General features: G+C 37.8%; 4 protein-coding genes across 10 annotated transcripts; 3 read left to right on the top strand and 1 right to left on the bottom strand.

The window, feature by feature from the left end:
* The first annotated feature begins 333 nt into the window (after window positions 1–333).
* LOC149947788 (glucosidase 2 subunit beta-like) lies at window positions 334–2,502 on the top strand. Its single transcript, XM_090172257.1, has 2 exons — window positions 334–723; window positions 789–2,502. Exons 1-2 carry the CDS (start codon window positions 528–530, stop codon window positions 2,195–2,197), a joined length of 1,605 nt encoding a protein of 534 aa, XP_090028383.1. The 5' UTR covers window positions 334–527; the 3' UTR covers window positions 2,198–2,502.
* Window positions 2,503–16,540: 14,038 nt separating this feature from the next.
* On the top strand, window positions 16,541–31,286 carry Sym (symplekin scaffold protein). Of its 5 annotated transcripts, none has more exons than XM_090171514.1 (30): window positions 16,541–16,644; window positions 17,536–17,640; window positions 17,698–17,820; window positions 19,056–19,129; window positions 19,192–19,318; window positions 19,377–19,483; window positions 19,546–19,603; window positions 19,662–19,813; window positions 19,876–19,973; window positions 20,035–20,189; window positions 20,248–20,346; window positions 20,416–20,568; window positions 21,524–21,688; window positions 21,750–21,878; window positions 21,947–22,061; window positions 22,121–22,149; window positions 22,439–22,496; window positions 22,550–22,751; window positions 22,805–22,886; window positions 23,700–23,882; window positions 23,939–24,017; window positions 24,332–24,419; window positions 25,030–25,099; window positions 26,505–26,613; window positions 26,674–26,774; window positions 27,036–27,123; window positions 27,294–27,398; window positions 27,457–27,644; window positions 30,371–30,616; window positions 31,094–31,286. In XM_090171514.1, the coding sequence occupies exons 2-30, from the start codon at window positions 17,545–17,547 to the stop codon at window positions 31,220–31,222; spliced, it is 3,408 nt and encodes a 1,135-aa protein (XP_090027640.1). In that variant the 5' UTR covers window positions 16,541–16,644; window positions 17,536–17,544; the 3' UTR covers window positions 31,223–31,286. The 5 variants fall into 5 exon arrangements, with proteins under 5 accessions (XP_090027640.1, XP_090027642.1, XP_090027643.1 ...); XM_090171516.1 differs by lacking the exon at window positions 16,541–16,644 and adding an exon at window positions 17,028–17,042; XM_090171515.1 differs by lacking the exon at window positions 16,541–16,644 and adding an exon at window positions 17,420–17,438.
* On the bottom strand, window positions 31,195–36,874 carry mIF2 (mitochondrial translation initiation factor 2). Of its 3 annotated transcripts, none has more exons than XM_090171519.1 (16): window positions 36,621–36,874; window positions 36,471–36,570; window positions 36,341–36,403; window positions 35,214–35,334; window positions 34,982–35,142; window positions 33,966–34,142; window positions 33,840–33,889; window positions 33,683–33,772; window positions 33,071–33,195; window positions 32,938–33,016; window positions 32,753–32,878; window positions 32,461–32,689; window positions 31,936–32,076; window positions 31,718–31,882; window positions 31,501–31,641; window positions 31,195–31,446 (listed from the first exon to the last, which is right to left on the bottom strand). In XM_090171519.1, the coding sequence occupies exons 1-16, from the start codon at window positions 36,831–36,833 to the stop codon at window positions 31,274–31,276; spliced, it is 2,154 nt and encodes a 717-aa protein (XP_090027645.1). In that variant the 5' UTR covers window positions 36,834–36,874; the 3' UTR covers window positions 31,195–31,273. The 3 variants fall into 3 exon arrangements, with proteins under 3 accessions (XP_090027645.1, XP_090027647.1, XP_090027646.1); XM_090171521.1 differs by having other exon boundaries at window positions 36,378–36,403; XM_090171520.1 differs by lacking the exons at window positions 36,341–36,403; window positions 36,471–36,570; window positions 36,621–36,874 and adding an exon at window positions 35,439–35,573.
* Window positions 36,875–41,550: 4,676 nt separating this feature from the next.
* Window positions 41,551–44,550, top strand: LOC149947785 (uncharacterized). Its single transcript, XM_090170965.1, has one exon. The coding sequence runs from the start codon at window positions 41,551–41,553 to the stop codon at window positions 44,548–44,550; it is 3,000 nt and encodes a 999-aa protein (XP_090027091.1).
* Window positions 44,551–60,948: the final 16,398 nt, after the last annotated feature.

Below are 60,948 nucleotides of genomic sequence, written 5' to 3'. Positions count from 1 at the left end.
GATGACTATCGTGAGGTCAAAACCGGAAACGCGACAAAGCGTACAGTAGGAAACCGATGTCAACGATTACTAATCGGTGAGTACGAAGAGTTCTGCTGAACGTACCCATGGTTTCAATCGGTTGAGCAGCGCAACGTCATACCGGAAGTTTAAAAAATCATACAGTTAAAAACCGGTTTCTAAATTTTGAACCGTTGAATTTGTTGCAAGTTACTGAACGTAACCAAGGTTTAACAAACTGTTTTTTATTATCTTTAAATAACTTTTGGGTTTAATTGACTGGTATCTGGCAACCCTGCCAGGTCCAGCTCAGCCAGCTGAACAGGATTTCTGCTGTGCATGGACTGCGCGATTTCGCTTGGTTCTTTCTTAGATTAATAACGTGTTACAATCCAAGGTTCTTTCAAGCCACTTTAAGGGAGAGCGTATTTCTGATCTCATTAAGGAATTCTTGTTATTACCAGAAACTTAAGATTAGGATCTAAAGTTGTCTTTCTATGTAGAAAAATTCTTAAGCCTAATTTTAAATGATGTATTGTATTATCAATAGGGTTAGTTTCTGTTTTTTAATTTTCTCATTAACCACGTTTGTCAGAGACGTGCTGGGAACAGAAGTACTTCGACCTCGGGGTGTACCATTATCAAAGAAAATCTTTTATGATCCCAGTCGTGATTTTAGTTGTTTAGATGGCTCTTCAATTGTTCCATTTAACTTTGTAAATGGTAAGAGATATCGTGGATTTTAAAAGGGCAATAAAACTTAAATATCATTTTCTTTGGATTAACAGATGATTATTGTGATTGCCAAGATGGATCTGATGAACCCGGCACAGCTGCGTGCTCAAATGGGGTATTCTATTGCACAAATGCTGGTTACATTCCACAATATATCCCTTCATCGCGAGTAAATGATGGAATCTGTGATTGCTGCGATGTCAGTGATGAGTTTAATAGCACCGCTGAGTGTATAAGTAACTGTCGAGAGCTAGGCCAAAGTGCTCGAGAAGAAGCTGAACGTCAAGCTGAATTGTATAAGGAAGGATATGAATATCGGCAAGAGTTAATAAGGAAAGGAAAACAGAGAAAAGAAGAATTTAAGACCAAGCTGGCAGACATAAAGGGTCATGAATACTCCGCTCAAGAAGAAAAAGAGCTTAAAGAAGTAGCTAAAAGAGAAGCTGAAGAGAAGGAAAAAGTTGTCTTAGAACGATACAAAGATATAGAAGAACAAAGTTTGAAGGAATTGGAAGTGGAAGAAACAGAAAAACGACATATAGAAGAAAAAGACAATGCCAACGGTGCTTTTAAAGAACTAGACAAAAATGGTGATGGAATTTTGCATTTTTCAGAGCTTCAAAGTGTTTCAGTTTTTGACAGCAACCGTGATGGTAGTGTTTCTGAAGAAGAAGCCAAATTTTTCTTGCACATGAAAGATGAAATGGATTTGGAAGAGTTTATAACTACTGGGTGGATGGTAATGAAACCCATCTACATGTTGAGTAAAATCCATTCGAAAGATGATGATATTGATGAAGTTAGTGAAACAGAAGATGAGTTTCAGCAAGGGGAAACTAGAGATGATGATGAAGATGAAGAACTTGATGAACCGCCTAAATTTCCCGCTTCGGATGATATTCATGAGCCAACAAGTGAGAGCAAAACTCCCAAAGTTAAATATGACCAAGAGTCTCAACATATTATTGATGAAGCGAAGAAAGCTCGAGAAGAATTTCAAGACGCAGATAATAATTTACGAAAAATAAAAGATGATATTAAGGATTTGGAAGATAGCATGGAAATGGATTTTGGACCTGAGGAGGAATTCGCTACATTGAAAGATCAATGCTTTGAACTATCTGAAAGAGAATATACTTATAAATTCTGTCCATTTGAAAGAGCAGCGCAAATACCAAAAAGTGGTGGAGGAGAAGTTAGTTTGGGTAGAGGTGGAAAATGGGTAGGGCCTGAAGGAAATAAATATTCCGAAATGCTCTTAGATGGTGGCATGGTTTGTTGGAATGGTCCTGCCAGAACCGTTCGAGTTCTTATGCAGTGTGCTCTGGAAAATAAATTGATTTCATCCTCGGAGCCAAATAGATGTGAATATCAGTTTATCTTTACAACCCCAGCCTTGTGCACAACACCACCTGCCGAACTTGATGAAGCAATGCATAATCAAATGCATGAGGAACTCTAGTCTTTAATCTGGTTCACTGAATAAGTTGATTCCAAAACTTGGCGAGTGGAAATATTATCACCAAAGATTTTAAATTTTCTTTTCTAATAGTTTTGATCTGCACACGCTTCTGTAACCATAAAGTATAGCTGCAGATGAAAGAGTACATTACAATAGGCAATAGTCGGCTCACCAAAATTTTTGACATTAATATTTCCAGCTCATCTTTTGGCATAGACCTATTTCACTATTTTATAAATTAAAATCAAGAAATGCCACCTGTGATTACTATTCTGTTTAATTAAACAATTTCACATAATATTAAACTTGTCACATATTCCTTTGTTAAAAACCTAAATTCCCTGCAGAAAATAAAAATGGCATTCTCTAATAAAAAATTATGACCCCTACTACTTTTTAGTATGGATTATGGCTGTGATTCATAACCAGAAAAAATTGTCCATAACTTTAGTAGCGTCAATTTGACAAGGCATAAAGCAGTTTTCCGTAAACTTTCTGTGGGGCAGTTTCAGGGTCTCTGCAGAATAGGCGATATTATAAAGTCAGATATGCTTGCTCAACTTGTTAATATGGGACTACGAAATAGTACAGTCAAAGCCTATGGATGAATGCATAGGCTCTTTGGTGGGAGAGCTAATCGAAGCATAGTGGAAGGTGGCCTATCCCATCAAAACAAGAAGGCCACTTTACTTTATAATATCGCCTATTCTTTGGGGAAAAAATCATAATGACCATTCTGAGGATTTTCATTGCAATTCGAGAAGGGTAATGCAAGGAAAAATGCGAATGAAACACTGGCATAGAGGGGTAGTCCTAATATTCTCACTGGCTCACTTTTCTCACTCCTATTCTTTCCCCCGAAAGTCATGTCACGGGTATCAAAGATAATATAACTACGTACCCTAGATTCGAAATTACGGCGTTTCTCATGAGGCTTTTACCAAAGATAATATAACTACGTACCCTAGGCTACGTTCAGCAGCGCTCATCGGACTCACCGATTAGTCGGTGACATCGGTTCCCCTAATCACGGCCAACTTAGATCTGTTCTCGCTGCACTCGCACAAGAAGGCCCACCAGCTTGAAACGACTCAATGTTAACGAGCGTATGAGAAATTGACGTTTTACGCGAAAATATTCCGCTTGGGGCTCCAAAATACGGGAGTACATTCCTAATGCTTTCCTATGGGAAAATATTTTGTAAAGTGGATCGCTTTTCCGAACCTTTTTCGTAACTTTACCGATTTACGTCATTGCCGAGTTTCTTATATGATTTCAAGTAAGTTTCATTAATAATTTCAAGCCTAATATCGTAATTTTCCATCATTTGGTTCGCTCACAATCTTATTTTGAAATCGGCGATATTTCAGAATATATAGGGTAATTTTTACTTGTGTAGGTCACGGCCAACTTTGATTTCTCGCGCATCTCTCGCGCTACAGCGGCCATCTCATTCGTTGACGTTTCTGTGTTAACCTATGAGCAAAAGATGTGTATGACGTCAGCGCCCCTAGCGGATTATTATTTTTAGTATAGTTTTTACATTGGGGACAATATAACCACCGAGCGTGGCGCTGAACTCCTACACATTATAGTACAGTTTATAGGGGGGAAATCCTTGCTCGCGGAATTTCGACGAATGTGTTGGCCGTAGTAGCGCGAACAGCGCGTGATCAAAGTTGGCCGTGTGTAGGTACAGCACTTGCTTTCAAATGCTGCCTTCCATTTTCAAAGTAAATTTCATCCGGCATAAAATGTTTACTACACACAAAGTCATATGAAATAATTGAAGATGGATTCCAATTTTCACGATTTACCGCTAAAACCCATTTTCCTAGTAATTCAGAATTTCTCAGAGGAAATCTTAGTGTAAAATAAATCTCTTATTCCGAGATTATTATAAAATATTTACTAAAATATTACATACTTATGAAATGAGAATTTTATTTCTTTCCCAGATCTCTCTTTACAATGTGAAAAAGCGCAGTTTTTAACCATTTTTGCGGATATGCTTTTAGACGTGATGCGCAGTGGATCGCCTTTTTTTACCTCTTCGAAATTTGCGTCGTAGCCATGGCGACAATGTTTAATGCGTTTGTCAGATGGCGCGTACATCACGATTCCACCCTAATGTCAGCCTTCTAGCTCCCCTGTTTCCCTTGGGATTGGCGGAAAGGGCAGTGCTTCTAGTCTAATTTCTATTTCTATGGCTGGAAGAGTCGGTTTTTGCCGATGACTGACGTCATTACTGACGTAAAACTACTATAAGGCTGCGTTCAGTAAGAGTAATCGGACCTGCAGCGGTTCTGAACCGTTGCATATCGTTAGCAGCGTTACGTCAAGAGCTACTGAACGATTTTCTGTACTCACGCAATCGGTTAATCGCCATTACTTTCCTTAACGTTGTGACGTCACGCTGCAAATGAACCGGCTCGCCCAGACGATTGAAATGGTTTCAATCGGTTGAGCAGCGTAACGTCATGACGGAAGTTTAAAAAATCGTACAGTAAACAAGACGTACGACGGTCAGAATACACACAATCCTTCTAATGTGTTAAGTAGGTTTGAGCTATTCACAGCAACCTGCAACGCCGGTATCGCAACCAAAATATATCCACGGTCACACATATATACATATTTACACTTATTTGTTACTTCTAGTCATACTTTGAAATCATCGAAGATTCCTTCGATCAGTGTCACTTTTATTTTTTACTTCTGATCACACTTATTTGTTACTACTAGTCAGCCGTTGAGTGTCACACTTATTTCTTCTAGTAACTTATTAGTTACTTCTGATCACACTTATTGGTTACTTCTGATCACACTTATTGGTTACTTCAGATCACACTTATTTGTTACTTATACGCCGAAGACTAGGCCGATCAGTGTCATACTTAATTGTTATTTCTGCTCATACGTTGAAAGCGGGGCCCACTCTGAACGGCCTTGAAAAACGCCAGAGGGAAACGGGCGCGTAGACCTCTATAAACACGCGGATTTACAATGTTGGAAATTGCGGGGGTCCGTATACGCTGCCCAAAAAACCTTAAATTTAAGGAACGTATTTGCAATTCTAGGTTAAATGTAAACCACAGCTATTCAAAAATATAACTCTCACGAAAATCGGACTTAAATATGTAGATTTTTAGGCGAAAATATAAAACCACGAAAATTGGGGTCCCGTAAATTACCTTGAAAACTATACTTAAATTTAATATTTACTGATATAACCGAAGTTGTAGGTCCGCTGAATCCTAACCTATCCAATAATATTTTTTTTAACGTTATTGGACTTAATTTTAACAAAATATCTACCACATAAAGAAAATCACCGAAAATAGTAAATTGGGCAAATTCCCAACTTCTTGGGCTTCGATTTGAAAACTTTATGAAAGGCTATCAATGGCAATGTCTGTACATCCGAACGAGATATCATTGACACGTCTAGCCCTAACCGTTGAAGAGGTATGCGCGACACGGCGACATCGGCGGCAACGGCCAACGGGGGCGCATTCGGGGAAAAATGTTGCTCCGCTCTTGAAAACGTTTCTTTTTCTCTTTCTCCTCCTGCGCAGTCGCGAGTGACGTCTCTGGAGTTCGTGTTTTCGGAAGACCGAATTAGAGGGGGCATATAGTTTACTTTCATTTGTCTGTCGTTCCTTTTTTCTTTTTAAATATTCTCAAACGATACGTTGAAGGAAAAGTCGCCCAATTTTAAATTAGATAAACCAGCAATTTTCACTTTCAGTTTAATTTAATTTAATTTTATATCCTTTCATTTTTCATTATTTTTTGTAATCTATTACATTATATTGTATTATAATATATTATATTATATATAATATAATTATGGAACGACGAGCCGCGGTTCGAAACGTCTCTATAGGCTTCGTGCGTAGTTTAAATTTTGGTCATAAGTATCGCCGCCTACCGACCGAGGCTGTCTGCTGAAAGCTCAACCGAAAAACCTAGAAATTCAAAGGTTATCTGCTATTTCTTTACATATATTTCCTAAGCTCGAAGCTTATAATACGAAAAAACAAAAGTAAAAAATAATAATATTATATTTCTAATTCCACCATGACCTAAAACTAACATGGATCGATATGATTTTATAATCTATTATATTTTATAATATTATATGTTAAAATCTATTATATTTCATAATATTATATGTTAAAATCTATTATATTTCATATTAATATATGTTAAAATCTATTATATTTCATATTAATATATTTTATAATCTATTATATTTCATATTAATATATTTTATAATCTATTATATTTCATAATACTGTATTTCATAATATTATATTCCATTGTATTATAACTTGGTAAAATTATAATTTAAATATTATGTTACTTATGTTAAAAATAAATAAAACTACGGCGACGTCACTCGCGTTTGCGCAGTGAGATAAATATTTATACTCGATTCTCACGACAAAAGGGAGAGAGACGACTTGTTGCCTGACATCCAGTGACGTGTTTTTAGTGGGGAAACCGGATATCTTTCCCCGTTGCTTTTTAACGGGAGAGTTTGGTTTTTCTTGTATGAAAAGAGGCTGTATGCGCCAACCTATATAAGATATTTTTCTAGGAACCTTGGGCAACGGCTACACTGTACGTGAGACTAATACATACAAATCCTTAGGATTGTGTGTAAAAACCGGTTTCTAAATCTTGAACCGTTGAATTTGTTGCAAGTTACTGAACGTACCCTAAATTCTACGCCATTTTAAAAAAACACCGATGACTGAATAAAAGCGTTCAGCAACTTACGACGTCATTATGACGAAAAAGTTCATCGGTGGAAAATATCAAATCCATCGGGTTTTTTTCCGTTGACTGCTACTGAACGTACCCCCTAGGAGTATGAATGTATTATATTCCTAGGTACCCCTAGATTCGAAATCAATCTCCTTGCACCAAAGATAATTTAAACTCGTAACCTAGATTCGAAATCACTCTCTCGCGCGTTGCCGATAGCGTTTACCCACTTCCCGCTGGAACTCAGAAAAAATTCGCTCCATGGTTTGCGCCAAAATATCTGGTATCTTGAAAACCACAAGTCAAAAACCATGGCGCAATTTTCACTAAAATTTTACGTTTTAACTAGATGTCGGTAGCCCTGCCAGCTCCATGGAGGCAGTTTTTTTCGACTTCCACCGGGAACTCAGTAAGAGCCTGCGTTTACGTGCAAGCAGAATTAGATTAGAGGAAGTTATCATAGAGCAATAGAGCCCATTGTGGGCGCATTTGACTTACCAGAGAGAGAGAGGCGGAAGACTAGGCGGGATGACAATTTTGACCCCCCTATCACGGGAGTAAGACCGAGATTGGTACCTGGTGGAAATTTATAGAAACACGGTAAAATGGCAGCCGATATAACCGCTGAAACGTCTTTGCGATCTATTATGGATTTTAACAAGAATGTATTGAAGTTACTATGAATATTTCAGCATAGCATTAATCCTTGGTACCATCCTCAATTCCTCACAGCTTTTGTGGAGAAAGTTCGTCTGCATTTAATGGGGCTCAAAAGTTCGGTGGCAAAATGTGCGTAAAGTCAGTAAAGTGCGAAATTTACGGTTGACTCTGCCAAGGCCAAAGGTTCGTAAAAGAAAAGCACTATATGTGCCGCTTGTAAGAACCTTGCTATAAGCTAGGAGTATGAATGTTATTATTATATTCCTAGCTATAAGATTGGCTCTTGTAAGAGTGGCTCTTGTAAGAGTGGCGGGAAGGTTGATTTCGGCAGCCGCTGGGAAAGGGGAAAGAGAGCGTTGTTTCCCCTAGTCGCTAGTGAGAAAAATTAAACAAGACGTGGCGTGATGTTATATTTGTTATATCTACGTCGCAGGTGCAGAGGAATAAAAAAACGACTTCCACCTGCAGGTCTTCCACTGATGTCGTGAGTGGATGTATCAGCCAAATTTGATTATAAACAAAAATAACAACAAAATTACATATTTCTGATTTACTTTATAATACCTTTCACATCTGTTTTTTAGAATTGATTGTATTTTTTAAAGCTCATACATTTAATACTATAAGCTTTAAATTAATATTGGAGGTCTGTAGCGTAAAGATGGTACATATTAATCTTATTTTATTGGGCGATATTTATAAGAATATGTGCGGGCTCAGTTAGGCCTAATGGTTACGATTTTCTACAAACCACGTGGCGACGGAGTCATTGTTATGATTTTCAAATTGATAATAAATTTTAAGGTAAAAAAGAATTTAACAATGAATTTAATTTTTTTAATATAATATCTACGTTTTAATTTATATTCGTGTATTGAATTTTATCTCTCAAAAAACAACAAAGCAGCGGCTATGAAAAAAAAAGTATTATAATCGAACAGAGGTGGGCAAACATTGTGAGCGTTCATTTTTGAAAATCCTTCCGAAACGAGTGAGCACTTCAAATACGAAGGTCGGTTGGTCTTGTTAAGCGAGAAAGAGAAATTGAGCCAGCTCAGGGTGATCGCCGATTAGTTCGCTCAGTCAGTGATTTTTCACGGCGCGGTGAGCGAGATCGGCCAATCGACGCGCTAGCCTGCTCAAATTTAAGCGCCGCTTCTCCTAGCGGCGGGATTATTCGTTCACTAGAAAGCGCTGACGGCGGGCTGAGTGAGATCACGCCGAGAGAAGCGCTAGTTTTTTAACATTGGAATTTCTTATCCCACTGAACGACGGGGTTGACTGTTTCCAGGAATTCGATCAAAGCGCTGTGAGAAAAAAGTTTCATTTCTTATAAATTATTTCATAAAAAAGTGCATTGAATAAAAAAAATCGACAATAAAATATTATTTGTATAATTTTTTATCACCGCGCTGTGAGCGAATTCCGGAAAAAAGACTATCCCGTCACTCAGTGGGTTGAGAAATTCCAATGGTAAAAAACTACTGCTTCTCTCGGTGCGATCTCACTCAGCCCGCCGTCAGCGCTTTCTAGTGAACAAACTATCCCGCCGCTGGAGGACGTGGCGCTTCAAATTGAGCAGGCTAGCGTGTCGATCAGCCGATTTCGCTCAACGCACCGTGAACGATCAGTGACTGAGAGAATTTCACGGCGCTCGGCCTGAGCTGGTTCAGTTTAAGAGAGAGAAAATAGCATCGCCAGTATTGAGCACTAGCTTACTTGATCACTCAAATTAAAAAGGTCTGAGCGTTCATTTCAGAATTCGCTCACAATTTTTGCCCACCTCTGTAATCGAAGGAAAATTTATATCTTATTTTATAGGATTTGGTACATTAAATTAAGGTAACAAGTTGGCAAGCCAAAATATACCTCTCCTCGGAAGAATGGTCCCTAGTGGTATTAATTTCTCGACACGACCCCCAAAGATATCTCCGCAATTCAGAGTTACTTACGAAAAACGTATTCTCGGTTCAAACCCTGCCCGGTATAAAATTTTAATTTTAATTAAAATAATTGAGACGAAACAATCGAGTTTAATTTATTCAGAATATTATAAATTAAGTAGTTACAACAGCGAGTTAGACTTACTAAAACAATGCACAATTGAATTTAACCTTTTTTACAGTACATGTTTATCAGTTGAATATAATACTAAGCAAATTTTAATGAAAGAAATATCTACAGATGGTAATTGTATTTTTCTCGCTTACGAAATACTTGCCGCATCTTTAACGCTCATTTTATTTCAACACTCGTAGACTTCCAGTTGACGTTGTGACACATACCGCATGAAAAAGACCAATGCCGTCCAATTTCCAATATCATATAATGACTCGCACACCCAGGAAATCATTGACTGCGTTAGAAATCGTAGATATCCAAATATCCACACCAAATATATTTACAAGAAGCAAAAACCTTACCATCAACAAAGCACAGAGAGCCACTTGACTAACCGCCAGCTCTTAAAGCAATAAACGTTAAATTATCGTCTTTGAATTAACACAACTATATATAGGTCGTTAATAATACCCGTAAATAAATAACAAAAAAACTAACAAAGTGGACCACCCACATAAACACAACAGACTCAACATGCACAACCATCAGAACACAAACACAACAAATTCAACACTCACAACCTACGCATAAACATTACAAAAACGTAATACACCAAACCATCACGACGGTGAGCGAAAAAACACCATCCAAACCAAACCGCAAATGAATCCGTTAACGCTCACCGTCACACGGTGGTTTTGCCAACCCTTCGAGAAACTGCGTACGCAGTGATTACACTTTCCACCGAAAATGCGAACGCGTTCGCAGGCCTGACAGACAGACCCACAGACCCACAGACCCACAGACAGACACGGTGGTTGTATAACCCCTCCTAGGGGACTTTGTCCCCTCGGAGAGGTAAAAACAAGTGGCAAGTCATATATTATTAACATAGGCATGTTGGTTTTATTCTTATAGTCACATGACTGTTGTTTTAAAGATTTTAATATTTATATTTTGTTCCATACCCAAATTGTGGCATTGAAATAAAAGTTTTATTTAAGAAATTATTGCATTAAAAAGGTTGAGTTTCGTATAAGCACTAAAAGAACTATATAACCATATACAAAGGTGCGTATAAGCGCTATAAGTTTTAACAGGCAACTTTTGAAAGACAGACTTAGAAAGAGACAAACGCAGCCACCCCTAAAATTGCTCTCTTCAAAATCTGACCAGTGACGTCACTGGTCAGATCACCCGCTTGCTCTCTCTCCACGTTTCGACTTTCTCTTCAAAAACGAGTTCTAGAGATGCGCCCCCGTTGGCCAAGGCCGAGTGAGGGGTTGGGGGCAGGCTTGGAAATAAGCGGTGGTCACTGGGTCAAAGACCAGTTTATTAATTGCTCGGACCAGTTTTTTTATTCAAAAGCTAGGGGTTCACTGGTCCAGTGTCCAGTTTATTAATTCAAAATTATCTACCGTATTATTAACCAACTGGTCTACGTGACCACTAAAATAATTAAAGAGTTGAGAGTCACTTGCCAAATAGACCAGTTTAGAAATAAACCTAATTATTTCCAAGCCTGGTTGGGGGGATGAAAAGCATGCTCATTTTTCTTTTATTTTTGCCACCGAACTTTGGAGCCCCTTTAAGGGGCATTCAAAGTCATACCCATAGAAATCTCATAGGTAACTAGAATGCTGCTGTGTAACTAGAAAATGGACCAAACGCCGTGGCAGACGATAGCCAAATCTCAGCCAATCAGAGCTCAAAGAGTGGTTCTACCAAGAATTTAATGTCACCAGAGAGAATGACGTCACCTAGCTCCCGCGATAGTAGCGGAACCAAGGAGGATTATTATCCTTGGCAGAACCACTCTACGGCCTCTCATTGTCTGAAGGTTCAAAACGAACTGGCGACCAGCTCGGCCGTAGGCGGCAGCATTCTAGTTACCTATGAGGTTTCTATGGTCATACCTTATAGCAAACTTGAATGGGAAAGCAGACGAATTTAAGCTACAAAGGCTGCGAGGTTGGGAATCAGAATCCTGTAGTCCAATATTCTTAGTAACTTCAATACATTCTTGATATTAACAGCTTAGAAAGTGAGACAGATCCATCTAGGAATATTAATTTCCAACCTCCTAAAATGCATCAGCTCAATAAAGTTATTATTTAATTAGCAAATCTAAAATGAAAAATAAGTCTGTACCATGTAATTTCGATGAAATATTAGCAAATAGTAACCAAAAAACGCCAAATAATACTTAGCCTTCGCCAAGTTTTAAATCGGTTTCTTAAGCCGGAAATTACAGAGAAAAACGATTCAAAAGCTAACAAAGTAACAAATTTACCAATGTTGACATCAAAACGAAGAGTTAATCCACCCTTACGGTATCAGTGGTAGTTGGGATATTAGTTTGTGATATTTCAAAGATGACCAATTTTAATTATCATGTAGAATTAAATTATAAAGTAAGTAAATATGTATTTAGGAATTTTGGCATTAATGATAAATAAAAAAATGTATAGAACATTGAAGCATATGTTTTAAATAACGCAGTTCTTGACTGAACAAATAAACTATTACATCTATTTTAAATATATTTGTTACTTAGGTAAATAGGTGCCATCCCAGTCCCACGCTTTCATGTCTAACAACACTTAATATCTAAAACGTACGATATAGCAGACGATATTTTAATTTCATTAGCTCACGTTAGATGGCGGTATCGTTACCCAGCGTCCCTCGAGAATCTTCTCTCCTTTTGAGGGGGTGGAATTTTCAACGAGAAAGAAACTTACCCGCCACGTTTTTGTAGGGCATTTGCGCTTCCAGAATTTCAGGCTCTGTAGTAACTTATCCTAATCTAATTCTGGTGCAAGGAGATTGATTTCGAATCTAGGGTACGTAGTTATATTAATTCAATTTCCATTTATTTGAGTTTTAAATAGATTTTACAAAAAGGAGAAGGGCTAAGTCAAAAAGATGAAGATGATCTTTGCGGGTATGTACACAAAATGCTGGTTACACGTTAATTAATTTTTTCACCGGGCTTTAAGGGGAAATCAATATTCAGGGGCCAGAGAGTCAACTAATAGCTAATTGGATTTTTCCAACCGGGTATTGACGGGAAACCAACCCGCAGGTTCCAGTGAGTAAAATAATATTTTTCTCAACGGGTATTAACGGGAAACCAACCCGCAGGAGCTAGGTTATTGAATTTTCTCACTGGGTATTGACGGGAAACCAACCCGCAGGAGCAAGGTTATTGAATTTTTCTCACTGGGTATTGACGGGAAACCAACATTCAGGAGCCAGAGAATCAACTAATAGCTAATTGGATTTTCTCACCGGGTATTAACGGGAAACCAACCCGCAGGAGCCAGAGAGTCAACAAAAATACAAAACATTTCCCAATTTACATATTTTTTAAAATTTTTATTTTTTGAAATTTCTTTGTTTTTTTCATAGGGGGGACCCTTGAAATATGTGATTTTCCCATGTTAAATCACGTAGATAATTTTGGTTTTGGTTTTGTCAAAAACCTTTTCGGTTGCCATGGCAAAACGAAAGCCTAGCGTAACTTTTCCCTTTGGGAATTTTGAAGTTACGTTAAGGTCTACTAATTCACCGAGTTTAAGCAAAATCGGTGGGTTACACCTCGGGTCGTCTCCTTGTTAGTTCCTCCTGTCCTCACTAGTAGGCGTTAATTGTTGGTTTTAACTTCCATCCCTCCCCAAAGCATACTTTACCTTCTCCCCTCCCAACTTGTATTTCGCTAGTAACATTCATTACGAAATAGGTCCGATTGACACACTTTTGGTAATTATGTAACTTTTGGTAATAGTTGCTTCAATAAAACATATTCAAGGAAATTTCCAATTATTAATATTTCCGAGAGTCAGTACCTGCAAGTCACTGTTTATATACTGCTTGTTAAAATAATGGAAACTTTTAACCCATACGGTATGCAACAAGTGTTCCCTTTTAACCTGGTTGCTTTTTTGACATAAGGCTTAGCAAAAACACGACGTTCTGTTTATAGGTGAAAAGTTTCCATTCTTTCAACAAGCATTACATAAGCAGTAACTTGCAGATCCTGGCTCTCGGAAACATTACTTGGCGATTTCCTTGAAGAATGTTTTATTTAAGCGCCTAATTGTTTTTGATCTCCCAACGATGGTGGGATCCACTTTTCCTAGGCATAATTAATTTGGTGGAGACAATTGATTGATAGACCGTACGTTTTAGGGTCGAGGACCTAAAGAAGAAGGACCGCCTGGTTAATCCAGAGAAGGAGTAGATTTTTTTCATAACTTTTGTAGTGTGATAGCTATATGTGAGGGAGGAGTCCACTCCAACTCCAAGGTCACGGATTGAAGAGTCACCCTTCGAGAGACTCGCATCACTGGCCGTATAGTTATGACGGTTATTTTCCCGCTTCAAATGGTTGACTTCTGTCTTCCGGACATATAAGGCCATACCGTTATCAGTTACCCAGAGGGCCACCTTGTTTTAATAATATAAGCTTTGCTAAGCTTATAATATTAGCCCAAGGGCCACTGCCTCAAAGTACTGTTGCAGAGCTAGTTGATCCTGCAGAGTAGGGAGAGGGTGTGCATTATGCGAGAGTTGTTAACGACAATTTTCAAGGAGTTAATGAAAACCGAAAAGAGGATTGGTTCAAGGACACTACCCTAAGGGACACCACACCTTGGGGAGAGTGTTTGCGATGTATAGTCTTGACGTATCACAGCCTGGGGTCCATCGTTAATGAAATTAATGAGCCTCTTCAAGACAGAACAATTCACCTCAGTATCCGTCAGTGCAGCAACAATACCCTGGTGAGGGCTAGTGTTAAGCCCCTTACTAAGGTTCGGGTAAATGATATCAACTGGCTTGCCATCGCCCATCCCAGATGTCCATGAGCTGGTGGCGTATTATATGTTCCAAACACACGAGCGTTTGGAACGAAAGCCATGTTGAGAAGGAAACTGGCATTGTCAAAGATAACATAAACCTCGTACACTATATTCAAAATCACTGCCTAGTGCGTAGACGATTCGCAACCGAAACGAGTTTAGGTAGTGTAACGGCGCTAGCTTCTTCGAGGTTGCGCCTATAACCTAGCGTCTGCTACCGACCAATTGAAAAGCCTTAAGAACGTTTCTTGCGAACGATGCAAAAATTATATTAAAATGCAAATATCAGTATTTATAAAGTCAAATTTACTAACATTAGCTCCGTGGGGGCCGATTTTTCAGAGCTTAAGTGCCGGAAGTGGGTAATCGCTTCTTTACAAAAACGTTAATCGGAAAACTCCCTGAATCGAATCTAGGGTACGGAGTTCTATATTAAAGGGGCTCCAAAGTTCGGTGGCAAAAAAAGAAAATTTAGCATGCTTTTCATCCCCCCCCCACCCCTCACTCGGCCTTGGTAGAGGCGGGCAGAGTCAACCGTAAATTTCGCACTTTACTGACTTTACACACATTTTGCCACCGAACTTTGGAAAGTTTGGAGCCCCTTTAATTTTAGTATTGTCCAGGAAAACCCAAAGGCTCCGATGATATAAAGCGCGATAGGGGATGGTCGCTTTTCGGTAATGGTTCTCTGGAAGGGAAGTCCTAATTCTCTCGCTTTGGGACAAAAAGAGTACACCTTTTACCCCAAACTACCATGGAAGTAACTACGCTTAGAACCTACCAACTTCTTCCATACAATAACAGCCAAACTGTATTTTGAAGTTGCTCGCTAATTCCTTAAAGGGGCTCCAAAGTTCGGTGGCAAAAAAAAAAGAAAATTGAGCATGCTTTTCATCCCCCCAACCCCTCACTCGGCCTTGGCAGACGTGGGCAGAGTCAACCGTAAATTTCGCACTTTACTAACTTTACACACATTTTGCCACCGAACTTTGGAGCCCCTTTAAAATTACGCCAAAACTAGCGAATAGTTTTCGCCTGTTGACTCACTTTTTTTCAAGGGAGACAGGCGTTTATCGTTGACTTGATAAGTTGATAAACAAAACATTTCCAACGAAACGTATGCACAAAATACAGGGTGTTACGGATAACTATATAAAATTTCAGGGGCGTGTTCTATGAGTAATAAAATGTTTTATGAAAATGGCTCCTAAAGTGCTTCATTTCAGAAATATGAGCTCCCATAAAAACCCCTACACTGCCTCAAAACGGACGAACTTTATTCTTCCCTGAACCATGAATGAATTTATTTCAACCTTGAATTTCGAACAATAACATTCTGCGTTTTACCAAAGATAATATAACTACGTACCCTAGATTCGAAATCTCAGCGTTTCTCGATAGCCCGTTTTCTCGTGAGGCTTTTACTGATAGCGTTTTCCATTGGGAACCTCCGAGTGTGATCCGGATTTGTTGAATGACGTCACTGCTCTCTGTAGGAGGCGCTCGGAGGAGTCGCCCTGGTAGCTCCCAATGAAATACGAAACGTTTTCGGAGCACTCTTTTGTTTCCTTCCGACTCTTGAGTTGGGGCAGCTGGGAGCACTCCGGGAGGGAGTACCTTGGTCAATGGAAGACGATCCTCCCTCTCGGAGTTGCCCCTTTTTTCCCAATGGAATACGATTTTGATTTTGGAGCACTCCGGGAGTGCTCGGAGGTTCCCAACATGGAAAACGCTATGAGTTCGCGCCGGAAGTCGGAAAAATCGGGCTCCATAGCAGGGTGAAAAATAAGGAATTTCAATAGATAACCCAAGATTATATTACTCACCTTTAGTTTTCTTTCGTTTAGAAACATTTTTAGAGCTACAGCCATCATCCATTATTGTTTTAAAACAATATAACGCAAAAATATCTGGTATCTTGAAAACCGCAAGTCAAAAACCACGGCGCAATTTTCACTAAAACTTTACGTTTTAACTAGATGTCGGTAGCCGTGCCAGCTCCATGGAGGCAGTTTTTTCCGACTTCTGCCGGGAACTCAGTAAGAGCCTGCGTTTACGTGCAAGGAGATTGATTTCGAATCTAGGGTACGTAGTTATATTATCTTTGCCTAGAATAAGTTTTGGTTTTCTTTTACGAACCTTGGGTTCCCTCGATATAAGGCTCGAATAAATACGAAGTAATGGCCGAGATTACAACAAACGACGAAATCGACTAGAATCATTTTATTTACCTTTATTTGAATTACTTATATTTAATAATTACAAAATTTCGAAAGTATCCCTTAGTTTAATTCTTAATTTCGTAACTATAATATTAAGCAATAATGTTAAAATCACCAACAGAATGGCCCTTGACCCTTTAGAATAAATATCGTCCTATCTGGCACACTCAGCGTCTCCAGAATAATAGTAGAATAGCACTTTTTCGGGATTTATACTACTTATTCTAAATTTCTAATCTATTCTTTTTAGGCAGGCCCGAAGTGAGTAGCCCTAATCATAGAAATCTCATAGGTAACTAGAATGCTGCCGTGTAACTGGCAAATGGACCAAACGCCGTGGCAGACGATAGCCAGATTTCAGCCAATCAGAGCTCAAAGAATGGTTCTGCCAAGAATTTAATGTCACCAGAGAGAATGACGTCACCTATCTCCCGCTATAGTAGCGGAACCAAGGAGGATTATTATCCTCCTTGGCGGAACCACTCTACGGCCTCTCATTGGCTGAAGGTTCAAGGCGAACTGGCGTCAAGCTCGGCCGTAGGCGGCAGCATTCTAGTTACCTATGAGATTTCTATGGCCCTAATTTCATCACCATGAAAAAATTCTCATGAGCGCCCACTGCCGCAGACGCTTAGAAATCTCTGGACGCTGGGCCTTGTACATTTTTTTTATTTGTGTGATATTTATTTATTTGAGAAAGGACACTGAATTCAATTAATATTGAAAAAATTTAACTGCGGCGATATTGATATAGAAAGTTGCCATGGCTAGTAAAGATCTTGGAGACTCTCGTCGTAGTACGGCCGCACAATTTTTTATGGATGAAGAAGTAGTTGATTCAAAATCTACATATGAGAAAGTAAGTTATTTTTTGTTTGTCTTCAACAAATTTTTTAATGATACTAAATATATTTAGGTGGTTGACCTCATAAATCAAGCATCAATTGCAACAAAAGATAGCCAAAAAGTAGCAAACTTAAAGCAAGTTCAAGAACTAATTGTGCACAAAGAACCAAATTTGCTAGATAACTTCCTCGATGTAAGTTTTAAAAAGTGCTAAATGCCTAGATTTAATATATGACACTTCCCCTAATTTAAGTAGCCATCACGAGCAAAAGGATCACAAAGCTGTATCACAAAATATTTAAAACTTGTAATCCCTTTATAGAGTGGTTTTTCATTTTCTGCAATGTGATAGCAGTAGTTTTGGCCAAAGTTAATAATAGCTCCTGGTATAATATTGGTTCAATATTTTATGTCCAGGTACTGTAATATGTTTAAAAATAATAGTGGTGGAGTAACACGGCGGAAAAGAATAATAATATTATTATTAAATATTAAATTAATTTTAGTATTGTAGGAAAAAACTGGAGGCGGGTCATGTGGTCACTAGGTAAGATTCCAGATGGCCCAACGATGTAGTATAAGAATGGGACTGGGGGTTGCCTGCTCTCCTGCGGCGCCGTTAGGCCAAAGTACTTATTTTATGATTCTGTTGGTACTCTTGAGGCCCATTTTGAAGTGCTAAGCCTTAATAAGTTTTTATTTTAAAAAAATTTAATGTTCATTTTTGCCAAAAACAAAAAATGGCATAGTGTTCAGCACTTCATTTTACGGTAATAGTTAGTGTAGGGAGCTGTTTTCTCACGTGGCTTGCAGGGCTTGCCACCACCTTCCTACGCATTGTAACCCGGCCATCTAAATTAATGGCTTTAAAAGTTGCTCAATGACTTAGGCCTAAGGTGGTGCCTTGGGTATTAGCCTACCTGATTATTATTATTATACTTTGGCGCAAAAAAAAACCAGGAACTATTGTAAAATTATGCCAGTTTTAATTGTAGTCCCCATTAGCAGATATAATATTTCGTTTTCAATAATTCAATAACATTGGTGATGTTGTACTATCTCTCTCTCCTTCGATGATATTGGCTTCATATGTCCCAATTTGCATGGAAGGTAAGAATTCTGCCCTAAAACTTTTCATGCCTATTTCATTAAATCCAGATCACCCAAAAATATCTGATCAGGTCTAGAAGTGCTTTTTATTTATGTTTGTGCAACATCCAATCAATATATTTCTGCGGTCCTTTATTGGTCGCTACAATGTTTGATAATATCACCAAGCATCATAGAGACTGATAAAGGACCATTTAGTTATCAATGAATATCTAAGATCTACTGAGAGTAGTGGAAAGAAAAAAGCCCCAATAATTGGAAATATTGCTCTTTTGTTTATTCAATTTGCTGTAATTGTGTAAAATATTTTGTACGTAGGAAATGTTAGCTTTTCAACATGACAAGTGTGTTGATGTAAGGAAATGCGTTGTGGGATTCATTGAAGAAGCTTGGTATTAATCTTTTATTTCTACAGTTTTTTAATAAGAATTATCTCAAGCTTATTAATTTCTAGTAAAAAAGATCCGGAAATCTTGCAGAAAGTCATAGCTAATTTAAATATGATGTTAGATGACCAGTCTCCAGCTGTTCAAAAAAGAATTATTCAAGCTGCCACCCATCTTTACAAAGTCACATTGAAGGTATGTTTCAACGCAACTGAGAAATTATCTTTGTAAAACTACAAATTTCCTCCAACAGTGGCTTTGTGCGGCAAAAACCATTGACGACATTATGGAAAGTGTTTGGGCTTACATGGTACAAATCAAAGAAAGAATAGTGTCTCTTCTAGATTGTGATAATGATGGGTGAGTCATAAATTTGAAATATAAAGCGTTGAAAAATCCATGACCCAAATTCTGTTTTACAGGATACGTACTCATACCATCAAATTCATTGAAATGCTTGTCATTCTTCAGACATATCCAGTAAGATTTTTAAATTATCTATAAAATTTAGGAATATTAAAGCTTTTGTTTATTTAAGGATACAGATAGTCCCAAAAAAGGAGACAATGATATAGCTTTAGATGATGTTCCTGCTACTCTTAAAATTGCCAAACCAAGGAAATTAGAGGAAGATTCTAAACGGTTATTTGATTCGTTAGTGATATTTCATGGTACTCCTCATATCTCCAGGTATGTTTAATTTTTATGTATTGTTCTGTTGGTTTGGATTTCAAACACTTTTTTTCTCATAGTGTTAATTTAATGGCCTGTATGCAGTCTTTAACGTTTATAGCCAAAAACCGCTCGGAGTTTTTGTCAAAAGTTATACAAGCACTTGAAGCATTACATGGTAAAAACATAGCTACTGTCATTTAAGTCCAGTTTTTTAAAGGAAAAGTTTCCAACTCTAGCTAATTTGCCTCCAACATTGGCTAAATCACAAGTAACTAGTGTACGAAAGCATCTTAAAGTGCAGCTTTTAACTCTAATTAAGCATCCTTCGTCTGTTGATTATCATTCAAGAATTCAAACGCTTCTAGTTGATTTAGGGGCTACGCCGCAAGAGGTTGTTACCCTTAAGATAGAAATATATTTAGAGGCTTGATTTCATTATCTTTATTTAGATCAACAAATGTCTTCCAAAGCCAGAAGAGATTAAGAAGCGTACTAAACAAGTTGATGAAAATAGGGAACCAACTAATAAGCGCATGAGGATAGAAACTGTAATATTTTAATTCAAACTTTTATTTGTACCAAATAGTTTTTGCTTTGCATTTAAATACCTTATTTAGGCTGATAATGATGATGAAAAAGATGAAGAAGCTTCGAAGAAACCTGAACCAATTCCGACTCTAAATGCAAATACTGCTATTGATATAACTGCAGATGACATCAAAACCAAATTAACTGCGGTTAATGTCACTGATTTGGTTTTAGTTAGTATGGTATGTTGTTTGCATACTCTTTGTGTTATAGTATAACTTTTTATTGGAAGTGCCTGTGGCCGTTTAGGAAATATCAGGGTTTGGGTTTTAGGGTCGCCTAGACTTAGTGTTGGTACGAGGACCCCGACTGTTGCAAACTAAGTCTGGGTTTTCCATTGTTATGTTTTCGTAGTGTAATTTTAAATTTTTGCGCCAATGCACCCCGCTAAAATCCTAAAAATATAAAATATTTAGGTTCCTTCTCTCCCTTTTTTCGTGGGCAACAATAGAATTATCCGAATGACCTTCGGCTGATGCCGCTGACGTAGTTCTTGCTTGACGCTTGACTCCGACTTGAGTTGCTTTTTTAAGTTTTAGTTTCATAATTGCCTTTGTTTTGGGCTCTCTCAGCCTCAGCTAAGGAGTGTGGAGTTACAACGTTAGTAAATAACTTGTGAATTCATGAAACATCTTACTTAAACAATTACAATGCCTCTAATTTAATATCTATCTATATCTTATCTATTGTTACTATTACTAATAGTCCCTAGGCTCAGAGGCTGGCTTACACAAGATACACTATCCATGGACTAATTAGTCCATGCACTATCTAATCTAAACCAGTAAAATTGGGGTATTTTTAAAAATTTTCTATTCATAATAAATACAAAGAATTTTCCATCCCTGACCGCGACCCCGACTTGTTTTTCGCGCAGTTAGACCCACCCTGACCCTGACTTTATTTTGACCCCGTACAAACACTACCTAAAGTCTAATCATACGAACTTCATGGCATCTCCATATGCAGTTTTTAGGTATATCAATCTGGATTTTTGCAGTTAGATTTAGGGAGTAATGTAATATTTCCTTCTAATCTAAATTTTATTACCTAGCCGTATACTTTCCTCATACGAGTAATCTAAATTTTTTGCATTTGTGAAGCAAAATGCCAATATCTCCATACTTTTGTTTTCAGTTATCTTTACCAGAACAAATGCCACCACAGTTCCAATCATCTTATACTCCAATCGCTGTAGCTGGCACGGATACTCAAATAAAACATTTAGCACGTTTAATTGCTACTCAGCTTACTGCTAGTGGTTTGGGAATTGGTGTTGAACAGATGAATAAAGCCATGGAGGTTACTTTTTCAATCTCTTACAGTAGTGACCAGTTTATAGAATATATTTTTTGTACCACAGGAAGCAACGGCTGAAGAGGAAGCTTCTTCGAGGCATACAATCAAAACAGTTGTAGGTGGAAAATTAGGCCACGAGAAGAAAAAAGAGAAAGCCCCTGTTTTACTTTTACCCACAGGAACTCATGTTTCGGTACTTGACCGTAATTTATAATAATGGGAAGTAGTTTGGTTTAAATTAGGCTTTTGTTTAAAATTAAGACTAAAGGAAGACGTTTAAAACAATTAAATTTATCAGAAGTAACAAAACCAATTGCAGAAGAACAAGCGTCAAAAATGGTTCTTTTGACTGTAAAACGTATAATGGATGCCGAGAGTGAGTTCATTAGTTTTCTTATTTTTTTAACTTTTAACATATTTTACAAATTATATTAGGAACTGCTATTTTGGGTGGTGTGTCACAAGTATGTGTTATTTTTGGTTACTATTGGTGTTATTTTTTGGTTACTATTGGTATAATTTTCATCCCATAGGCTGCAGCTTATCAAAATTTTAAATTTAATTCTTTTGTTAATATGGAGGGATCCTTTTCAGACAAAGATCCGTCCGCTTGTATGGGCTCAGTCAAATGCTGTTTTTTTAGAATGGTGATCGTTATGGAGATTAAATTTTTTTTGCTTATTTCCTAACATGTAGCTTATTGGATGGAAATTACGTTTTACTGTCAGTTAATTAAAAATTGTTACTTTTAAGGCTCGAATTAAGATATTGTCATGCTTGGCAACCCAATTTCGGGGTTCAATCTCAGAAAGTAAGACAACTGTATACTTAGTAATATTTTATTTTAAGTATTTTTTTTTACAGTGCTGCAGAATTTCATTTTTGAAGACCTCAGAAATAGAGCAGAGTTGGCATTTGCTTGGCTTTATGAAGAATACGCCACATACCAATGCTTTAATCAGACGTCAGTTTTGTTTGGAAAACCAACTATGGAGCATTATGAAAATTGTCTTCTAAGAATTTTAATTCGTATAGTTCAAAAAGCAGACCACAAAGAAAAAGACCAGTAAGTTATATGTAATTGTAAGTTGACTCAGTCTTCAATTGCCATGATTTTAGGCTTCTTACGAGATTTTTCATGGAAGTACCTTGCATTACTGAAAGTGCTGTCGAAATATTAACTACATATTGCCAAGATGAGGTTAGTTACTTTAATTAAACCAAAATTAATGTAAGACCTGTTGAGGGAGGCTGCTACTAGGGGACGTTGGAAGTGACGAGAAGGGGGGATAGTTGGACTCGAAATGCACAATCAATGGGGCCGCCTGTTTAAGGCATTAAAAGTCGCTAGATGACTTGGGCCTAAGGTGGTGCCTTGGGTATTAGCCTAATTGATTATTATTATTTTTATTATTATTACGTGAAGACTTTCGCATATTAAATGCTAACATTATTATTGTATCTAATATTACTTCCGTAAATTACTGAATTACCTTCAATTTCCCATAATTTTTTTATTATTTGCAACAAACGTTTCATTTTTTCATCAATATATTTTTTATTACTTGCACAGTAATGAGTAGCATTTCAAATTGATTTTTCAACTTTCATATTATTAAAAGAAAGAATAAATAAAACGAAACGTGAATTTTCCAATTTGTTGCTAGTTCAACCATTTTGCTTGGTACTATGTCATTTTTTAATCTCCTCCTACACATGTTATGGAGAATGATTACGTTTATTAAGCATTATTTGCTAGCTAAACGCTCCCTAGCGCCTTCATTCATTCATAGGAGATACCGTGGAATCCCCAAGCCCATTGCAATGAAGCGTGGGCTGATCCATTATATCTAAGCAGATGAAGAAATGACCAGATTTTTTATAGCAAAATAATAAATTAATTATTTAAAATAAGTTCCTAAAAGATGGCTTAATTAGTACTTCTTGCTTCTTTAAACTGGTGAATTTGTAACCTAAATACTTAACTCTATATCACATAAATTTATATTTTCAGAGCACCGTGGCACAAGGTTTATCAATAGTCAAATCTCTAATTGAGAAAAGGCCACCTAAGCAGCTACTCTATCTATGTGTGCTCTTGGATTTGGGTTTGAATGAGAGAGTAGAAATTCGAAATCAAGCTGTTAAAGTAGTTAAGCAGTTACATGAAAGAGGAGATCTGAGACCATTAATTGAAGTACAAATTAAATAATTGCACATTATGAGTGTTGATTAATATAATATTTTCTACAGACTTTTGCTTTGAAAACTTTGAAATATCTTCTTCAATCTTCACCACCCTCTGATTTATTCCCAAATAAGAATGAACCAGGTTTGATATTTGGTCATTAATTGCATTTTATAGTTTTTATCAGGAAATTATATATGTATACAATTGGAATGATGTAGGCTATGGTTGCTGCAATTATTTCCATAGGAATAGGGCTTAGAGCTAAGATTGTCACTTGTGTCATGGTACCCTATATTTGAATTCGCTTATTTTGTGAGAATATTTTTGATTCTTCAAAAACTTCAGTGATAGATCGAATTCAGTAAAAAATCTAAAATGTTGAAATCTCATTTAGTCTTAACATATAATTTCCTGTTTTTTTTCTCATTTAAGTTAATAATTCTGATTGTAAATAGTTTCAGAAGCTTGGCAGGAAGAACACACAAAAATATGTTTGCATCTTTATTTGTCATTATTACCCCTTAACCATAAATTGATCCATGAGTAAGTGTAATATTTATCTTTCCTTGTACATAAAGTCCCCAAGACTTTTCTATTAGGGAACAAAATCCTCGAGTGCCCAGCTCCAAAGGAGTTTTTTCTGCATAATCTTATTTAGTTTTAAAGGGAATATAACCTGAAAATCTGAAATGTTAATCAAACTTAGATCTTTGTTTTTTGAGTTTGAGAAAACAGGTCTTCAATTTTAGAACTGCCATTTTCATTGGTCCATTAGTGACCATTAACAAATTACTTAATGCAATTAGGGGAGGGGGAGGGGGAGGGGTAGTTCTTGCTCAAAAATGTTTTGTAACATATAGTTTTACACTGAAACCTAAATTATCGGTTATTTCAACTTATAACTTAGTTTTCCACATTTATAATAGTGATTAGATTTCTAGAAGTAAAAATTATAAAAATTTTGAAAGAAATGTAAGGTATATGGTGCTAGTATAATTGAGGGCGATTTTAGTATTTGTTATATAATTTGGGGAGGTGTTGGTCTTTACAATTGTAACTCTTCGTTACATGAGGAAGGGTTGTGGGAAAATTTTTTTGCATTCCATAATTTGTGAACAGCCCCTTATATTAAAAAGTATTTTTATATTTATAGCTTAGCAAGTGTTTACGTAGGAACAGTAGCGGATTTCAAAAGAACCATATTACGTGTGCTAGAAGCTCCTGTAATTAATTTAAACAATTATACAGGGTGTCCACTAAAAAATGAACCAGGGCGATTATTTCAAAATCTGTTTTAGGTACGATTTTTAAATTTTCAAGTCGTATACAAGATGTAAGGGGAAACCTACTGAGAAAATGTCGAAGACCTTGAACCATGTCTTCAAGGTCATCCAACAACTAACTCGAGAACCGTAAGGGTTAGAAAGTTGGTTCCAATTAGAAAAGTGTTCCAAGTGACTTTATAAGTACAAATAGCTTTGACCTGATCAGATTTGACCAATAGGAAGCCCAGAAATGCTAGATGAAAAACAATAAGTTCGTTAAGTTGATAACGTGTCAAAAGCGAGGTTCGGGAGCTGATAACTCTAAAGATACTAGTGTTAGAGTACTGACATTTGCTACACATCCTCATCAGGATTGAGGGTCTTTAGTTTAAAAATTTCAATGACCTTGAACCATGTCTTCAAGGTCATCCAAAAATAACGCGAGAACCGTAAGTGTTAGAAAGTTGGTTCCAATTAGAAAAGTGTTCCACGTCACATTGTAGGTCTAATTAGCTTTGATTCGATTGAATTTTACCAATAGGAAGTCGAGGAAATTACAAAGGTCGTTAAAATGAAAATTGAAAGAAAACGCACATAACTCTAAACCGATTCGAAATTTGCTAGACAAACTCATTATGGTGGTCGTCATGACAACAACATTTAAAAATATTTTCAAATGACATTTTATTTAACGCTAAGCCTAATATTCATTCGAAGTTTATTTTTCTACGCACAAAGTTAGTTTTTTCTTTAGAAATAATAAAGATATGTATACTATTCGAGAAAAGGTCAAAATGGTTAGCTTATTTTATGAAAATGGGAGAAATGTGCGCTTAGCAGCGGCAATTTTTCTAACACTCGCGTTAGTTGTTGGATGACCTTGAATACATTGTTCAAGGTCATTGGAATTTTTAAACTAAAGACCCTCAATCCTGATGAGGATGTGTAGCAAATTTCAGTACTCTAACACGAGTATCTTTAGAGTTATCAGCTCCCGAACCTCGCTTTCGACACGTTATCAACTTAACGACCTTATTGTTTTTCATCTAGCATTTCTGGGCTTCCTATTGGTCAAATTCAATCAAGTCAAAGCTATTTGTACTTAAAATGTCACGTGGAACACGTTTCTAATTGGAACCAACTTTCTAACCCTTACGGTTCTCGAGTTAGTTTATTGATGACCTTGAAGACCTGGTTCAAGGTCATCGAAATTTTCACAGTAGGTTTCCCCCTACATCTTTTATACGACTTGAAAATTTCCAAATCGTACCTAAAACAGATTTTGAGATATTCGCCCTGGTTCATTTTTTAGTGGACACCCTGTATATGGGTTTTCAAATTTAATATTATTCATCAATCTTAGGTTAAGGGTATGGGTATGTCTTCTCCGGAGCTTTTGTTACTGGTTGAGAATTGTCCCAAAGGAGCTGAAACACTTGTTACTCGAATTATTCACATTTTGACTGATAAAGGTGAGTAAAAGATTTTTTTATTGCTATTATTTTATTGATTTGGATCAATGCTTATTTAAGCTCCACCTTCAATGGAACTTGTCTCAAGAGTGCGTGACTTGTATCACAAACGGGTTCCTGATGTTAGATTCCTAATACCAGTATTAAATGGGTTAACAAGGGTAAGATTAAAAGTATCACCAGAAGTTAATGAACCGAAGCTATCAGATAATATACATTATTGAGGAGCATTTTAAATATCACAAATGGGTAGTGTCCCATTTTAGTGCTATTGTCATCCCCCTCTTTTTCATGTTTGGGTAAAGAAGAAATATTCAAAATTTAGGGAAAATGCAGCATGCATTATTGCTATTCAATAGCTTCAATTCATTAACTTCTGATATTGCATAATTAATAAAGTAATTAAAAAATGTTGTTAACAGAAAGAAGTCATTGCTGCTTTACCAAAACTAATAAAATTGAATCCTATTGTTGTGAAAGAAGTTTTTAACCGATTGCTTGGAACACATGGTAAATCAATTACTATTTACTTAAAATTTTGTTATTGCTTGAAGGTATGTTTTTTTGTAAAGTAATGGAAGGAACTACCTGAAATTAGGCATGAATTTTGTAAACTATTTTGTGGACCTTTGAATCGTAATATTTAATCATTTTTCCTGTCGATTTAATCCACCTTTTAGTTGAAACTGGAACAAATTTTACCAGTCCTCTTACACCAGCAGAGCTTTTAGTTGCTTTGCACAACATAGACCCATCCAAATGTGATATGAAAACCATAATAAAAGGTATTGTCTAATTGTTTTTTATGACTACTAAAGAATAATTTCACGTGTTTCTTCTTAGCAACTTCAATGTGTTTTTCTGAAAAAAATATATACACGCAAGAGGTTTTAGCGGTTGTAATGCAACAGCTGATGGATCATACACCTCTTCCAACACTATTAATGAGAACTGTCATCCAGTCCTTGTCACTTTATCCACGACTAATTGGCTTTGTCATGAATATACTGCAGAGGCTTATACTAAAACAGGTATGTCCTTTTTTTAGACCTTGAAGACCATGTAAACCTTGTTGACACCTAAAAAAGTATCCCTTGATTATGAAATTCACAAACACGCCACATGCAAGTATGACACTGTGTCACTTCCAGGTATTTTCTTCTCCAGCTAATTTTTCCTTGAGACCAAGCTTTTTTAAAACTGTTCCTTACTAAGTCACAGACCACCTATCTCAAGAGGGACATGTATCGCTGGTAGCAGGAATCCATAACGCTACTTGGAATGAATAACGGCTTAGATTCCCCGCCGTTGTGGCGGAACATAGTAGGCGGAGCTTATAAGTAGGGGTGTGCGAGCACTCGCTTAAATCGAGTTCGAGCTCGAGTACTCGGCTCGAAACTCGATAAGCCTTGTCCAGAAACTCGCTAAACTTTCGAGTTTAAAATTGGTTCAAGGTTAAACTCGATAAAGACTCGTTAAGCAGTTTTCGTATTAACGAGTTTCAGGGCTATGCGAGCACTCGTATAAACCGAGTACTCGATAAAAAATGGAAAAAAATCGCCCAGCTTTCGTTTTTCTTATCGAGTTTCAAAAATATTACGTCATAGCTCTCCACCAATTAGGGCTCACAAAAAACATTCGACGTCATACTTTATCAGCTACTTTTTTTCCATTGGATCATGTGACAGATTTCGAATTTTAAATTGTCATGTGATGTTTAAAACAGCTAGCATTGGCTGTGTTGTTTTATTTACTTAGAACCATTGTGTGATAATAAATATTATGCAATTTTTTTTTTACGAATATTAGATCTTAGTTATCTAATTAACTCTTTTAATATATCAAAACTCCCAAATGTAATGGTTCAATAGAAACTCGTTAAGAATTTTAAGACTCGTTAAGGGCTCGAAGCTTAGAAAAGGTGATATTTTAAAACTCGTAAACTCGCTAGGTTTTTCAAACTCAAACTCGAACTCGATAAGAAAATTTATAAAAACTCGAACTCGACTCGGTAGTCAAAAAAATTGATACTCGCACACCCCTACTTATAAGCCTTTGTTTGTCACTGAATTTGACAGCAGTATAAGCGTTCTAGCCCCTCCCACAATGTTCTGCCACAAAATACCACAGGGGATATGGGGAGATACTCATTCCAAGTAGCGTTATGGATTCCTGCTGGTAGTAATTTCAATTTTTTATCTCTCGAATATGATAAGGATTTTTTAAGATTGCACCATCTCACGGCAAGTACAGGCATTTTTAAAGGTACAAAGACAAGTACGCGCAACAATAAAAAATGTATTGTAGAAGCTGGCTCGTTAAAATCAGAAGCTATTTTCTGTTTGCTGTAAAAAAAGAGTAGCATCGATTTTGAGACACCTTTTTTTGAGGTTGATGCAAGTCCTTGGGGTAGGTGGTCGGTGCTTCAGTGAAATAATGTCATTGTTAATTGACTTTTATAAACACTCAATTGGTTTCTGAAGGTATTTATTTTGGTAAGAGGTAAACTACTAACTTGTCCTCAGTAGCTGAAGTATAATGTTTTTTCTATGTATACGAAATTTAATAACTAGTTTCTTTATTTCAAAATCAGATTCCCTATTCTCAACCAAAAACTATCGCTATGCCCCCCTTTGGTTCACCATTGAAACCTAGATAGGTAGCAGCTAAAGCAGAGGCTATCAGTTTTTCCTCGTCATTATTCATAAATAATGATGTATAATTTATGCTTATATTTTGATATGTTTATTTAAGATGCATGTTGTGGCGCTGGAATGGGGGGGGGGGGGGGTTAGGGAACCTGTAACAGTGGTGGCCCAACTTGTAATTAGGTCTCTAATTGGCTAGATCCTTTGTGTGTTTTGAAATTTTCTAGATTTAGTTTTACTTTGCAGTTCTAGAACTCTAAAACCAAATACGTCAAATTATTTGATATTTGTTCAGTTAACTGGCCATTTTTACATTCAAAACTATGCTACATTTTAAATATTCTATTTAGAATTTGATGTATCTAGAAAAGAAATTTTTCTAGTTTTCTCTTTTAAGATAAGATCTTCAAAAGAGTTTTGATAAGCTACCTTCCTTGTTGGCATGCAAACCCACTCAAAAGTTACAAGCCACTAAACACACCCAAAAATCTCTTAACTGCAAAACAGGCTCAACAATCACTAACCACTCCTAATACCCCAAATCCTCTGATGTAGCTATAGAGTTCATAAGTGTAGTTTAAATATCTTTATATAACTATGGAAAACTGGCTAATCCTTGTACATATAAATAAGTTTTAAAATAAAATCCACTATCGCACAGTTTGAAATATTTAATTTGCCCGCTACGCGCATTTCGACTCGATCGCACGAGATGGGCATAAGATTATGAGAAAATAAAACTTCAAATATTCATGTGAAAAAATGTTTCTTAAATGATACTAGTGCTATTCATTTGATTTCAATTATTCATACTTTGCTGTTTCATTTTCCCTGATATTTTTTGTGCTATGTATCATTCCCCTCTAGCTGCAGCATTATTCATTCATTTCTTCTTATATGTGTAGCAACCTGACTTGTTTGCCCTATTGGTTGTTTGTGCATACCACATTCCCATGTATTAATGGGAATCTGATCCATGGTGCACTGCAACTGCCAGTATAGTAACTGAAAAAGCTATTTATAATATACGGTTATTCCTTAATGGAAAAATTATTCCAAGATGAAATTAAACCTAGGGGTGATTTTTAAAGTTTTAATTAAATTTTAAGGTCTGGAAACAAAAAAAAGTTTGGGAAGGTTTCATAAAATGCTGCCAAAGGACTAAGCCACAATCATTTCAAGTTCTCTTACAACTTCCACCACCACAATTAAAGAATGTATTTGACTCCTGTCCAGAATTGAAAGAACCATTATATCAACATGTTAACTCTTTCACTGAGCACCAGCGAGCTCATATACCTCAAGCCATTATGGAATTACTACATTCAACCAATGATTCTGAAATCATGTCAGATGTAAGTAAAACAATGTTTCACTTTTTAAAGAGTAACACCAGTGTTCTGAATTTTATTAGCTACTGTTATAGGGTGAGAAATGTACCTCTGCAGGCTTCCTCTACTTTTTCAATGTACATTTCATAAGCAATGGAAATATATACTTATTAACTTATATTATTAACTATATATCTCTTGAATTTTTAATTCATTTTGAGCCATGTATGCTTCGGCCCAAAAATTGCCCCAATTCATAACTGACTTAAATTTGTGTAGGTACTTTTCAATTTTATCTTAAAGATGGATACTTCTCATTAAAGTAATTTATGAAATTCAAGTTTAATCTGACGAAAAATTAGTATAGATCGTTAAAAAGAGTACAAAATTATGGTTTTATTTGAGGATGTTAAGCTTTAAGTAATATGGCAAAGATACATTGTACAAAGTCTGGCAAAGTTACATTATACTAAGTCTATTTAATATATCCTAATTTTTTAGCCTTTAATAATTACGGATAAACTTGTACCTCACCTGATTGCTGGTTCTATAATACCAGAAGAAATTCAACCTCCACCCCCTGGTCATGAATTGCCTACAATTGAAGAAGATCCAATGGAAGAGGCATAAGCATAAAGCTTGTTCAATTTATTACTGTACATTACATTTCATATAAAATATCTAAAAACCAGGATCCCACTTTGTTTTCTGCTCAACTTTAGCAATTTCATAACAAACTAAAACGTCTCCTTCTTGAAATCCAATATTAGAATTTTCAAATTTAAGGCCACATTCTACTTCTTTTTTTATTGAATCAACTTCATTCTTTAGATGTCTCATGGAGGTTAGTGATCCTTAGGAAATATATTTTAAAATTTGATAATTCAAAAAATTATATTACCAGTTACCTTCGTGAATAATTTCTTCTCCTCTAAGTAGTCTAAACATGGCTGATTTCTTTAAGATACCTTTGGTACACCTGCATCCTGCTACAGGCAGTTTTTTTTTACCTTCTGTTACCAAGAATTCTTGCAATACATTTGCCTCCCCTGTGTGTGGTAAAACAAAACGTTACTCTTTCTATATACTAAATTATACTTTCTATTACTAAATTGATGGATATACCAATTATTTCCTCCTTATCAAGTAGAGGCAATTTTTTACTTATTTCCTCCTTCAAATCATCAACTAATTTATAAATAACATTGAAGTCTTTGATAGAAACTTCATTACTCATAGCTAAAACTTCCACATCCTTAGGTGTGTGTACATTAAATGCATACACCAACCCTAAAAAAAGAAACTAATTATCGTATCAGGACTTATTCAAGGTAATTTCTTACCCTTAAAAGTTTTGGCTAAATCAATATCGCTTTCTGTTACATAGCCAACTCCTGAATAAATAATATTCAACTCACAATCAGTGTGGTATTGATATGTTTCTAATATGTCTAATATAGCTTCTACTGAACCATCAACATCACCTAAATTGATAAAAAATGTGGTTGATTTTCTTACAGACAAATAGAAGTAAAGGGGAGAATTGGGTATCTAAAGCTAAGCGGTTTTTGATCTGTACGAGAATACTTCAATGGCAAATGTAAACTTCAAAACGATTCAATAGATATTTTGGAGTTAACATTTGCCTTTGGAAGTGTTTTTGTTCAATATCCATTGTATGCGTGTATTTGGGCTATAATATATCAATTTTCTTAATGAAATACATTTCCTGTAGAAAATTGGTCTGATAAATTATTATCCTTAATGTTTATCAGATAACTAAAAAAAAACAGGTACTTTTTTGAGCAAACTATGAATTTCTCATTACTTCGGAAATTTACAATGATTATATTAAAATAGCTACTCACCTTTAAGTACAAGGTCTAGCTGTGGCTTATCACTTTCAATAAATTCCTTTTCTCTCTCTACAAACTTTCTCCTTCTCCTAATTCGGCCACTTGCTTTTCTCGCTTCAAGATCTTCCTTATATCTAGTTTGATGTTGTTGCCGTTTTTCCATAATAATTGGAAGATCCAATTTCTCTTTCTCTGATTTCTCCTTTTGTATCCGAAAATCCATAACCTCTTTCACTCTTTTCTTAAAAAGATGCGGAATAAGAAATGTATGTAAGCAAAACCAAAAACCAATGTGTATAAATACCTCAGTTTCCAATTCTAAAAGCTCATCACCAGCTGAAGGTAAGTCTTTCCATCCAATAACCTGAACTGGTGTTCCAGGTGGACTGGATTGGATAGTTTGACCAAATTCATCAAACATTGATCTAACCTACATAATGTTCCTTTTTTACTCTACTATTGATAGAATAGCTAACATTATTTAATTACTTTCGCCCAAACTGTTCCAGCAACAATATAACATCCTTTTTTTAATGTTCCACGCTGTACCAATACTGTAGCTAGCTTTCTAAGTTTTTATATTTAAGTAATTTTGTTCGCAGTTTTTTCCTTAGAAACTTACCCCCTTCCTTTGTCCACTTTTGACTCTATTATAACACCTTCCACCAATCCCTTGGGATCACCTTTTACTTCAATGATTTCAGATAATGTCAAAATCGAATCAAGAAGCTGAGGTAAGTTTTTTCCCTGTAGACAATAACTTTACGTTAGTAATTCTTTTGGCCCACAAGTGTGAGGTGTAAGTAATGGAATTTCTAGATGCGTTAACTATTTTGAAATTAAATTAAATTTTTTTAAATAAGAGTTTCGATGCACGCCATTCCTCTGCATTTCGATAAAAATAAAACCCCTCTCATGAATCTTGCACCTCGAGACAAATATTATTCATTTTAATAAGCCTAAATTAGGATATCAATTCATCAATTTGTAAAGAAAGCTTAAGCAACTAGATCTAATCTACCCAACATCACAAAGCAAAAGGAATCAGGTTGTGATCAACTCTCACAAATGTTCCAAAACTATGATTGCAATTTATAAATATTTGCAGAAACAAGTTGGATATTACTATGAAATGTATATTTGGGCAGAAGAAAACTTATTCGCTTGGCCTAATAACTCTATTCAACTAAATCCTGATATATATTATTCAAAGTAAAAAAATGGTTGAACGTACAGTTTTTGCTGATATTTCTACCGCCTGAACGTCACCTCCCATATCTTCTAATTGAATCCCATTAGAAAGCAGTCCTTTTCTAGTATTGTCCTTAAAAGTATTTAAGATTTGGAACACAATGACCATAAAGTGGCATTTCATAAGTATATTTCCTTACAATATCAATTTTTGGCTTGTCAATTTTATTTATGGCTACAATTATAGGTACTATGAAATGAAATTAGCAAGTTAGTTTAAGTTTCATTTAAGAAAATAAGATTAATGTTTTTAATTTGAACCTAACCTCGGGCATCTTGAGCAAATTTGATAGATTCTATAGTTTGGTCCATAACTCCATCATCAGCAGCTACAACTAAAACTACTATATCAGTAGCGTGTGCCCCTCGAGCTCTCATAGCAGAAAAGGCGGCGTGTCCAGGTGTATCCAAAAACGTTACTTTTTCACCATTTGGAAGCGTTACTAATGCAAATAAAAATGGTTTGAGTTATCATTTTGGGCTTTCCTCAGCGTTTGAATCCCACAATTCTGTTGTGGCACTTTCACTATAACTTAATTTTAATAGTTGATTTTATAAAATAAAACTGGTCTTGCCCAACTTGTTAAAATGTTGCTCTTACGTCACAAGACCCAGCTTTATTTGTGTATTCTTCGCACGAGCGATTTGCACACGCTCTAGAAAAAGCTATATTCCTCGCGACTGTAGCGCGCGCTCGTAGGCTTGTCAAAGTAAGAGACTGTGACGTAAGAGCAACATTTCAACAAGAAGGCCACGTTAGTTTATAAAAAGAACTATTCCTTCCTGATATTTTAATTTTTTCAATTTATGCCATTTTCTACTGTTTAAAAAAACTACCTAATAATAATAATCAGCTAGGCTAATACCCAAGGCACCACCTTAGGCCCAAGTCATCTAGAGACTTTTAATGCCTTAAACAGGTGACCGTGTTAAATTGGGTAGGAGCTATTCTTGTCACGCGAGCCAACAGCTCCCTACACTAACTATTACCATTAACCTCTACAAGTTTTTATGGAAAGGGGAAACTGAAGAACTCCTGGGAACACCCCTTTAACCAGTGGGGAGAGAACTTGCAAACTCTACGCAGGAGTGGTTAGTTTTCTGTGCCATGCTAAAGGGCGCCAGATTCTAGGGAGGAGAAGACCAACTTTATTGTTTGAAGAGATTTGGCAAAATAATTCTAAAAATATAACTTGCTAAAAACAGTTAGAATATTCATTCTGGCGATTGACCAAAATAACTATGAATAACGTCCTGCCTTTTTTATTTTACGAATTTTTACCTGAAAATGCTCCAATATGCTGAGTAATACCACCAAATTCTTCTTTTACAACAGATGTATTTCTTAATGTATCTAATAATGTGGTCTTCCCATGATCTACATGACCCATTATGGTGACTACTGGTGGCTTTTTCACCAAATCTTTGGACTCAGGAGGAGGGCTAAAATATATGGTAAATAGATCAATCAACTTTTTAAAATACCTGTCGTAAAAACTTTAAACAACCCTAACCGTTTAACTGCATCTTTATTGTTGATAACCTTATTTGGTTGTGTGCCAGGCAATGCTATAATTTCAGAACGATATCCCAATGTTTTTGCTATTTCAGCTATGACTTTTAAATCATCAATTTCTGTGATTAAACAAATTAAATCAGAATACCATTTGAACTTTAGACTAAGGCTGAGTTGACATTATATGACTTTTGTCGTTCAACTTATTTATAAATTTTCCCACCTATCACTACTAATAGCATTTTCATTGTGCATAGAGAAATTTTTTGTTGTCCATTGGAACAAACAGAACAGTTTGAAGGCAGATTTAGGTGCTCCATTGGCAGGGTCCCTCACTCACAGATTTTTCTGAGTTAGGTAGTTCCAAGAACTCGGATTGCCAATGGAATACAAATTTACGGTATTTTTGCACGGCTTTCAGAAAGTGAGTGGATGAGACACTAATCTGTAAAAATTCCATATTTCACTGAGCTAGAGCCTTGATGTCACTGTCAAACTTCCAGCAATCATTGAGTACCCCCAATGGAAAACTCTATAATTGCCAGTGTGGAAAAGAAAATATACAACTAACTTTTGTTTAGCACCAAGAGGGCTTGGACACTCCTAATATAAAATTTTTATCGACCAATCTCATCTACTATCTTTCTAAAAGCTATGCTAAAATGTGGTCATTTTGAAATTCTATTGGCAATTGCAGTGATTGGAAAATGTTGGAGTTGCTCAGAGTCATGTGTCAAAAACATCAGCCCCACAAGGCCTCAAAGGAATAAGGGGGCCCCAAAAGATTCTGGAAAAAATAGTCCCAATTATAAATTTGGTGAGTGGCCTCCAAAGACCTTAATTATATACCATGGCTCAAAGTGATGTAAGAAAAGGAGCTCAAATCTGCCCCCTAGATGCTTTGTTTACCCAACAGAAAACAGAAAAAATTTTGGTCAACCTGCAATCGCTTGGAACCCAAGGGAAAATCCATAAAAAAAAGGGATAATTTTACACCACCTACAGCCTTGGTGGTGTAAAATAACCCCTTAAATTAGATTCAACAGTGATGCTGATTGCTACAATAAGTCCATTAATACAAAAACGATAATAATAATATATACAAGTTTTTTAGTTAAGTTTTACTTGAATGTTTATGGTCGTACTGTTCAGAATTCTTTACATAAATCATAGCTTCAAACACTTCGTCTACAAAATTTTTAACAGATGAGACATCATAGATGATTAATCGTAATTAAAATCATGAGATAAATACCCAAGTTTCTTTTGCTAGATATTGCTATGTCTGCAACTGTCATGTGACGCCACACTTTAATTGTTTCTAACTTAGGTTTTAATTTAACTGGAAATCTATCCTAAAATATATATTTTATTAATTAAGGAAATTTAGTTTTGATAAGTGTACCTTTGACTTCAAAGTCTCTTTATAATTTATTATATTAACTGATAGAAATCTTTGTAATTTAAATTGCCATAACCAATCATAATTTCTTCTGAGCATAATGTATTCGGAATTAAAACATTTTCTTTTATTAAAATCACAACTTCGTGTTCTTAAGTATAATTCTCTGGTACTAGAATTTTTCAAATTAAATATAACATTAAATAATTTTAACATTTCAATTTGCCTCGTAATTCTGTCCACAGGGAACTTCCGGCCTCCTGTCACCGAAAAGCAGAAACATGAGCAGTCTGAGCAGATAAAAATGTTACAACCCAGGCTGCGTTCAGTAGTAACGCCAAAGATAGACCTGGGCTGCGTTCAGCTAGAAATCGCTCCGCACCGCTCAATTCGTTGGGAAACTGAACCCATGACCATACCGGGAACAAACCGGACTTTTTATTTTGGTCTCTTCGATGCGTACCGGGCCTGGAACAGTCTCTTGGAACAGGAACTGAAAAAAGTCTTTCAACAACGTAACGTAAGTAGTTAACCCCCGTCTTCCTAGACACACGCGGGGGTCACCACGTGCCTCCCCATCGCGCACAGGTTCGTGTCGGGGCCAGTTTTGGCGGGATAATTGATATGGGTAAAGTTTGTATGGTTTTAGTGCGGCGAGCATTTTTACGAACCTTGATAGCAACCACTAAAAGAGGTCAATGATCCCTAAGACGCTTCCTAACGGTTATAAAATCCAAGGTTCGTAAAAATGCTCGCCGCACTTGGGTTGCTATATGGTTCGTCTACAAATAATTGTCATTTTTGGCGGGAAAATTCTTTAACATGTGTTTTGGCCGCCGTTTTTGATGACGATAAGGAAAGCGCGGGAAAATGTTAGCGTCGCGGGGAACAATTAACAAGTGGTGTCTTGGTTGAACTCTTAAGAAGGAATTGAGAGTTAAATATAAAAGGTATAATAAAAGGTTATACCATAATGTTTTATAAGCTTCGTTTTAATAACCATTAGGAAGCGCGGTAAAAAATGATTCATATTTACGCTAATGGCTTATTAACAGTACATAACGGGTTAAAGTTTGTAGGGTGGTTTCGAATAGGGTGAATTTTAATTACTTGTCTAGCGTGGCCATCGTGAATTATATTTTTAATAAGCCTTAGGAAACTAAAATTTGTGAATTATAAATGGATTAATGAACGGTGTATTCAATGTTATTTTTGGAGCATATTTATTCGGGGTAAAGTTTGTCGGGAGTACGTACTAAAAATTTCATTGACCATCTTTGTAACGGATATTAGCAGAAGAAAATAGGGGAAGTACGTATCTGTAGCTTTGAGCCGTAGAAGTCGTCGTGTGACCCACGAAAACGCCTTTTTACGCATAATAAACCAAACTGAAAAAGTAGTTCTACTTTTGTTTTGATTCAACACGGCTATAATCGACGAAAGCAAATACGCCTTAACTCAAATAGCAGAGAATGAGAAGGGCAATATGTTACAATTGTTCAATTTAAGAAAAATGACTTTTTAAACGATGTATTCATCCGCGATTTCCCGCCAAACCGTTTTGGCGCGAAAATTCGTGAAAAGTGACGCCTTTCCAAAGCTGACTAGAAGCGTACTTCCCCCTATTTTCTTCTGATATTAGTTATTTAAAGTTTTTGAAATATTGTTTAGCATAGTCAATACGTTAATGACTTCTTAACAGTACATAACGGGGTAAAGTTTGTATCGTGTTATAACCTGTCATTCATGATCATCTCTATAGTGGAAGTGTCCCACTAGGGGTGTGTCAATAGGTTCAAGATAACAAGTTGTCCCTATATGGTTCGTTAATGATTAAAAGATTAAAGCCGCGTCACGTGACACGCGCCATCTGATTTACGGTAATTGTTTATAATGTTTCATTGAAAGAGGTCTTCCATAAAGATTGCTGGAGATTATAATGATTATATAAAGTTTATTAGTTTGTCAATCATGCAATGCTACCATTTTTCGCCACTAGGCTGGTATCTATGGGTAGTTTCATTCGGGTGCATGTTCCTAATACCTAAAACCGTTACGTGAGCAAGTCAGTCCTAATAGGGGCACCCTTTTAACGGATTTTTAGGTTATTAATCTAACAGTATACAATGTCTTTATGCACATGAAACGTATACATTGCAAATGCATAAAAAACTATGTATAGGTTATAAAGTTTAACATATTTGATATTACCGTACCATCGAAGATATAACCTTTGGTCTGGTCTGATATAAAAAAAATAGCAATCGAACATGTTTCAAATATTTGGTCACGAAAGATAATCTGTCTAGGGAGAATGATAATAAATTAAAAAAACTGTCATTTTTAATATTGCCACTTCTATAATGAACTAAGGTAGTGCCTTGGCCCCTTGGGGACGCTGGGGTCCAGTTGCATTGGGGACGTGTGGGGTCCTACTGTTAGACATTTTTTAAATTTATAATAAACAAAAACAATAGAAAAATAATTACTTCTGAGGGGGTCTGCGTCGGCGTTTTGTCCTATAATTTAATAATTATCAATTACTTATAAAAGTATATTAACAAAAGTACATCGTCTTTGTTATGTTAGGAAGCATCGCAGGTTGACTTCTTTACAGTACATAACGGGGTAAAGTTTCTGGGGTGAATTTTGGTCGAAGAAAAACGATTGTAGACTTTTTAATGTTTCCCGCCTGGTTTTGCCTATGCGTTTTTAACGAAACCTTTTTTAACTGATAACGCATAGTTTTTTTTAAACCATGTATATATACCTCGCTCCAGAGATGGGCGAAACTCTAAACGCTCTCAATCGTAGCACTCTCCCTCTAGAGTGCGAGTGTTCGTCGAAAGAGGGGATTTTTCAGCCTTGTCCATACGAGTGCTTAAACTGTATCTGGTAATTTATAATATTGCTCGAGGTTTTCCTTTTAGTTACTCGACTCGAATAAGAGAAAGTTTCCCCTTAATCAAGTACACGATTACTCGACTCGACTTCAATATTACTCGAGTCGAATACTCAATAATCGACTCGATTGCCTAAAACCACTAATCGCACAGCCTTACAAAATAGGTATAAAATGACAATGCAAAAGACAATGAAATTTATGATAATAATAATCATCAGCTATTCTAATACCCAAGTCATCAGCGACTTTTAATACTTTTTAATCAAGTGGGCGGGTTACAACGCGTAGGATGGTGGTAGTAAGCCCTTCATTCCACGCGAGACAACAGCTAACTACACTAACTATTTTCATTAACCTATAAAATTTTTATTGAAAGGGGAAACCGAAGAAATCCAGGGAAAACCCCTTTAACCAAGGGGGGGGGGGGGAGATAACTTTCAAACTACGCAGAAGTAGTAGTTTTCCTAGTTCACTCATTATACTGACCATATAAAATTAAAAAGGGTTAAAAGTTTCTGAAAATACGTTTTATCAGAAGTATATATTATACTTTTACAAGAGAAGTATCCATCTTCCTATAGAGTGTTGTCGTCTGAAACCCTGCGACGTCACCAATGTAACTTGCCTATTGATAAAAAACGGTAACTGTCATGGCGGCCACTATTAACACTACAGCTGTGACGTTACAAGTTTTCAAATTCGTATTAGACGACACAGTGGCGGCTTAAGAAGGCTGGGTCCCCGGGGCGGTGGCAGTGTTTTGTGACACCCCCAGGACCGTGCAGAAGTTTTCACGGGTCCGTCTTCTTCAAGTTTAATCGTTCTGATTTGCACCCCCCCCCCTCGAGCTTCTCCGATGGCACCCCCTGCTGCCCTGGTACCCGGGACGGAGCGCCCCTCCGCCCCCCCCCCTTAGGCCGCCACTGAGACGACAACACTCTATACTGCTAATCTTATACGCAGGCTCTGGATGACTATTCAATATCGAAATTAGGGAAAAAAATAGTGCCGGGTGATATGAAACTTTATATAGCTATTACGTCGGGAAAATAAAGCGCTCAATATCCCTACGCCGTGTAATTCCCACGTTTTACATCGATAGACTCAGCATTGCTCGCGGTAAAATCTATCACGTGATGTAATGTACACATCCGCGATTTGACGGCAAGTTCGCGCCCAATAGATATTGCCTCGACCCTGCAAAGGTGAGTGTCTACCATTAATGTCGCAAGTGGTAACATATCACGTAATAGATACCTTTTTAATTTCTGGTTTTATATAATACAATGCTCAGTGGCGGACTGGCCATAAAGTGAACCTGCCCGATGGCAGGTGGGCCCCGCGGATCGTTCATGAAGTGGGCCCCTCAAACATGATAGCGTTATAGTTGTTAAAGCTGGGGCCCTTTGTCTTCTGGCAGCCCAAAATTTTAGACCCAGTCCGCCACTGACAACGCTTGAATACGACAGGATAAATGGTGTGAAAATGCACTTTGGAGTCTCAAGAGGACTAGAAATTTTTATAAATTGAAGCGAATACTGGCATGATATTTAGTTCCACGTGACAAGCTTTTTACCCTCGCGATATACGCGAATCGTATTCGGAGCTGAGTGCTTTAATGCTTTTCCCCCAAATGTTTGTTGTTGTTTGTAAGACTCGTGAAAGGAAAAATAATTTTAACTTTGTGATGTAATACTAACCCGTTTAGAATAAACATAATAACACGTGCCCATAGGTGGCGCTATCACTCATCGGAAGTGAGATAACTAAATGGGAAAAGACGCGCACGACTCATTGTGTATTATGTAGCCAGGCAATAAAGTTCCTTCGTATTTACGTAGCTTCATTAATCATAAAGAACAAACCACAACATGGTATCAGAAGTGAGATATGTTTTTCGATTAGATAACTCTTTCTTTTTAAAGTTTAATCGCAATTTGCGGCTTTTAATTGATTTTATCTTAGTTTTATTTTGAGTTTATTTATAATCGCTAACCCTAATCCTGCACTCTAAGCCTAACCGTCTTAATGGCCGCTACTACTGCGTTTACCGGGCCGGAGCCCTTTGTACCCGACATCAATAATCCCGCGCAATCATGGGCAGATTATAAACACAAATTTAAAATTTATGCCACGGCAACAAAATTATCAACCTCTACCGATGACATTCAAATTGCGAACTTCCTTTACTTTGCTGGTGACCATATCAACGACCTGTATCAAACTTTCACTATACCTGTACCCGATGGAGGACAACTCACTTTGGAACAAGTTTTTACTGAATTCGACAATTACTACGCACCTTATAAAAATTTGATTGCCGCTCAATTTGACCTCCTGACCACTCGACAACAGCCACATCAATCTTTTGCGGACTTTCTCACCGCAATTAAAACCAAAGCACGTCGCTGTGAGCTAGGACCGGCCGAACCCACTCTTCTCTGTACTATCATCGCAATGGGAATTCTCAATGACGATCTTCGTAAGAAAATTCTAACTAAACGTACGATTACATTACACCAAGTGGTTGAGTTATGTCAATCGGAAGAGGCCTCCTCCCGCCATGCTAAGACTCTTGCACCACCCAAGTCATTTCCGCACAGCATTCCCTCCACCGCTGTCTCGTTGGATGCTCTGCGGTATACATCTGCTCATCGTGGTGGTCATGCTTTTCGGGGTCGCGCTCACACGGTTACCCAGACTTACCGTCCACCTCATCACTCTTCGTCGGCACCACGTCTCCCACCGTCGGCACGATTTCCGCACCCTACTTCTGCACATTCCACACGCCCGGGTGGACTACCACGAGGTCGTCCACCTCCATCGAACACTGCTACCCCGTCTTGTCGCAACTGGGGAATTTCTCACCTACAGGGTCACTGCCCGGCTGCGAATTCTACCTGTTACTCTTGTCAACGCCGGGGCCACTGGGCGAGTTCATGCCGCTCTACTCGGTCGGCGTATGAACTAACTGTCGCTCCATACCATACGCAATATTTTGCTCAAGCTGATCATACTGTTCCCTATACATCATGGGACCCACAAGACGACCAGAGCTCCTCCTACTGTTCCGATCTTCCAGAGCTCAACTATCAAACTGACTCTCTTACCATTTCTAGTGATCGCCTTACATCCACCAACCTAGCCGATTTTCAAGATCCCACGACACCACCTGACATGCATACCCTCTACCTACACTCTCTCACGATGACTCTGGTTTGCGACACCACAGTGGAAATCCCACCTGCCGGCATAGAAACCCATAGTGAAGAATGGTATGATACGGTACTTCTGGGAAACTTACCAGTATCTTTCAAGCTGGACACGGGATCACAAGTAAACATTATACCCAAAACCGTTTACGACTTGTTACCATTCCGACCAGCACTGACTCCGCCTCAATATCGTATCTCGTCCTACTCCGGACACAGTGTACCAATTCTAGGAGTTTTGACGATACACTGTGCCTCAACACTACAATCCTCCATCTGTAGTTTCTACGTAACACCAGAGCCCACATCTCCCATTCTCGGTGCCGCTGCCACCGTGGCACTTGGCTTCATTATCCGGAATCACTATGCATCCCTCGCAGTGACGGCACCGGTACTGGTACATCACCCAACTTCTGTGAAAACAACCGTACGGGTGAACAACACAACAGCGACCACGGAATTGACAGCACGGGAAATCATAGCGGAATACCAGGATTGCTTTGACACGATTGGAAAACTTCCTGGTGTCCACCACATTCACCTGAAGCCCAACGCCATTCTCTATGCCACCGCAGCCCGGAAAGTACCTCAAGCCTATCACGACAGGGTCCTTCAGGAACTACGACGAATGGAATCAAACGACGTCATCACCCCAGTCTCCGAACCCACTGACTGGGTTCATGGCCTAGTAATAGTCACAAAACCATATGATTCACTTCGCCTATGTCTGGATCCCCGTGAGTTGAACAAAGCTATAAAAAGACAAACCCATCCTTCTCCAACGGCACAGGAAATTTTTTCTTCTGTGCATGGATCTGCTTTGTTCACGGTGTTAGATGCCAAGAGCGCTTTTTGGCAAATAAAGCTCGATGAACCAAGCTCGTACTTATGTACGTTCGCCACACCATTCGGTCGCTACCGTTTTCTACGGCTACCGTACGGCATTTGCACCGCTACGGAAATCTTTCAGAAAGCGATGCAGTACATCTACCCACCACACCTCTTTCCAGACATCAAGATTTCGACAGATGATTTTCTGTTGATCACACGTACGGCCCAAGACCACTCACCACTTTTGCGTCGTGTTCTCGATCAAGCCCGTCACTCAGGCTTAACGTTCAGCTCATCGAAAATGCAGTTGGCGGTGTCCACGGTTAGATACCTTGGACATATCATCACGTCCACTGGGATACATGCTGACCCCAACAAGACCAAGGCGATAGATGCCTTACCATCTACAATTGATAAACAGGCCCTGCAACGATTTCTGGGAATGGTAAATTTCCTAATCAAGTTTTTACCAGGTCACTCTCAAGAGACTGCCCCCCTCCGCTCTCTCCTCAAAAAGGACACTACATTCCACTGGGACAGCAACGCCGAAGTAGCCTTTCAACGAGTCAAGATGTTACTCACCAACGCACCAGTTCTGGCGCTATATGACCCCAAATCCCACACCACTATTTCTGTGGACGCCAGCCCTATCGGCGTTGGAGCAGTTTTACTGCAAAACAACAAGCCGATTGAGTACACTTCCACCACCTTTAACAGTACTCAACAGCGGTACGCACAAATTGAAAAAGAGTTGGTAGGCATCGTCCACGCTTGCGAACATTTTCATTATTATGTTGCGGGTACAAACTTTACAATACAGACGGACCACAAGCCCTTGACGGCCATAATCCACAAACCGCTCAGTCTCTTGTCTCCACGCCTACAACGATTGGTACTATGCGCTACAGCTTCACGATGGTGTACGTTCCGGGAACTCATCTTCCAGTGGCGGACACACTCTCAAGGGCCCCTCAAACGCATATGATGATTGATACACATGAGCTAGAAGGACCATGTGCCGCTGTTCACTCGCTCACGGTACTCTCTACTTCCAAACGATCTGCTTTTCGGCAAGCAATCGCAGAAGACAACACCTCGCAAACTCTTCTTCAATATACCCGCAACGGATGGCCAAATAGTCTAAACAAGCTCCCTCCTTCACTTCGCCCTTTCTGGGCTCTAAAAGAAGAACTACACGAGTCCGAAGGACTCCTCTACAGAGGTGATCGCTTGTATGTACCAGACTGTCTTCGTCACGACACAATGACCCAAATCCATGTGGCGCACCAGGGAGTGAATGCTTGCCTGGCAAAAGCGAAAATTAACGTATATTGGCCATCTATAACCTCCGACATCACCGAATTTGTCCGCCGCTGCTCCATCTGTCGTTCCCGAGATCCTGCCAATTTGCCGCTTCCGATGCTTCCACACACCACACCAACGTTACCGTGGGAAACTGTCGGGACGGACCTATTCCATGTGCAACGACAGAATCTCATACTGATAGTAGACTACTACTCCAAATACGTTGAGGCGGCAGAGTTGCCTACCACCGATGCTTCATCCGTAATTAAATTTCTAAACCCTCATTTTTCTCGCCATGGAGCACCGCAAAGACTGGTTTCTGACAACGGCCCACCCTTTTCTTCGCATCAATTCCAACAATTCCTTCAGCAGTGGGGCGTCACACATGTCACGTCGAGCCCCCATTACCCACGTTCAAATGGAATGACCGAACGTACGGTACAAACAATAAAGAATATGTTGATTAAAGCAAAACAAGAGGGTAAGGATTTACAATGCGTACTCATGGAGTACCGTGCTACACCCATTGGCCATCTCCCATCTCCATCGGAAATGCTGATGGGTCGCAGAATCAGGACTCCGCTAACAACAAATGATGCGTCACTCCGCCCACATTTTCCAACGGGTCACATCGACCGCACATTAAAAGCTCGCAAGGACCAGATGGTCCATAACAATCAAGATCGTCGTTACCTCACGCCAGAAACCTTACAAATCGGTCAACAAGTTCTATACTATGCAGGACACCGAACCTGGATACCAGCAACCATTATCGCACTGGCAGAGCCACCGCATTCTTACCTCATCAAAACCGCCGTAGGTAAAATATTACGCCGCACCCGATACCACCTGCGACCACAACCTCTAGACGTAACTCAACCAGAGCTATCGACAGAACAACTACTATCACCCACATGCACCACAGAATCACATCCAAGGCCCTATCAACATAACAGGCAAACCGTACAATACGCAGTACCGAGACAAGACATAGTCCCGCCTCAAATAATACCAAACACCAACCCAATCAACCAAAGACCCCAGGAAGTCTCGAAATCGCACACTCATACTATCAAAAGGCCACCACCATTAATAACATTACCGCTACAATTACCTCGACATCCGGCTACATTACCCTCTCGGACTACATGCCCAACACCGTTTTCCTCGACAGCACCATTGTCTCAACATATCCATCCAGGGAATTCCCCCTACTCCAATCTTCTCAAACGACAACCACAGCCGGACCCTATGGTATCCGGGAATTCACAGCGCTATCCACCACCATTTTCTCCAATACTCCGATCACCATTCCCATCATGTGCACCATTCGGACCACAACCCAGCCAGTCAAAACCTTCGCAACTCAGCCAGTCAAAACCTTCGCAACTCAGCCAGTCAAAACCTTCGCAACTCAGCCAGTCAAAACCTTCGCAACTCAGCCAGTCGAAACCTTCGCAACTCAGCCAGTCGAGACCTTCGCAACCCAGCCAGTTGAAACCTTCACAACCAAGCCAAGCGATACCGTCCATTCGCTCCACTCGGGACAGAGTCGTGAAGCCTCCTATTCGCTATGGACAATCGTAAAAAAGAAAAAAGAAAGTTGATGTAATACTAACCCGTTTAGAATAAACATAATAACACGTGTCCATAGGTGACGCTATCACTCATCGGAAGTGAGAGAACTAAATGGGAAAAGACGCGCACGACTCATTGTGTATTATGTAGCCAGACAATAAAGTTCCTTCGTATTTACGTAGCTTCATTAATCATAAAGAACAAACCACAACACTTTGTAAGCTTATTAAACTTAAAAGTAAGACCTCGCGGTTACGTTAAAATGTTTTGGTGGGTTGGAAAAACCGATAATGAATTATGTTAAAGACCGAGAACAGGGCGAATTTCTACCCCTCTAATCCTGTACTCGATGTTTTGACGAGTGACTTTAACAGCTTAACTGACATCTATGACAAATTGATTGACAGCTCTGACAGCTTGAGTGACCGCTTATATTATTGTATAAGTCAAAAACAGTCTGAGCCGTCGGTCAAGCTGTCCAAGCTGTCACTCCTCGAGAAATCAACAAGTTCCGATATGTGGGGGTTTTTTGGAAATAGTTCGAAAACTATAGTTAGGCACCCGGGCGGACGATCCTCTTTCGGAGGCCTGGGCCCGGGGTACTTTTCCGCCCCTCCCCCCCCTAACGCCGGCCCTGGGCTTTCTAACGAAGCGAACCAACGAAGAGGTCACTCTAACATGGGATAACTAAACCTGGAACTGGAATTTGACGCCACTAAGAATGCAACAAAGATGTATGGCACGCCATCCCGGTCAAAATTAAAAAGAAAAAAAACGGAGTTTTTCGTTGAAAAAAAAATTGGATATTTTTCAAAAAAAAAAAATATTTTAAAATATTATTTTGAAAGAAAAAAAAATAATTTTGAAAAAAAAAATTATTTTGAAAGAAAAAAAAATAATTTTGAAAGAAAAAAAAATAATAATTTTGTTTGAAAAAAAATAATTTTGAAAGAAAAAATAATTTTGAAAGAAAAAAAATAATTTTGAAAGAAAAAAAATAATTTTGAAAGAAAAAAAATAATTTTGAAAGAAAAAAAATAATTTTGAAAGAAAAAAAATAATTTTGAAAGAAAAAAAATTATTTTGAAAGGTCGTGTGTGATATTCTAATCATGACACGACATTTAAGGGCTTATAAATCGAAAACTACCAGATCTAACGGATCAAAATAGTCGTGACACTCTCAAGGTCATCATAAGTTACAAATTTCGAACTCTCCCCTTCAGTTTAGAGTGTCACGACTATTTTGATCCGTTAGATCTGGTAGTTTTCGATTTATAAGCTCTTAAATGTTGTGTCATGATTAGAATATCACACACGACCTTATGGTTTTTGGTCTAACATCCCATGACAGTATTAGTAGTCCCTGCAAGCGTAAAGTAGAGCCATCTATGTGTGGTATATTAATTTTTTTTCTTTCAAAATTAATTTTTTTTCTTTCAAAATTATTTTTTTTTCCAAATTATTTTTTTCTTTCAAAATTATTATTTTTTTTTCTTTCAAAATTATTATTTTTTTTTCTTTCAAAATTATTTTTTTTTCTTTCAAAATTATTTTTTTTTCTTTCAAAATTATTTTTTTTCTTTCAAAATTATTTTTTTTCTTTCAAAATTATTATTTTTTTTCTTTCAAAATTATTATTTTTTTTCTTTCAAAATTATTTTTTTTTCTTTCAAAATTATTTTTTTTCTTTCAAAATTATTTTTTTTCTTTCAAAATTATTTTTTTCTTTCAAAATTATTTTTTTTTCTTTCAAAATTATTTTTTTTCTTTCAAAATTATTTTTTTTCTTTCAAAATTATTTTTTTCTTTCAAAATTATTATTTTTTCTTTCAAAATTATTTTTTTTCTTTCAAAATTATTTTTTTTCTTTCAAAATTATTTTTTTTCTTTCAAAATTATATTTGGAAAAATATCCAATTTTTTTTTTCAACGAAAAACTCCGTTTTTTTTCTTTTTAATTTTGACCGGGATGGCGTGCCATAAAGATGCGTTTCCGCATTTAAAAAAAACCATACCACTCAGCTAATTTTGAAAATAAATACAAGTAAACTTGACACTTACAATTGTAAGAATATCGCCGTTACAACATAAAAGCGGGGACTACAGTTGCGAATGCATGTTCTCAGTTAACATTAATTCACTCTTGGTAAAACTGGTTCCCCATTTTACGACGTTCGCCCCCTTTCGGCAGCGTGCCACTCTCGGGACGCTGATAATTCACTCTTTTGGTTTTTCTAGCGCGCTAAGTAAGGGCGCGATGTTCTTAAAGGGCGGGATTGTTGAATTTCAATTCTTTGGTTTGCCTTTGACGGGGCGGGAAATTCTAATCTTCTATTTAGTTTTACTTTTAGAGTGCTTGAAATAGACAGTGATTCAATATTTAAATAGCTGTCAAATTTATTCTTAGCTCACTCATTACGCGTGATCGAAGTTGGCCGTACCTAGGTAACGATTTGAAATTGTTATGGTATTTTTCTGCAGGCAAAATTTATCATAAATTCACACACCCTTTATTCGAGAAAAATGATTTACGAAATAGAAGCAAGGCGCGCCCTGGCAAAATGGAAAAACCAAGGCGGGGCGGGGCCCTGCCTTTGAAAAAAGCACCGGGGCGACGGCCTGCCCCGCCCTGGTAGGCTATTCTCTAATTTATCTCGATCTCACTCTCGATGTCGACTCGAAGTCGATCTCGAAGGCGATCACTTCGATCGATAAGTCATTTCTCGATAAACGCTATTCTATACTTCATCGAAATCGACTTCGAAGTGATACATCTCGACTCTCGACAAGCGAGTAGACCACGTGGGTTCTACATATTTCCGGTTGTAATCGCGCATAGGCTCTCTATTTTCCGACCAATAAGAATACACCATCACAAAAACAGCTGATTACAAACGCCCATGTTTTATAGTTTAGAGAAAGGATATTTATTTTCATTGTAATACTGCAGTATATATTTAACGTCCAAATAGAGCTCGGCGAAACAGCTAAATTAACCGCTAAAGTTTTGATTAACCATAAAAATTACGATTAACTGTTTATCCATGGATATTATCCACGGCTATATAGCAATTTAACATGTAAAATAATCGGGTTTTTTTCGGATAATTTTCGTTTGTGGATAAAAATGAATAAAGTTATTATTTCTTATCCAAACGCCGAGCTCCAAGTCCAAAGGAATTATTGTTTGGTCTCTTATAACTCTTTATCTTTGAAAATTACATCTATTATCGATTTCTAAGGCTATATTTAACAATACAAGCCGAGCTATAGCAAGCGCCATTGCTTTTTTTCCCTAAGAAAGACGGTTTTGGTAGTGGTAGCTTTTTGGCAACACAGGAGAAGGGGGGGGGTAGTTAAAAAGAACTACTAGCTCGATGATTGGTTGAAACCTCTGTCGAAAGCGATCTCGTAAGCTTCGGACACGACGAGATCGACTTCGAGAAGTCCATCGAATTCGAGTAGCATTTTTCGACAAATATTTTATAGAATAGCGTTTTTCGACATCTCGTGAGAGCGATTCGAGATCGAGAGAGATCTCGATCGAGAAGTGCTTACAGAATAGGGTCCCTAGCCCGACTACACCATAACATTTCCTTTCCAAAACTGCCTACTTACAAAGCTTTATTCCTAAATAAAAAAAACTTATATTATACAGTAGCGTAGTCAATATTTTGGTCAACTGTACAAACAAACATAAGCTTCTGTTCCATACACCTGGCTACGCTTCTAATATTATTATCGTTTAAAACATTTTGTAAACGAGATAAGTATCCATCTCGTAAATGTTTCAATGAACGCGACTTTAAAGCGAATAATAATAGCTCTAATTGAGATATTATTTACTTTTGATAAAACGAATTCCCCGAGCGAAATATTATCCCATGAGCGCTTATTTACGGAAAAGACATTTCTTCAAGTAATTGTTTCAAATTCTCAATATCGGGTAAGTACTAGAGGTGTGCAAATACCATTTTTTGGGGATCGAATCGAATATCAAATATTTTTTTCAAAGCACGGCAAATACCAAATCGAATATTTATAACGTCAAATAATTTGGTCGAATATTTTTAGGGAAAAAATTTAGACCAGTTAACTGATCAAATACCAAATAGTATTTCGAATATCAAAGTATTCGAAGTATTTGGTTTTCAAATAGCCAAATAGTTTGCATATTTGTCAAAAAAAAGTAATTGAATCACTGTTCGTTTTACTTGAAAATAGTAAAATATTAAACCAAATACAGTATAGCTTAGAACAAAGTTCCCTGGGCGAACTTGGAAAATCAGTGGTATAATTAATGACGGGCCCGTCCTAAAAGATGGTCTTTTAAATTTTTAATTTTACTTAGCCTTCTCTAAGGCTCTTAATAAAAAACACTGAAGGGGGTCCATTGTCTCAGGCTGCAGGCCGGCCCAGAATTTTATATTACGCCACTGTGGTAAACTCTAACTTACCATTCAAATTAATTCTAATTGTTGTACAAAATGTCTTTATTTTCAACCTTCATTCGAACAATTTTTTCGATTTGATCAAAATGAGTTAATCGTAAACTACAAAAATATAGTGCATATCAACTTATCAATTATCATACATATTTTAATTGGGTACCATGGCAAAATAATAATAATTAACTAGGCTAATACCCTACGTACCACTCCAGGACCAAGTCTTCTAGCGACTTTTAACCTTTAGTAACTACTAACTACAATTAAAATCGAAGGACATGCTACATACTTCATAGTTTGCAAACACTTTGTAGTGTATGACATCATAGACTCTTTAGATAGACACCGCTAGGTAGCGCATATAGTAGAGGCAGTCAAGGAGATAGATAGGAAACTAGAAGTTAGTTAGTTAGTCCGGTACTACGACACAAGCGTCATGCATCATTTCATATTATGTATATATTCATCAATGTAATAAATCAGTTATATCCATATACGTTAAAGCTCATTCCGTAAATATACAAGAACCTAAACACAAAAATGGCGACGGGGATAAAGGAAACAAGCTTTTCCACGGAAGAGGTAGTGCAATAACAAAACATCAAGGAAGGTAACAAGGCATTGGATTATCAAGCGAGAAGTAGGCTTTGGCTTAGGTGACAGGCAACGTAACGAAACGTCGAGAAGAAAAGGACGCCATTTTCGAATATTCTAGAAGAAATTCACTGCGCAGATCCGCAACTCGTAAGCCTCGCCGGGACGCCATATTGCTTTTTCAAGCTCAAAATTTAAGCCTAACCAACCTGACATCATGCCAACTTACGGACATTTAGAGAAATATAACTCGCATGAAGAATCATGGATATCATATACGGAACGGATGGAACAGTATTTTATTGCAAATGAAATAGATGAACCAGCTAGAAGAAAAGCGATCCTACTATCTTGTGTTGGAGCAGAGACATATGGAATTTTAAGGAATACTCTCTTGCCAGAAAAACCTATCGATAAGACTTTTGATGAATTAGTAGAGATACTGAAGAAACGTTTTGTTGTGTTCGTGGGACATACTTTAACCAATTTATACTCATTACTTTAAAGATTTATAATGCGTTTATTAAGGATTAAAACTTATATACAATATTACATCGTAAGTCATGGTGAGGTGAGAGAGTGCCCTCTAGCTAGCTAGGACCTGTCAATTTATACAATTTAATACACTCCTAGCGCCCCCTGGCTAAACATTGAGAACTATGCTTATCTTATCTGAACAGTGAGAACTATGCGTATCTTGTCTATCTCTTATCTATATACAACATTACTTCCCCCCCCCTTTTTAATTTTAGCACAATTACTGTTTGAATCTTGCTGGTTTATTTCGTTGTCGTTGAGGACGTTGATAGGAACTGGTTCCCTGTTTTGGGGTTTGATCCGTTGATTGACCTTGAGTATCCTGACTGACCAATGGCGTAGTTCGTGGTTGAGATTCAACTGGTGCGGATCAGTTGTTGGTGGTTTTGCGATCATTGTTTGAGTGGGTGTCATCGTGCTGGTGTCCAAAGGTGGTGTGTCATTGCTGTTTGTTGCAACAGAGATTGCTGTTGATAGCTCTGCTATTGATAAAGCTGGTACCCAGGACTGATCTTCTAATGATTCAGGAATCGATGTTGAAACTACCTCTGGAACCTCGGATGGTGTGATTGGAATTGGTTTTGGCAAGATTCTCGGTCTCATCTGATTTCGGTGTCTTTGAATTTCTCCTTTTTCCGTCTGGATGGCGAACATCATTTGACCTTTGGATGCTAGGACTTTTCCCTCCAACCACTTTGAGCCTCTCCCAAAGTTCCTGGCGTATACCGGATCATTGATTTGGTATTCGTTGGCTTTCAATGTTTTTGCTGTGGTCAAATCCACGTTATTGTCCTTGGAAACTGGAATCTTTGAAGTCTCGATTTTATTCTTTGGATGGCACAGATCGATTCGAGATATAATCTTGCGACCAAACATCATCTCCGCTGGCGATAGACCATTTGCTGTCGGTGTTCTACGATGATTTAAAAGGATTCTTGATAGTCTGGTTTCGAGAATTCCAGTTTGAAATGTATCAAATCCTTGGTTTAGAATTTCAATTTCTTCGGAAGTTCCACCACTGATTTTTTTAAGGCTCGTTTTTATGGTGCGGACTGTTCTCTCGGCCTGTCCATTTGAGGCAGGGTGATATGGAGCTGTACGTAGATGTTCAATTCCATTCTGTTTGACAAATTGCGTGAACTCGGTGCTGGTGAAACAGGTACCATTGTCTGTTACTAGTGTCTGCATGATGCCAAATCTTGCTATAGCTTCCCTTAAGGCTGCGGTGACTGCTTCTGTTGATGTGGATGATGTGACCTTGACTTCAATCCATTTAGTAAATGAATCTACGATGATGAACAGGTATTTCCCTTCTAGGGGACCAGCAAAATCGGCATGAATTCTTTGCCATGGCTTTATGGGTTTTGGCCATTCTTGATGTTGAGATTTTGGCATTGGTACCGATTCCTGGCAGACCGTGCAACTCTTTACTGTTCGCTCGATGTGTTCATTAATGTCCGGCCACCACATCCGCGATCTTGCTACCGCCTTCATTTTAACGATGCCTTGATGAGTGCTGTGCAACTCCTGTAGCATTTTTGGTTGACAAGAGTTTGGTATAATTACTCGATTACTTCGCAGCAAAATCCCGTTGAAATTTGACAACTCTGAACTCTTTGTCCTGTAGACCTCCAAGGTGGATGACATTTTCTGTGTTGGCCAACCAGACTTCATATTTTCTTGGACACTCTGTAGAATGGGATCTGACTTCGTGAATTGTTCCAATTTATCGACGGTGATTGGGCCTTCGTCCATCCCCCGCATGAGAAATACGTACACCACTGGTACTGGGGTCTTTTCAACCTCTGTTGGGAGCGGTAACCTGCTGAGTACATCGGCATTGGAGTTCGAGCTACCCTTCCGGAATCGTATTTCATAGTTGTATGCCGCTAACAACAAAGACCAGCGCTGAATTCTTGCTGCTGCATTTGGAGGAATTTGCTTGTTGCTTGCCAATAATGTTACCAGGGGCTGATTTTTTTCCGTACAGGTAATCTTTAAACTTGATTACTCCGAACACGATGGCAAGCGCTTCTTTCTCTAGTTGATAATAATTCCTTTCTGCTTTCGTGAGGCTTCTTGAGGCAAAGGATATTGGCTTCTCAACTCCATCTCGTACGTGTGAGATCACTGCTCCCACACCAATTGGTGATGCGTCACAAGCAAGATGAACATCTTTGGCTATGTCATAGTGAACCAAAACCTTTGATTGAAGAATTGACTCTTTGACTTCACGGTAGGCTTTCTTTTGTTGTGCTTCCCATTTCCATGGTGTGGATTGATGAAGTAGTTCATATAAAGGAGCTAACTTTGTGGCATTATCTGGTAGGAATTTTTGGTAATAATTTAACAAACCAATAAAAGAGCGCAGTTGTCCAACATTTTCTGGATCCGGCGCATCTCTTATCGCAACCATCTTGTATTCTAATGGATGCAAACCTTTAGCATCCAATTTGTGGCCCAGGAATGTAACTTCTTTCTGTAGAAATTTGCATTTATCTTTCCGCAATTTAATTCCATTCTTACATAATGTGCTGAGGACAGCGTCTAATGTTTGTAAACTCTCCTCTTCGTCTTTCCCTCCGAGCAAAATGTCGTCCTGGAATGGTGATACTCTTTTGTGCCCGCTCAACAACATCTCGATGTGTCTCTGGAAGAGTGCAGATGATGATGATATTCCAGTTAGCATTCGCAAATATTCAAATAGTCCCTTGGTAGTGTTGATGACTGTAATGTGCTTCGATTTATCATCCAGAACCAACTGGTTATAGGCTTCTCGCATATCCAGGCGAGTGAATACAGTGCAACCAGCTAACTTGGTAAAGATATCTTCAGATCTTGGAAGCGGGAATACTTCTGTGTCAATAGTGGGATTGGCTGTGGTTTTGAAATCCCCACATATTCGAATTTCTCCATTGCTTTTCCGGACCGGTACTATGGGTGAAGCGAACTGAGAGAAAGGCACACTCTTGATTATTCCTTCCTTTACCATGCGACCCAACTCGGCTTCTACCTTGTCCTTCATATGAAAAGTTAAAGTTCTTGCCTTGCAAAACCTCGGAATGGCATCTCTCTTGACATGAAGGTGAACCTTGACACCTTCTAGTTTTCCCAGACCTGGTGAAAATAGCTTTTCATTCTTTTCCAGAACTTGATTGAGAGTGATAGGTTGCTTTGGGTCTAGGTGATTGACAAAGTTGACAGATGGTAGTATCTTCAATGTGGAGTACAACCACTTCCGACCGCAAAGGTTTGGATCACTTCCTTTGACTAAGAGTATTGGTAATTGCGCAGATCTTCCCTCGTACTGGACATTTACCCTTGTACGCTTGAAGATATTGACTGGATGTCCCGAATAGGATCGAAGTTTCTTCGCAAAAGGTTGAACCTCCGGTTTATCTGGTAGTGACTGAAATTCATCTTCCGTCATCATGGCATGGCCTGAACCATTGTCCAACTCGAATTGAATTATTTTGCCGTTGACCTCTAAGTGAACAATCTCCGGTGGAGGTGCTTCTTCATCCGAGTCCTCAAATATTATGTTGTATACTGGTACATCATATTCTTTTAATGCGGAACTTGATTCCCCAAGCTGATTGACTTGATTAACTTTTTCGAATTTGATCTTATCTGCCCTTTTGTACTCCTTCTTTGTTGGCTTTGGATTGGGATTCAAACATGCTTTTGCTATGTGCCCCACTCGTTGACATTTGTAGCAAGTGTTCTTCATGAATCTGCAATCCGAATTCTTGTGTCCAGTTCCAGCGCAGCGTATGCACTTGTCAGTGGATTGTTGACCATTGGCCGGCTTCCATGTGTTTCCACCTTTCTTCGGACCACTCTTCGCTTGGCTTCTGTGTGATACGAAATTAACATTATTTTGACCGAGCTCACCTCCGGTGACTTTCATTTCTTTCGTATTCCTTGACGCCATCTCCATTGCTTGTAACAGTTTGACTGCTTTGTCCAATGTGAGGCCATCTTCTTCAGCTAGAAGTTTCTTTTGCATCGTATCGTCATTTATACCCCAAGCCATTTTGTCCAGCAGTTCCTCATCTAAACGCGCTCCAAACTGACAATGCTCTGTCAATCTTCTTAATTCAGCTACTGATCTCAGAACAGTTTGCTACGGCAATACCAAACCTAAAAGAACTAGAAGACTTTCACATCACTCTAGGAGATTTTCATGGGAAGACCTTACAAGTTAAAGGGCGAACCACTGTCAAGGCACAATATGAAGGTAGATCAGCTGAGTTACCGTTGGTCATATATCAAGGCAATGGTCCGACCTTGTGTGGACGGAAATGGATTCAAACATTGAAGATATATCCTAAGTGGGTGTTGAAGGATAGACCCCACCTCAAGACAGTTGCACACTTAGATAGCGCAAACACAACCTTGACGCCAATACTAGAGAAGAATGAAGCAGTGTTCTCTAGTGGTTCTGGAAAATTACTTGGTTATAAAGTACGTTTGTACAGGAAGAAAGATAGTCAACCAGTATTTTGTAGAGCTCGAAGTATGCCATTCGCAATGAAGACTAAAGTGGAAGCTGAGTTAAAGCGATTAGAGGAGGAAGGACTTATCACTAGTATTCCTCACTCAGAATTTGCCGCACCAATAGTGACAGTTATGAAGACTGATGGGACTGTTAGACTGTGTGGAGACTTTTCGATAACAGCAAATCCAAATATCGACATTGAACAATACCCTATGCCCAAACCTGAAGCTATATTTTCGAATTTAGCCGGATGCAAAGTCTTCAGTAGATTGGATATGAAAGAGGCTTATAGCCAGCTCGAATAGGATGATGTATCCAAAGAATTGGTAGTAATTAATACCTCAAAAGGGTTGTTTCGAAACAATCGCCTACCGTATGGAGTAGCCTCCGCATCCGCCGCTTTCCAACGTGCCATGGAAACGTTGCTTCAAGGATTGAACAGGGTATCCCCTTTTCAAGACGATATCTTGTTGGGAGGTGTTGATGAACAAGATAACCTAAATCAATTGGAAGCTGTGCTTGAACGATTTAGAAACGGTGGACTCAAACTACGTAAAGAAAAATGCGCTTTTCTGCGAAATTCATTAGATTTCCTGGGTTATCGGCTGGATGAACATGGGTTGCACCCACAGTAAGCTAAAACGAAGGCAGTCAGAGATGCACCACAACCAAATAACGTAGAAGAACTCAGAGCATTTTTAGGGCTCGTAAATTACTATAGAAAGTTTATTCCCCATTGTGCTCAACTACTGTCACCTTTATACGAACTTGTACGCAAAGACGCCAAGTGGTATTGGAGAAAGGAGCAAAAAGAAGCATTTGAAGGAGCCAAGAAAGCCCTAGTGTCATCAAATCTTCTCATTCATTACAATCCAGAATTGGACTTATACCTTGCATGCGACGCGTCTCCAAAAGGCGTCGGTGCAGTCCTCTCACAAATAATTGATGGTCAAGAAAAACCTGTGGCATACGCAAGTCGATCCTTGATGCCAGCAGAACTTAACTACGCTCAAGTGGACAAGGAAGCCCTTGCCATTATTTTCGGAGTGATAAGATTCCGTGACTATCTACTTGGAAGAAGGTTCATATTATTGACTGATCACCAGCCATTGATCACTATATTCTCACAGTCAAAGCTAATACCTCAGACAGCAGCAAGCCGACTTCAACGTTGGGCACTCATGTTTGGAGCATACAGTTATGAGATAGGGTATAAAAAGGGAATCAATCATTCGAATGCAGACGGATTAAGTAGACTACCACTGTTATTGGAGCCAGCAAAGACACCTATTCCGTGTGAATATGTATTCGCACTATCACAGTTGGAAGAAGGACCTGTGTCTGCAAACAAAATTGCTGAAGAAACTCTCAACGATCCGATTTTGAAACAAGTATACCAATATGTTGAGAATCGATGGCCTGACAATGTCAGAGAACCTTTCAAACCATATTGGAAACGACGATATGATTTTACAATCCATCAAGGTGTTATACTAGCCTCCGACAAAGTAGTAATTCCAAAGATATGCCAAGAAGCTGTACTCAATGAATTGCATAGTACTCACCAAGGCATCGTACAAACCAAGCAGTTAGCCAGAAGTAAAGTTTGGTGGCCTGAATTAAATCGGGATATAGAAGATAAAATTAAGACATGTTCAATTTGCCAAAAGAACGCAGCATTACCAAGAGCTGAATATTCTAAGTGGAAAAAAGAATCACAACCATGGACGCGAGTTCATATAGACTTCGCTGGACCAATAAATGGGAAATACCTATTAATAATGGTTGATTCAACATCAAAATGGTTGGAGATTGGAGTAACGAATAACACAAGTTCGCATTCCGTTATTACATTTCTGCGACAAAACTTAGCTCGTTACGGAATAATGCATACTTTAGTCAGCGATAAAGCAACCTGTTTCACTAGTGGTGAATTTAAGGACTATATGGAGAAAAATGGTATTTTACATCGAACAATTGCACCATATCATCCTGCCTCCAATGGACAACCGGAGAGGGCTGTTCGAACAGTAAAAACTACACAACAATTTCATGAAGGAACCTTAGACCTGAGGATAGCAAGATTTCTTATTAACTACAGGAGAACTCCCCAGAAATCCGGAAAATCACCTGCAGAAATCATGTTTGGTAGAACTATCTGAACTAAATTGGACATAATACAACCAAATCACTCAAACGAAGAAAGATGGGAGAAAAGTAGTTCTCAGAATCATCAAGGTAGACAAAACAACTATCAGTACAATTACGGGAACTATCAGATCGAAGAAATGGTATTGGTCAAGAATTACGGTAGAGGAGACAAATGGTTAAAAGGAGTCATAAAGAGAAGACTAGGAAACATGATGTACGAAGTTGCGACCGGAAGAGGTATAGTCAGAAGACACCAGAATCAGATGAGACCGAGAAGAGTTCTGCAGAAAACCCATCTCGAGACACCTCATAGAAGAGAAAACAAAGAATGTGCACTCAATCCGAGAGATGGTGTATCCTGTCATAATCATGATGCCGGATACCGATCTGTAACTAGAGCGCACCCAAATATCAGTAACCAGTCATCACCGAATTCCAGCTATCAGACAATCCCAGACAGTGACCTTGAATCCGATCATGAGATTGCCAACCGACCAGATCCAGACATAGATAATCAGAGCATTCATTCTCGAGACAACGATCAATTCAGGGAAGAATATCCAATCCCAGTAGAACAGATTCCCGGAACCAGTAAGCCTGACATTCCAGTGAACAATCAATCATCACGACAACATGACCTGAGTAATCATGAGAGAGAACTTAATAAATTAGACGACATCAGCGAGACTAGACACAGAAAAGATCCTGAAGACCAAAGAGATGAGGACAATCATACCCAGAATGTGGCCAGTACATCAACAGCATCATTACGATCAAATCGTGACGCAAACTCGACAATCCAAAGACATTTCAGAAACAGTGTACAAACCATGTAAGAGAAGAAGTACGCGAAAATCGAAACCAATTGTTAAATTGAATTTGTGAAGTAAAAAAATTGAACTCTCAAGCTATTGATATAGAGAATTTAATTCTTATAAAAAAAGAGAGTGGTTGTAGTGTATGACATCATAGACTCTTTAGATAGACACCGCTAGGTGGCGCATATAGTAGAGGCAGTCAAGGAGATAGATAGGAAACTAGAAGTTAATCATTTCATATTATGTATATATTCATCAATGTAATAAATCAGTTATATCCATATACGTTAAAGCTCATTCCGTAAATATACAAGAACCTAAACACAAAACACTTTTAAAATTTCAAGTTTTTAAATAGATTTAAAATGCGAGGGAGCAGATCTTTTGTTACAAATTAAAAAATTGCATTTATATTAATTTTAAATCAATAATTATTAATTTAGTTAACTAAAAAATTCTAAACAGAAAAATCCATAAAGTTACTTACTTCAACTTTCCTCCCGGTTTTTAGTTTTGTTTTGGACTTGGTTTACGTTTTAGACTCAATTTTAGTTTTACTTTGCTATTCTAGAAAATTCCATAACAAAAGAGAACACGCGCTAGAATACACAGCTTCTGCCTTTCGCTAAGAAGTTTTAATACAAACGGTATGGATAACGGACGTGCAAGCTACTCTTTATATGGTCCTTCGCGCTGCGGCCTAAAGAGAGGTGCTAGAAACAAGGACTAGTTCGGAAATTTCACTACGCTCTCCTGGGATGGCCTTGAACTTCAACAAATTAGAAAAAGACCCGCGGTTATTCGACCAGTATGCAAACTATTTGAAAATACCAAATACTGTTTCCCTATCTTTTCGAATATTCGACTATTTGATCAAAAAATTCGATTATTCGCGAACTTTTCCAAGCGCTATTCGATTCGACGAATCAAATATTCGATTTGGTATTCGATCGAATTATTTGGTCTGACCAAATATTTTGCACACTCCTAGTAAGTACTAATCAATCATAAATTGATTATGTAGATATAAAACCAATAAAATAAAAATATATTATATATTTATGAAAAAACATTTTTTCTTAATAACAAAACTATTTGGACGTTATCTTATTCACCTATTATCTTATTCACCTATTTGTGCGTTATCTTATTCACCTATTATCTTATTCACCTATTTGGACGTTATCTTATTCACCTATTATCTTATTCACCTATTTGGACGTTATCTTATTTACCTATTATATCGTAATCTTATTGGACTATTTTGCCGTAAATTTCAGACGCGGTTTTAACCTTGTTTAATTTTTATGGTCAGCGTAATGAATTAGCTATAACATGACCATGCAAAATCTAACTATTTAAATATTGAATCACTGTCTATTTCAAGCACTCTAAAAGTAAAACTAAATAGAAGATTAGAATTTCACGCCCCGTTAAAGGCAAACCAAA

Source organism: Leiobunum rupestre, chromosome 4 (genome assembly GCF_980474605.1).
Source record: "Leiobunum rupestre chromosome 4, qqLeiRupe1.1.hap1, whole genome shotgun sequence".
NCBI classification, from domain to species: domain Eukaryota; kingdom Metazoa; phylum Arthropoda; class Arachnida; order Opiliones; family Sclerosomatidae; genus Leiobunum; species Leiobunum rupestre.
Note: the sequence above shows the minus strand (reverse complement) of the source record. Positions and strands in the feature narration are given on the sequence as shown.

Excerpts from the sequence above, each read along its gene's own strand:
- LOC149947788 (XM_090172257.1), top strand. The coding sequence starts at position 528 with ATGATGTATTGTATTATCAATAGGGTTAGTTTCTGTTTTTTAATTTTC. Across the intron at positions 724-788 it reads TCCATTTAACTTTGTAAATG|ATGATTATTGTGATTGCCAA; the intron begins GTAAGAGATATC and ends TTGGATTAACAG.
- Sym (XM_090171514.1), top strand. The coding sequence starts at position 17,545 with ATGGCTAGTAAAGATCTTGGAGACTCTCGTCGTAGTACGGCCGCACAA. Across the intron at positions 20,569-21,523 it reads ATTTGGTTTTAGTTAGTATG|TTATCTTTACCAGAACAAAT; the intron begins GTATGTTGTTTG and ends TTTTGTTTTCAG. Across the intron at positions 22,887-23,699 it reads CTACATATTGCCAAGATGAG|AGCACCGTGGCACAAGGTTT; the intron begins GTTAGTTACTTT and ends TTATATTTTCAG.
- mIF2 (XM_090171519.1), bottom strand. The coding sequence starts at position 36,833 with ATGTTAAAATTATTTAATGTTATATTTAATTTGAAAAATTCTAGTACC. Across the intron at positions 36,571-36,620 it reads AAGAGACTTTGAAGTCAAAG|GATAGATTTCCAGTTAAATT; the intron begins GTACACTTATCA and ends TATATATTTTAG. Across the intron at positions 33,196-33,682 it reads TAGAAATATCAGCAAAAACT|GGAAAAAACTTACCTCAGCT; the intron begins GTACGTTCAACC and ends TATTGTCTACAG.
- LOC149947785 (XM_090170965.1), top strand. The coding sequence starts at position 41,551 with ATGGCCGCTACTACTGCGTTTACCGGGCCGGAGCCCTTTGTACCCGAC.